This window comes from Sphaeramia orbicularis, chromosome 4 (genome assembly GCF_902148855.1).
Source record: "Sphaeramia orbicularis chromosome 4, fSphaOr1.1, whole genome shotgun sequence".
Lineage (NCBI taxonomy): Eukaryota > Metazoa > Chordata > Actinopteri > Kurtiformes > Apogonidae > Sphaeramia > Sphaeramia orbicularis.
Window position 1 is genome coordinate 57,826,556 of NC_043960.1, and position 60,948 is coordinate 57,887,503.

Sequence of the window (60,948 nt, forward strand, 5' to 3'; positions counted from 1 at the left end):
TCCTGAGTGTCTGTGTTCATGTAGATGTGGATTTGACCCCGGTGATTTGGGACTGGAAACATTTAAAATGACCCTTTAAAAGTGTTTGAATTTGACCTTGAAAATGTGTCTGAACCCTGATTAAAATGTGTCCATTTTTACTCCTCCCAGACGTAGAGGAGACCAAACACCTGTGCTGATGGAACAGGTTTCATCACTTTAAAGGTGCAGGAGACTTTTGTGACCAATTTTTCATCAAATCTGTCAAACCTCAGTCATATCCTCAGTATCACGAATCTGTCAGTCTTTCTGTGATTACTCATTTGAATCTCTTGCATTACGGTGAACAATTTCGAAGTGCCACCCACCATAAACAAACCATGTGTTTACAAACAGAGCTGGGAGGTAACTCGGGCATCTTCGGAATTTTGTCACGATGTGCATTGTGGGAGACGGATGTTCGCACAGCAGCAGCAGCGACTGTGGCAGCTGGAACAGACACGATGCAGAAACGGCAGGAGCTCCCTTCCCTCTGCATATTCCTCCAGCCGTTTCCACGTCATGTTTGTTTCATCCATATAATATCATATGGTTGTGCTGCCACTGCTGCTGCAGGTGGCGGTGTGAACCTATGTTTCCCACAATGCATGTCGCAACAAAATTCCAAAGATGCCCGAGTTTCCTCCTGGCTCTGTTTGTAAACACATGGACTGTTTATGGTGGATGACACTTAGAAATTGTTGACCGTAATGCAAGAGATTCAGGTGAGTAATCACAGACAGACTTACAGATTCATGATACTTACAGAGTGGGGAAGCAAAATGTACAATATTTTGAGGCAGGGATTGAAAGACAGTGTATGACCAATTAGTTTATTGAAAGTCATGAGAATTTATTTGCCACAAGAAAATGTCCATAATAGAAAATGTTTTTATTCTATGTGTCCTCCTTCTTTCTCAATAACTGCCTTCACACGCTTCCTGAAACTTGCGCAAGTGTTCCTCAAATATTGGGGTGACAACTTCTCCCATTCTTCTTTAATAGTATCTTCCAGACTTTCTGGTAATAGTTTTGCTCATAGTCATTCTCTTCTTTCCATTATAAACAGTCTTTATGGACACTCCAACTATTTTTGAAATCTCCTTTGGTGTGACGAGTGCATTCAGCAAATCACACACTCTTTGACGTTTGCTTTCCTGATTACTCATATGGGCAAAAGTTTCTGAAAAGGTATGGATAATAGTGTTAGGTATGATTATGACATCAGTATATGTTTGGGTTCAAAACAACTGACGTAGTGCCTGCTGAGAAAAAACAACTAAATGTTCATTGTAAATTTTGCTTCCCCACCCTGTAGGCTATGACTGAGGTTTTACAGATTTGATGAAAAATTGATCACGAAAGTCTCCCGCACTTTTAAACCCAGTCATCACATCAGTCGTTCACATTAATGTTGTCATGTGCATTAGTCACATTTTCACTGGTTCGTCGTGCTCATGTTCCAAACCTCTGCTGATATTTTATATACATATACGTGTCATCTTCCAGCTGATGGGTTAGAACAGAACTCTGATCAGACCTGTGGTGGTATCTGTGGACACTTCCATGAACACTGACATGAGTCCACAGCAGAAGGTCCAGGTCATTATTATCAGAGTTACTTCAGCTTAGTTCAAGTGGACACAGACAAATGAAAGGATGAGGACACGAGGGGACATCTTCACACACTGAAGGCCCTGGGTTCCATTCCAGCACCAGTCCATGGGGGTGGAACCTTTCTGTGCAGAGTTCACGTTCTCCTGTGTCTGCGTGGGTTCTCTCTGGTACTCTGGCTCCTCCCACCAACCAAACACATGCACTGATTGGTTCATGGGTTCATCTGAATGTGACAGTGGTTGTGTGTCTCTATATGTTCAGTCCTGAGATGAACTGGTCACATGTCCAGGGTGAACCCCACCTTCACCCATAAGGAGCTGGGATAGACTCCGCCCCCATGACCGTAATGAGGATAAAGCAAGTTCAAAAAATGAATGAATGAAAGGATGAATAGAACCATTCTCTGAGATAAAAGTCAGGAACCATAACAGGAACATAACAGGGTTCCTGTTGAGTTCCTCTTGGATATCTGCTGGGTTCCTGCTGGATTCCTATTGGATTCCTGTTGGGTTCCTGCTGGGTTCCTATTGGGTTCCTGTTGGGTTCCTGCTGACTTCTTGTGGGTTCCTACTGACTTCCTTTTGGGTTCCTGCTGAGTTCCTGTTGGGTTCCTGCTGACTTCTTGTGGGTTCCTACTGACTTCCTTTTGGGTTCCTGTTGGGTTCCTGCTGGGTTCCTGTTGAGTTCCTGTTGGGTTCCTGCTGACTTCTTGTTGGGTTCCTGTTGGATTCCTGCTGGGTTCCTGTTGACTTCCTGTTGGGTTCCTGCTGGGTTCCTGCTGACTTCCTTTTGGGTTCCTGTTGGGTTCCTGTTGGGTTCCTGCTGACTTCTTGTTGGGTTCCTGTTGGATTCCTGCTGGGTTCCTGTTGACTTCCTGTTGGGTTCCTGCTGGGTTCCTGCTGACTTCCTTTTGGGTACCTGTTGGGTTCCTGCTGGGTTCCTGCTGGGCTCCTGCTGGGCTCCTGCTGGGTTCCTGCTGGGTTCCTACTGGGTTCCTGTTGGGTTCCAGGGCCTATCTGAGCAAGCCCCTTGTTGGACTCGTCCATCTCTCTCTGATCCAGCCTCAGAAACACACTTAGATGCCTACATCTAGCCCACTTTAATTCTATTATTTGACTAAACCTTGGTTTATTTGTTCGGGGTGTTCTAGTGTCTGTTCGGACGTTGGGCTCATGCACCAGCTGGACTCATAAGAACCCATGAGTCCATCAGTTCAACACAAACAGGACACGTGACCAACACGCTCAGCAGTAACACTATGATGTCACTATGGGAGGACCTGACTGGATGGGAGCATAACCAACCAATGAGGAATGAAGGGCGGAGCTTAGATAATGAATGAAGACGATGACAGGTGTGTGACGTTAATGAGGAGCAGGTGCTGAGCAGGGAGGGGCCATGACAGATCTGTGTGTTTTCAGACCTTGTTTATTTGGAGTTTTGCAGAAACTGAGCAATAAAAACATATCATATGGAACAAACAAGTGTTTACATGTATACGAAAGAAGCAAACCGACACCGAACAGCTGAACCGACCTTAAAATTTTCCATTTAAAAGACAGATGCATTATGTATTAGAGCCGATAAAGGTAGAAGAGGAGCTGACAGAAGAATGAACGTGAAGGTTCATCTGGAACAACATTAGTTTGACTAGTTGGAACTAGGGATGCAAATTATCGATTAATCCATTAATCATTAGTTGGCTGACCTTATCAATCGATTAACCATTAATTGATAAGCGACGGTTTTCCTGAGAACCTGAAGTTCTCTTTCAATATGGACTATAAGAACAAAAGATAAATATTATTTCTATACTTCATGACAAAAGCATGTCATATTCCTTAAAGCTATACCGTATGATGTGGCATTTTTACACTTTTCTTTTGTCATCTTAAAATGCTCCTAATAAGTGTGTGTTAAACTAAAATGTAAAAGAAATCCACCAGGTATTGAAACTCAAAAATGTTTAATTCTCATATATTTCTAATAAAAGTATGACCAATCATTTTAGTCGGTCCGAATAAAATAATTTGCCGAACCTGACTGAGCCTCCTGTCAGTCATCCATTACGGCCGTCCAGCATCAGATCCACTATCTCCGTCTCACATCCCATATGTGTTCCTCTGAATCTGACGCTGCTTCTCCTGTCACTGACCACAGTCTACTGACCACTGACCACAGTCTACTGACCACTGACCACAGTCTACTGTCTAGGATGTGTTTGGATAGAACTGACATACACATGTGGAAGGGAAAAAACGGATTTATGAACAGGAACGACAACTGAGGGGAACAAACGGGAGTCTGATGAATGAAGGATGGAGATAAAAGTCTGGAAGTCAGCTGTACTGGACTGAACAGGTCTGCATGAAGCTCAGCTTTTCTGATGGTGGGACTCATACAGGTACATGTACATGTTGTCACACATGTAGGATTATGTAGGATGATAATTGTATGGACTATGAAACTTCAAATGTCCACGGAAAATTCGCGGAGGCCGCGCGTTCACAGTGCGCGCGCCCATCCCCTGGGCACTGCAGTGAAGACACTGACCCAGTACTGCACAGACCAGGTCTACTGATGGAACAGGTCTACTGATGGAACAGGAGCCGTGGGCCCGCGGCAGGTGGATCATGCATCTGATTACTGAGGGAGGGGTCTGCGGGCACGCCTAAACGGACCGGACCTCCGCCTCTGCTTCCTCCTCCGTTTCCATCGCGCATCAGGAGAGAGGAGGAGGAGCCTCAGAGCTCAGGCAGAGGGAAGGGGGCGGGGCTTTGGAGGGAGGCGGGTTGTTCATGTTCAAACATTTCCTAAGTGCTGTGAGAAATGCCACATCGGTAGGTAGAGCTTTAATGATTGATTTATTGAACCACTGGATACAGTCAGTGTTTTCTGTGGAATTCATCTGTTGATGTGGCGGTCTGTAATGGAGGGGTGCACGCACATGCGTTTTGTCGGTGGGGGGGGTTATGCGGCAGCATGTACTCAGTTCAGCCAGGGGATGCGTGCATGGATGGTAACCGCACGTGTGCGTGCGTCACTTTCCGTCCTCCTTATGATACTATGGGGGTACGCAGCAGTGCATTCCGTGCCCCCACAGAAGTGAAAGTGAAAGTTTTCGCTCATGTATCTTTTCCCTACCTCCTGAAACTTCACAAACTTTAATTTGAGGGGGCAGGACGTTTGTCCTGGACTATTATATATATATACATATGTATAATAAATCACCCCACCCCCTTCCCCCTGCTTTTGTCCACCGGGGTGACTGCAGGACATAATGCTCGACATACCTGTGGGCCGGATCAGGAGCCTGGAGGATGTTTTCAACTTCTGTCTCACTGACCATGGACTAGACCAACCTCCAGGGAAAATGCTCCAATCCAATACCGACCCTGCATTTGTATGTGTATTTATTCGGGGGTGCACCGCTCCCACAAACAGACAGCCGGTCTGTGTTTCACTCCATCATGTCCCTAAAGCCATAACTCATCAACGCCATGATCTGGTTCGATGACTGGCTATCCCAGCCGTGGCGTTGCAGCGCGGGCAAACCAGCAGCCTTCAGACAGGTGTGGACAGGTGGGCAAGGGCAATTAACTGACAATTAATAATTTAATCGAGCAAATTCTTATCGACAATTGATAGTCGATTAATTGTTTACATCTCTATTTGGAACAGAGGATTCCAAATGGGTGGGAATGTATCTGCAGAGACATGAAGGGTCATCCTACATGTTTACAGTTTGAGAACATACTGGACCTGTCTAAGCCGCTGTGTGTTGGAGGGAGGCTGTGGTGACTTCCATCCAACAGAAGAACCCTCCTCCAAGAAGGTGGCCGTGAGAGATCTGGAGTGAAACAGTGTGATGACCCAACCACCACCAGGGGGCATCCAAGGTCTAAAACCAGGAAAGGAGGGCCATAAACCAGCCAATGGGACAGTGACGCTGCTGTTTCTGCTTTCCTTTTTCATGCAGGGGGTTGGAGGTCCAGTTCCTATGCACTGTGGACCTGAACGCAGCCTTGTTTTCATTTAAAGCCAATGACTCATCTAGCAGAGTCACATAACCTCCTCGTACAAAACATCTCATCTTCTGTCCACCAGTAGATTCAGCTGATGCCCGTGGTCTCAAGAGAAGTGGAAATGGTCCCTTAAAGTCAGGATGTAGTTCCAAAGCAGGGCCTGCCAGATGTGGGCTGACAGGAGCTAATGCACCACCTCCAGATGTGTGCTGACAGGAGCTAATGCACCACCTCCAGATGTGTGCTGACAGGAGCTAATGCACCACCTCCAGATGTGTGCTGACAGGAGCTAATGCACCACCTCCAGGTGTGTGCTGACAGGAGCTAATGCACCACCTCCAGAACTGCTCAACACCAGACAACACCCAAAAATGAAGAATTCATGAACCTCTAAAACCCATTTTCACTGTCATTTCTCCTTCAGTATATGTTTGTGGTTCCTCTGAACCCAGAGCCTTGCTTGTGAATTACTGATTGCTCCAATCATATGGAAGGTATTTTTAGATATTTTCCTGTTAAATCAAAATGACTACTTTTAGTCGGTAACGCTCTGAACCGAAAACACAAAAGTGCCGCTGCCTTGTCACTTTTAATTCTGTATTTAGACGTGTGCTTGGGATGGACAGGTAAAAGTGTGTGAACTGTCCTAATTATGGATGATGTATGATCACCAGGGGGCATCAGCACCACCAACACCAAGCACCTGCCTTGAACCATTCTCCTAGCTCCAAATACAATCGCTAAACAGGAAACAGAACAATCGTGACCATTGCAGAATGGACTCTTGGATGTAAATTAGAGCGACTTGTGTAACGGTGTGGGTGTGCAGATGGTGTTGTGAGTTGGCTGTTGTTCTAAAATCTGTTCATTCTATGTTAATTTGTTCTGGTTAATGCCTCTGAGTCAGTATGTGGAACTTTTAACTGGAGTCTGTTCTCCATTGAGTACTTGATAGAGGGACACTGCCCACTCTGACTGGTGCTGTGGTGCCTTTAGCTCCTCCCTGTTGTCTCTGATCTCTGTGGCAGAGGTAAGTGCAGTCGGGGGAAGTTTCTGTTTTATCCTCTGCTAATTCCATTTTTCAGTGAACTGTCTGAAGTAGTTCAAAGTGTGTATGAGGTGCTGACGATGTGCTGAAACACATGTCGGTGTTATTTGGTCTGTGTGGGGGTGTGGTTTGTGGGGTTCGGACTGGAGGTTTTGTATTTGTGCTACTTTTGTCAGGTGTGCTCTATTCTGTTTTAATAATGTAATGCTTTATGTGCACTATTGTTCCTGATGTCTATGGAAGAAAAGAATAAATAAAGACTGCCTCCTAAGTCGTACATGTGGGTCTTGTCCTTAAACACAACACAGTCCGACACCACCGCTTACAGCTGGGCAACGTGAAGGTCTGTCACTGGGAAATCATCCCACATGTGTCTTTTTCCTGTTCTGGCTGCTGTCTGTGACTAAACTACATGATGAGAAAACACAGTTGTGTGTTTTCAACCCTTTAGACGGTGACACCACAGTGGAGCCTTTTTAGACTTCCACTCTGGAATGTGGTTTCACTTTTTTGTGTTTTCAATCAAAAATGCTGTTGGGTCTGAACAAAAGGCACATCTGATCAAATATTTAGTTGTTTTCACCCGACAGCACTATGGTGTAAACTGGGCCTTGGGCTTTTTCTTGACATTTGAAACACACACACACACACATACACACGTATATATATATATATATATATATATATATATATATATATATATATATATATATATATATATATATATATATGTGTGTGTGTGTGTATGTATATATAGATAGATAGATAGATAGATAGATACAGGGTGGGGAAGCAAAATTTACAATATTTTGAGGCAGGGATTGAAAGACAGTGTATGACCAATTAGTTTATTGAAAGTCATGAGAATTTATTTGCCACAAGAAAATTGACGTAATAGAAAATGTTTTTATTCTATGTGTCCTCCTTCTTTCTCAATAACTGCCTTCACACGCTTCCTGAAACTTGCGCAAGTGTTCCTCAAATATTCGGCTGACAACTTCTCCCATTCTTCTTTAATAGTATCTTCCAGACTTTGTCGTAATAGTTTTGCTCATAGTCATTCTCTTCTTTCCATTCTAAACAGTCTTTATGGACACTCCAACTATTTTTGAAATCTCCTTTGGTGTGACGAATGCATTCAGCAAATCACACACTCTTTGACGTTTGCTTTCCTGATTACTCATATGGGCAAAAGTTTCTGAAAAGGTATGGATAATAGTGTTAGGTATGATTATGACATCAATATATGTTTGGTTTCAAAACAATTGACGTAGTGCCTGCTGAGAAAAAACAACTAAATGTTCATTGTAAATTTTGCTTCCCCACCCTGTATATATATATATATATATATATATATATATATATATATATATATGTTTATTCATTCATTCATTCATTCATTCATTGGGGTTTTTCAGATACAAGTACATTTCAAACCAGGTACAATGACATGCAGATGTATCTACTATAAGTTCCTGAAAGGGGAAATGGAAGATGAGTGAATAAATAAATACCCATCCATCCATCCATCCATCCATCCATTTTCTTCCTCTGATCCGGTGCCAGGTTGCGAAGGCAACAGTCTCCTCATGGACGCCCAGACTTCCTTCTCCTCAGACTCCTCCTCCAGCTCTTCGGGGGGACCTGAGGCGTTCCCAGTCCAGCCCAGAGACATAGTCTGTCCAGCGTGTCCTAGGTCTCCTCCCAGTGGGACATGCCTGGAACACCTCCCCAGGAAGGCATCCAGGAGGCATCAGACACAGATGTCAGATCCACCTCAGCTGGTCCCTCTGGACGTAGAGGAGCAGCAGCTCTACTCCAAGCTCCTCCCTGGTGACTGAGCTCCTCCCCCTATCCCTAAGGGTGCACCCAGCCACCCTGCAGAGGAAACTCACTTTGATCGCTTGTATCCAGCATCTTGTCCTTTTGGTCATGAAAGCTCATGACCATAGGTGAGGGTAGGAACGTAGACTGACCAGTAAATTGAGAGCTTTGCCTTTTGTTCAGCTCATTCTTCACCACAACTGACCAATACAGCATCTGCATCACTGCAGACGCTGCACCAATACATCTGCCAATCTCACACTCCATCCTTCTCTCACTTATGAACAAGACCCCGAGATACTTGAACTCCTCCACTTGGGGCAAAGACTCCCCACCGACCCAGAGAGGGAAAACCACCTTTTTCTGGGCGAGAGTCATGTCCTCAGATTTGGAGGTGCTGATCCTCATCCCACTCCAAACCACCCCAGTACACGCTGAAGGTCCAGGTTCCATGAGGCCAACAGGACAGCATCATCTGCAAAAAGCAGAGATGGAATCCTGTGGTCCCCAAACTGGACCCCCTCTGGCCCCTGGCTGCACCTAGAACTTCTGTCCATAAAATTATGAACAGAACTGGTGACAAAGGGCAGCCCTGCCGGAGTCCAACATGCACCTGGAACAGGTCTGACTTACTGCCAGCAATGAGAACCAAGCTCCTGCTTCGGTCATACAAAGACTGGACTATCCTTTGTAGAGGGCCCCGGACCCCATACTCCCGAAGCACCCCCCACAGGATACCACGAGGGACATGGAGGAATGCCTTCTCCAAATCCACAAAACACATGTGGAGCACCTGATGGAGAGTGTAGAGCTGGTCCAGCGTTCCGCAACCAGGATGAAAACCACATTGTTCCTCCTGGATCCGAGGTTCGACTATCGGTCGGATCCTCCTCTCCAGTACCCTGGAATAGACTTTCCCCGGGAGGCTGAGGAGTGTGATCCCCCTGTGGTTGGAGCACACTGGTCCCCCTTCTTGAAAAGGGGGACCACCACCCTAGTCTGCCAGTCCAGAGGTACTGTCCCCGACTTGCCACGTGATGTTACAGAGACATGTCAACCAAGACAGTCCCTGCACATTAGACTTAAGGTACTCAAGGCGAATCTCATCCACCCCCGGTGCCCCGCCACCGAGGAGCTTTCCAACCACCTCGGTGACTTCAGCTTGGGTGACGAACAAGTCCACCTCTGAGACCTCGGCCTCTGCTTCCTCCATGGAAGACGTGGCAGTGGGATTGAGGAGATCCTTGAAGTACTCCTTCCACTGTCCGACAGCATCCCCAGTCGAGGTCAGCAGCTCCCCACTTCCACCGTAAACAGTGTTGGTAGCACACTGCTTTTCCCTCCCGAGGTGCTGAACGGTTTGCCAGAATTTTCTCGAGCCCGACCGACAGTCCTCCTCCATGGCCTCCTCGAACTCCACGCAGACCCGAGTTTTTTTGCCTCCACAACCGCTCGGGCTGTGGCACCCCTGGCCTGCCAGTACCCATCAGCTGCCTTGGGAGTCCCATGAGCCAACAAGGCTCGATAAGACTCCGTCTTCAGCTTGACGGCATCCCTTACTTTACTCTACTGAATAAATAAATACACACATAAAAACACATGCACTAAACCAAACCAAACAAGATAAAATAAAGTAACAACAGGAGAAAAAAGACACACACAGAGGAGGTCAAATGCTCTTTTTTTTTTTTTTTTTACCTGTTTCTGATGGGTTATTTGTAATATAATAGTCACTGAACATTTGCCATGTTGAATAAAATATGCCACCTTTGTCCTCTGGGGAGTGTGGTATTTGTTGTAGCTGCATGTGTCCCAGAACATCACTGAGTAAAGCTGCATGTGCTGGAGGGTTTTTATGTTTCCAGTTTAAATAAATGAACCTTCTTGCCAACAGGCAGACACATATTTTCGATACCTCCATATTAAAACTCTGTCTGCATCAGTATGACAGGACATATGATCCAACAGGACTCTGGTACGACCTCCTGCTAATTAGAACATTCATGCATGTGTCTAATTAGAACATTCATGCATGTGTCTAATTAGAACATTCATGCATGTGTCTAATTAGAACATTCTCGTCATCCCAGTACAGTAGTGTCCCCACCTCTGTCCTCGTCAGTCCGCTGTGTCCTTGGGTCAGACACTTCACCCTCCTTCCCTCCAGTGTCACTCACACTGGTGTCTGAGTGTGTATGAATGTTCAGTGGTGGTGGGAGGGGCCGGAGGCGCAGATTGGCAGCCATGCTCCTGTCAGTCTGCCCCAGGGTTAGGGTTAGGGTCAGGGTTGTTGTTTTTTTTAATTCCAGAGAACACACTTTGCAAATGTTGGAGATAGTGGTGTGAAATCAAACTACAGGCACATGTTTGGACAACGGCCTGTGATTGGACCTTCTGGACAGACGTAAATGGAGCTTTCAAGGTCCAGTTCAGTTGGACACCTACCCCTGCAGTCCCCACAGTATTTCTAGGGAATACTGATTTGAGCAGAGGGCGATCTGATGAATATTTGTGTAACATTTTGACAGAATCCTGAAAAAAAGCCCTGAGGAGCCAACGGTTGAACCCCTGTCCTACAGGAGTGGACAGATGGACAGAAGGGCATTTATTGAATGGACACTATTAATGTTTCTGTTCATCTTCAGAAAACTGTTTTCTTTACAGTCTGGACAAGGTATATAATAGTATATTATATAATATATATTAATAATATATTATAATATGTTATTTATTATTACATAATATATATTAATAATATGTAATAGTATATTATTATAATATTATTATTATATATATTAATAATATATACTAGTATATTCAGCCTCGTAGCGCTGCATTATGCAGTAACTTATTACATATTGCAACAGTTTTTCCAAAATGTGTGTAACACTTTTTTAAAGGTAGTGTAATAATTTGGTGCATTATATAATAAACTATGGAAAAACCATTGACGTTGATGCCTTAACCCTTAGCTCTGCCCCCTCAGGCAGTTTTCTACATTTTTCTTTCTTTTTTTTTTTTTTTTTTTTTTTTTAATGATCATTTTGGCTGTTGTTGCACATTTTTGTCATGACATTTAGCTGAAATGTTTCCATCCATCCATTTTCTTCCGCTTCTTCCGGGGCCGGGTCGCAGGGGTAACAGTCTATGCAGGGATGCCCAGACCCTCTCCCCAGACTCCTCCTCCAGCTCTTCCGGGGGGACCCCAAGGCGTTCCCAGGCCAGCCGAGAGACATAGTCTCTCCAACGTGTCCTGGGTCTTCCCCGAGGTCTCCTCCCGGTGGGACATGCCCGGAACACCTCCCCAGGGAGGCGTCCAGGAGGCATCCGAAACAGATGCCCGAGCCACCTCAGCTGGCCCCTCTTGACACGGAGGAGCAGCGGCTCTTCTCCGAGCTCCTCCCTGGTGACTGAGCTCCTCCCCCTATCCCTAAGGGTGCACCCAGCCACCCTGCGGAGGAAAATCATTTCGACCGCTTGTATCCGGGATCTTGTCCTTTTGGTCATGACTCAAAGCTCATGACCATAGGTGAGGGTAGGAACGTAGATTGACTGGTAAATCGAGAGCTTTGCCTCTCGGCTCAGCTCCTTCTTCACCACAACCGACCGGTACAGCGACTGCATCACTGCAGATGCTGCACCGATCCGTCTGTCAATCTCACGCTCCATCCTTCCCTCACTGTGAACAAGACCCCGAGATACTTAAACTCCTCCACTTGGGGCAAAGACTCTCCACCGACCCGGAGAGGGCAGACCACCTTTTTCCGGTCAAGAACCATGGCCTCGGATTTGGAGGTGCTGATCCTCATCCCGCTCGCTTCACACTCGGCTGCAAACCGCCCCAGTGCACGCTGAAGGTCCAGGTTCCATGAGGCCAACAGGACAACATCATCTGCAAAAAGCAGAGATGAAATCCTGTGGTCCCCAAACCGGACCCCCTCCGGCCCCTGGCTGCACCTAGAAATTCTGTCCATAAAAATTATGAACAGAACCGGTGACAAAGGGCAGCCCTGCCGGAGTCCAACATGCACCTGGAACAGGTCTGACTTACTGCCGGCAATGTGAACCAGGCTCCTGCTTCGGTCGTACAAGGACCGGACTGCCCTCAGCAAAGGGCCCCGGACCCCATACTCCTGAAGCACCCCCAACAGGATACCACGAGGGACACGGTCGAACGCCTTCTCCAGATCCACAAAACACATGTGGACTGGTTGGGCAGAAATGTTTCCTTTTAGTTCTATTTTTAAATCCAGCGTGTTTTACATGTGTTTTATTTTCCCATGATGCATTGTGCACCCTCTGGTTACACTCATGGATAAAAATGTTCATGCACAAAAAATCTATGATAAAATCATCATATAACAGTACTTTGCTTTCTTTAATGTAAATCTCTTAAACAACTTTCCCCCTGTTCAAAACTACCAAACATTCAACAGTTTTCAGGATTTGAACCCTTTAAACACCAGATGAATTATTTGAATTCTGAGTGATTTATTACAAAACAAAAACACAAAAAATGGAATATTTTCCATCAAATCAATAGTCATTGGATGAAACATTGGTGGTGATTAGATCCTTGAATAGGTCAAAGATGATCAACTAAACTGGTCTGTTGTCCTTAGTGTTTGGTCTGTAGTGTCAGATTGTCCCTCTGCTGTCCCTCGTGGACATAAACGTCCCATTGACTTCCATTAGCACCAGGTTTTTCACTGTTGTTACATTTTATAAACGTACAAACTCTAATGTCAACATTTGATTTAGAAGAAAACTAGTGACATTGGACTTTTTTTTGGGGGGGGGGGTTGTGTGTGTGCATGTGTAAAATAGTTTTTAAATCAACATCTGATTCATTAGTATGAACATTTATTGTGTAAACTATAACATCTGTGAAAGCTTCAACAACCAAACAGACACAACAGAACAGATGAAAAAGTCTGAACCAATTACAAACACAAACACACAGACCTGTGTGTGTGTGTGTGTGTGTGTGTGTGTGTGTGTGCAGAAAACAATTATCAGCACAAACAAATCGGTGCGTAAATAACACAGACAGCTGAATAAATAACACAAACAGGTGAGTAAATAAACAGGTGAGTAAATAACACAAACAGTAAATATTCCTTTGTAATTGAATAGTTCAGTACATTTCACACATGACAAGTGTTGACTCATAAACATATGATCTGTTTTAAACAAACACCATCCATGATGTCGAAGCATTTCTTTAAAGATCTGCTTAAACAAGTCTTTCAATAAGTACATGTTCCCTCTTACTTATCCCATGCAGACCCATATATGTGTGTGTATATATATATATGTATATTTGTGTGTGTGTATTTATATATTCATTCCATTTGTCCTTTCGTCCCCATAATCATTGACTTTCGTCACTGTTGTCCATCAGACATATGCTGTTTTCTTTGAAGGGGTGTCTGCATGTGACCTTTGACCTCTGTGTGTTCTGTCCTGTCTAACATGAACACATGACCTCCTCCTTCACCCTTCCGTCTGCGTCCTCTGCTTCACCAACAGCTGCTCCGGTGCTGAGCGGTGCATCGCTCAGAGTACTTCGAAGGGTCACTCTGGTCACGCTCAGAGAGTGTTTTCGCGGCGTGGTGTGATGTGGCCGATGACACATGACCTCCTTGAACATTTCCCTGAAGCGTGTGGACATGAGGTTGTAGAGGATGGGATTGACTGCGGAGCTCAGGTAGAAGAACACCCCAGAAATGATGTGCACGTACTCAAAGAGCTCCCGGTGGGCGTCGGTCCAGTCCTGGATGAAACTCCACATGAGGCGGTCAGTGTGAAAGGGGGCCCAGCAGATCCCAAAGACCACCACTAAAACGACTGGAACACACACACACACACACATATTCAGAGTCAGGGTAACAGGGGTGTCAAGTCAGTACATGGATGAAGGTTTCCAGCAGGTATTAACTGTCCAATAAGGTTCATCCTTTCATCACCATAAAAACCAGAGGAAATAAATCCATTCAAAGCTAATATGAGATCATTGATAATGTTAAAGGTGTGTCTGCACCTGTGGTCAGTGTACAGGATGGAACTGTTTACACTGACGGTAAATAGAGTCATATTACACCATGTGGGTTAAAGATAAGGGACCTGGGAAAGCATCCACCTTTAACCCTTAAAGACCCAAACGTCCACCTTTAATCCACAAAGACCCAAACGTCCACCTTTAACCCTTAAAGACCCAAACGTCCACCTTTAACCCTTAAAGACCCAAACGTCCACCTTTAACCCTGAAAGACCCAAACGTCCACCTTTAACCCTTAAAGACCCAAACGTCCACCTTTAACCCTTAAAGACCCAAACGTCCACCTTTAAACCCTTAAAGACCCAAACGTCCACCTTTAACCCTTAAAGACCCAAACGTCCACCTTTAACCCTTAAAGACCCAAACGTCCACCTTTAATCCACAAAGACCCAAACGTCCACCTTTAACCCTTAAAGACCCAAACGTCCACCTTTAACCCTTAAAGACCCAAACGTCCACCTTTAACCCTTAAAGACCCAAACATCCACCTTTAACCCTTAAAGACCAAATGTCCACCTTTAACCCTTAAAGACCCAAACGTCCACCTTTAACCCTTAAAGACCCAAACGTCCACCTTTAACCCTTAAAGACCCAAACGTCCACCTTTAACCCTTAAAGACCCAAACGTCCACCTTTAACCCTTAAAGACCCAAACGTCCACCTTTAACCCTTAAAGACCCTTTCGTCCCGGGTGTGATTTGCTGGAAGGGTCAACCCCCCTCTGTTTTTTCCACCCTTCTTCTGCTGAATGAATTTCATCCTGGGGGGGACAATGGCATCACTGATTCCAGACCAGTGTAAATACCAGCAGGTTGTGTCAGTTTTCTTCCACCTTTATCCTCCATCACTGACACTAACTTTCACCTGAACCAACTGTCGTCAGTCTCAGAATTCACAAATGTCCCCATCACGGTCACCTTAATGCAGGGGTTACCTGGACTGAAGACCAGGGGTCCACCCAGTTCAGGGACCCGTCATGTTTGGGACATGAAGACAGACCAGTGTCCACTGAAGACAGACCAGTGTCCACTGAAGACAGACCAGTGTCCACTGAAGACAAACCAGTGTCCACTGAAGACAGACCAGTGTCCACTGAAGACAAACCAGTGTCCACTGAAGACAGACCAGTGTCCACTGAAGACAAACCAGTGTCCACTGAAGACAGACCAGTGTCCACTGAAGACAGACCAGTGTCCAATACTCAGCAGTCAGAGTGGTGCAGCTCCTGCTGGGGCTACGGCGCATCACTTTACGACAGTTTATGTCAGTGTGCGCAGAGAGGGGTTTGAATCCTGTGCCTCCACATAACATGATCTTAGACTGGGACCTGGTTAAAGGTGGTCTTAGAATGGGACCTGGTTAAAGGTGGTCTTAGAATGGGACCTGGTTAAAGGTGGTCTTAGAATGGGACCTGCTTAAAGGTGGTCTTAGACTGGGACCTGGTTAAAGGTGGTCTTAGACTGGGACCTGGTTAAAGAGGATCTTAGACTGGGACCTGGTTAAAGAGGATCTTAGACTGGGACCTGGTTAAAGGTGGTCTTAGACTGGGACCTGGTTAAAGATGGTCTTAGACTGGGACCTGGTTAAAGAGGATCTTAGACTGGGACCTGGTTAAAGATGGTCTTAGACTGGGACCTGGTTAAAGATGGTCTTAGACTGGGACCTGGTTAAAGGTGTGTTTCCAGTCGGTGTTGGTCCTGCTTTACCTTTAGAGGCAGTGTAGTTTGGTCTACTGACCCCCCACCCCCACCTCACCTCTGCCTGTTGTTGTCCAGACCTCTACCTACAGAGGTGTCCCTCTGTTGACCTCAGTCCAGTCTGAGCAGTGACACACACAGTACTTCTAGTACTAGGTGACAGTTGGGTTCTGCTGGAGGACATTAAAGGAACCTTACAGTCATATTGACTCAGATAAAGTCCACCCAGAAAACTGGAGGTCTGACACTTACACAACATCTTAGTGACTTGTTGGCGGCGAAGCTTCTGCTGCTGTGTACGAACATGACAGAAGCTGTCCTGCTCAAAGCCGGCTTTGGCCTCCAGGGTCTGATGGAGCTTCTCCCGCTTCAGTTGGAGGCCGATGAGCATGTAGAGAACACTGATGGTGAGCATGGGCAGGATGAAGAACAGCAGCGTGGTGATCTGGATGGTCAGGTTGTAGATCCACTGAGGCTTCACCAGTGTACAGATGGCTGAGTCAGGGATCTCTGTGTGTGTGGAACCGTTCCCCTCAGGACCCGTAGAAGGTCTATGAAGGGTGGTAATCCCATGAAGACTAGTGTTGGGTACAGCACACAACACGGACACCCCCCAGACCGTCAGGATCACCCGCTTAGCGTGAGTGCGCGTCACTACATATTTAGCCCGTAGTGGATGAACCACAGCGATGTAGCGCTCCACGCTCAGAGCAGACACGTTCAGGATGGATGCCAAGCAGACGGTTTCAAACAAGAAGGTTTTGAAGTAGCAACCACCTTTCCCCAGAAGAAAGGGGTAGTTCTGCCACAGCTCGTAGAGCTCCAGAGGCATCCCCAGCAGCAGCACCAGCAGGTCCGACACCGCCAGGCTGAACAGGTAGTAGTTGGTGGGAGTCCACATTACTTTGTTCCGGACGATAACGGTGCACGTCAGGATGTTTCCAAAAACACCGACCATGAAGACGGTCAGGTAGATGAGGCACACCGGCAGGAACACAGAGGAACGAGGAGGACCCAGGTACTTCTCCAAGTACAGTGTTTCTGATAAACAGGCGTCATCCAGGTGAGTGGAGCTGCTGTTCAGGCCAGGGACGGACAGAGGAGCACACCTGTCCCCTGGAGGACAGTCCCCTGTCCCTTTGTCATGGACGAGGACAAAGGAGCAGTTGGACATGTTCATGTAGAAGTGTGTGTGTGGAGTCGACTGTCAGGGACAAACATGTGGTTAATGTTGTTTGCCTTCAACACATTTATGAACATAGAAGTATTGATTATTAAATTATGAGTAGAAGCAGATGTGTTCATAGATGAAGTAAACACCTGTCCATATTTGGACCGTACCTACAGCTGTGACGTCTTCAGTGGTTCCATTACTGACAGACTGGAACACCACTGTCCTTTCAGACTCTCCTTAAGTGTGTGATCCCTTTAAAACTGTGTTCCTGTCCTCAGCAGTAAACCGAATCCTTTAACCAGCACAGATACTTTCTAAAACTCTACCATTTCCTGGACCATGACTTAGAGGTGCTAGTCTCATCATTGTTCCTCCAAACACCCTCTGGTGCAGTACAGTAATAACACTGGTGCTCACACCGCTGTAAGATCATAAGATTGTCTGAAAAATGATGAAATATTTCCTTCATAGTGCGTTGATCTGTGGGTTCTACATGTGGTAGGTTTTATTCTGGGGAGAGCAGACCCCCCCTACCCTGAAATGCTGGTTATGTTAAATATATTAAATGTAGAGTCCCTTCCACCACAGGGTACTGAGGTGAACCACTTCTACCCTAACCCTGTTATTACAGGTAATATTTACCTCCGCCAGGAGGTATTGTGATCGCTTTGCTTTGTGTTTTTGCGTGTTTGTTTGTTTTTAGCAGGATAACTCAAAAAGTTATGGATGGATTTTCAGGAATTTTCAGGAAATGTTGATACTGCACAAGGAAAAAATGATAAAATGTTGGTGGTGATCAGGGGTGGGGGGGCACAGATCTGTTGTGGCAGAGGTCTGCGCTTTCAGAGTGCTTTTGTTGTTAAATAAATGCCTTTAATATGTCAAGTGTGGATCCAACAGAACAGTCAACCATGACCCCAGGAGGAAGATAAGGCATCAGATCACTGGAGTTTTTATCCTAACCCAGGGAATCAGGAAGTACAATTTTATATATATTAATATATATATATTATATATATATATATATATATATTATATATATATATATAAAACAGGAATCCTTCCAACTATCTGAGATTTTGTCCAAACACTTGTCATAGGTTATTGAGCTGATTGTTTTCCCATGTATTCCTTTATCTCCAGGACGTTTAAGGCAGTTTAAGGCAGTTTAAGGACTGAAGTTACATTTTAACACTTTTACACTTTTTTGAATTGTTTTTGAAAAGACTGAAAGTTAAGACTTGATCAGAATAATGTTGTGTTGGTTTGATTGAACAGTCTAACCCTAACCCTGGGTAGGTGGGGTATCAGTGAGTAGGCGGGGCAGGGTATTAGGAAGCCCCGCCTCCTTTTTCAGTCTTTAACTTCTCCCATATAGAAATGTAGATGAAATGAACAGAAGTAGTTGTTCCCTCTTTCATACGACTGTGTTTCAGATCTAAAAAGGGCTCTTTATTTTATGTGTGCGCATCAAACAATGGAAACTAGAACTAATGGGATTAAGTGGGATTAATTATAAATAATATAATAATTATATTATTATTATTTTATTATATTATTATTATATTGTTGTTGTTATTATTATTATTATTATTATTATTATTATTATTATTATTATTATTATTACATTTAAATACAACTGTGGGATCATTTCATCTATGGGTTCATCAACATTCTCTAAATTGTTGTGCACTGCCAATATGTGCATGTGTTAATCTGAGGAGTCAATAAAGTCTACATCAGTGATTCTGAGCCCAGATAAATGAGATGAGTTTTGAATAACATAAGGAGGACAGTTCAAAGACATAAAAGCTGTGTTGGACCAGCTCTAACACTGACACAGAAAGGACAGCACCATAAATGTCTCATCATAATAGAATCACTTAGCACCAGCGTCCATATGTGAGTTCATGTCCTTACCTCTGAGGGACGCTGTCCTGGTGTCAGCACGCATGAAAGACTAATACAGCTGCTCTGCTGTCCTCCGTCTGTCCACTCTGTCCTCCGTCTGTCCACTCTGTCCTCCGTCTGTCCACTCTGTCCACTCTGTCCTCCGTCTGTCCACTCTGTCCACTCTGTCCTCCGTCTGTCCACTCTGTCCTCCGTCTGTCCACTCTGTCCTCCGTCTGTCCACTCTGTCCACTCTGTCCTCCGTCTGTCCACTCTGCTCCCGGTCTGTTATTTTGTCCTAAAGCTTCACACACACACACTCAATATCTCTCTCTCCTTTCTTTCTCTCTCTCTCCTTGGCTCCTCCCCCTCCTTACCACACACACACACACACACACACACACTCATGAATCCACCACTTACTGTATGAAAACATGTGTTGGATTATAAACCAATGACAGTTTGATATTGTTCCCTTATTCTGCCATATTTGAGTTCTTGTTGAAGTTTGGGCCAACACACACATATGAGGAACACAAAACCATTGATTTAAGACAGGAAAGAGCAATAAGAATCATGTACAATGTTAACTTCAGGGAACATACAAATGATTGTTTATTAAATCAGGATTGTTCCAGTTTTACAGACTTAAATGAATTAAGGACACTGTTGATTGTTTTTAGAGCAAGAAACAGACTTTTGCAAATTTGCAGAGATTATTAGTTTTAAAGTCACAGAATTAAAAACATAGAAGGAGGTTTGATGTTAAACATCAAACGGTTCGGACTACTGTGAAGCAAATGTGTGTTTGTGTTGTGGGTGTCAGGATGTGGAATTCTTTGGCAGTGGAAGAGAAGAGCTGTACAAATTTTTTCAGTTTAAGAGGTTGTATAAGGACAGAATAGAGAAGCTTTATAAAAGCATGTAATGGAATAATTTGACTTATGGATTTGGATTTGTTTTATTTTCATTGACTATTATGTAAACTGTTTTTTTCTGTAATAGCTGTAACAGTAACGTATCTGATGGAAGCAGATGTTTGAAGAAAGGGGCAGGTATTAGAAGTGTTCTTCATCCTGCTTTTTCCAATCATTTAGATTGGAATGAAGAAATAAATGAAATGAAATGAAATTAATTCCTGCTGTATAATTAGTGGAACATTAGCTTCACATGCTCATTTCAGGGACCACATTCAGACAGATGTGGTCTGTAGTGGATCAGACCAGTCCAATAACAACAGAAATATATGGAAATAATGTCAAATCTGTGAACTGTTTCTATGTTTTAGAGGGAAAAACAAACAGTAATACACAGTGGATGGAAGACATGATGGAAAATTAGACATACATATATATATATATATATATATATATATATAGATATATATATATATATATATAATATATATATAATATATGTGTGTGTGTGTGTGTGTGTGTGTGTGTATCATTTTAGTTGTGTTTTATTTTAAGACTTTTGTACATTATTATTATTATTATTATTATTATTATTATTATTATTATTATTATCATTATTATTATTATTATTGTTGTTGTTGTTGTGACAGAATGGTTCAGATCTGGGATGTGATCCAGACCTGATGCAGCGGTCCGATTCTCCATCATCAATAATCAAATATTAATTAAACTATGGATGGAACAAATATGATCAACCTTATTGTGACATAACAGAAGCATTACAGTATGTGGACAAACAGATGTCAGTGAACGTCTCCTGGAATCAGAACCAAAGGGGGTGGAGTCAAATGTGGCATGTGTGATGTTTTTTGGCAGTGTAGTGAGTAGCTAGTTAGCAGGTAGTGAGTAGCTAGTTAGCATGTGGATAGCAGCTAGTTAGCAAATATTTAGCAGGTGATTAGCAGGTAGTTAGCAGATAGTTGGCAGGTGGTTAGAGTAACCACCGGCCCATTCCTAAAACAGTCTGCTTCAGTACCAACCAAATCAAATCAAGTAAATCTAAGGTGATTTTATTTTTTTTAATTAACTTAAGAATGAAACCTGACTTTAATGAATCAGTGAGGCTTTGATTCAGTCCTGATGAACTTTAGTATCAAACAGTGAATCAGTATAGTATTCAGTAGTCTGTTCAGGTTCAGGTTCAGGTTCAGTCCGTTCAGGTTCCGGTTGAGGTTCCGTGGTCTTCGTTCTAATTCCTAACCCCTTTGTTTGGTGCCGTAGACATCCTGGTTTTTCTTTTCTGTATAACAGCAGACACTGACACTGACTCATGGATGAACTCATGAGGATCATGGAGCGTCAGTGTTTATCATGGATGACTGATGGTCCTGAGCAGGTGTTCACACAGACCTGACATCTGGACCACATGAACCCCAGCGTTCATCTGACCATGACCTTTAACGTGCACAACAACAGAAAAACAACAGGAAAGTAGAAATACAGGCTGAGTCTGGGTCAGTAAACATACCACAACATTGACCAGTCCATAGTGGGCCACTGACCACACCATGTGTTCTACAGGTTTAAGGTTCTGTCAGGTTCTGAAACCGTTACTTTATAGAAATACCCAGTAAATGAACCTGTGCAGACACTGACTGACCAGGTCACTGTCAAACACATCCATAAATGAATGAAATGAATGAGAACATGTGGATCAGAGCCATGACGTTCATGTTGGAACATCCTGCACATTTATCAGTTCAGTGTTTAAAGGTCACTTCCAACCCACTGACTCCACCCCAGCAGAGGGACCACTACCTGAACCCATACGCATATGCACTGTACATGTTTAAGAATAGGACTTAACCCTTCCATGCCTGACGTCCACATGTGGACCCATAGTTGAACTGATGTTCCAAAGGGTTCTAAAGGTGCTATAGTCCAAACCACATGGGTTCAGTCTGTATAGACCCTCAGACACACAATGAACTAAAGAAACATCTGAGTTGGAGAGTGTGGACTGATCTGGGATCTGCTACAGTGAACTTCCTCAGACCCAGACATGAGTTTTACTGTCCACGACTGGACAAAGGTTCACAGATTTAGACAAAAAAAAACAAAATACCTGTCCACTGTAAAGGTCATTCCATCAAAAAAAAAAAAAAAGGATCTGAAAAAAGTGTTGCACCATTATGTTTCCAATATCAGCAATTATTGAATTAAAATCAGCCCAAACCTGTCCTTTCCTGGGTCTGAGGAGGCTCAGTATCTTCTTATTAAAACCATATTTATAAAAAATTCAAAATGCACTTGAACTTCAGCCTAATTAGAGAAATAAAATCAACGTAAACAAGTGGTTCCAGGCACAACAAACCCCACCCCTCTGACATATCCAGCTGATGTCATCATGTCTATGCGTGTGCTGATGTCATCATATTCAATCACCTCTATATATGTGCCAAGTCTGAAGTAAATTGTAACAAAATTGATGTTTTTATAGACATTTGAAATTTCACCCATTATAAGTAAATGGAAAAAACTCAAACATTTAAAAAATTCATAAAAAATATAAACTTTGACCTACTTTTCCCAAAATGTATTCACATCTATTCTGGGTCAGTGGTAATCTATGAACCCAATTAGGTCTGAATTCAACCAATAATTTAACTGCTAAAGTGTAAACAAAAAAACAAATAAATAAACAAACAGCCCTTGCCTCCCCTTTAGGGGGCGGGGTCATAAATCTAGGTACTTTTTCCATAATTCATGTATGAAAGGGTTAATGCCCTCTGTACTGAATGTTTGACTGTACGTCCACTGTAAGACTCACAAATATAAAAATATCTGAGTTCAGTTGTTTCATTCGAGCGCAGCCATGTTTGAACAGTTACATCATCATCACCATGGGAACCAGAGTGTGTGTTGGTTCAAGCCTACTGAGCGAACTGTGACTGAAGAACCTCATCATATCTGAACATTTAAACGGACTCTTCATGAAACACCTGTATAATTATATATAAATTTACATTGTGTATCTCCATGAACCTTATCATCACAGTCTGAACAGGACTAACTCTATCCTCTGCTGCCACCTGGTGACTGGATCATGTCACAGCAGGTCAACTCCACTCAGCTGTCTGATGAATGGAACCATAAACACTAACACTGCAGATCTTCTACATGGCACCGGCTCCACTCAGCCTTTTAATGTTTCCATTATGTAAAGGACCTGGAATCTGGTACCTGGTACTAGTTTTTTGGGATCTACTTCACTGAGGTTCCAGGAGATACTAAAATGTGACGTATAAACACTGCAGACACTGATTGGTCAGAGCTGTCTCTGCGTTGTTGCATCATCACTGTGTGACCCGCCATTTTTAAAAAACAGATTCTGAAGTTGACAGTAAATCTATCGTAGGTGAATCCATGATGAACGCCCACAGAACCACAGCGTGGTCGGTCCAGGAGGTTCAGACGCTTCTGTCCTCAGTGGACCATGAAAAGAGTCAGTGTGAACTGAACGGAACAACAGGCAACCAACGAGTTTATCAGCAACTCTGAGCAGAGCGTCACTATGACGACCAGGTACTGTAAAGTGGGTACTATCCTGTAATGGAAACGGTCTGGAATAGGACCTGGTACCAGAGTCCAGTCGAGCCTGTTCCATGTAGTAACCCTAACCCTTAACCCCAACCCTTAACCCTAAACCCCAACCCTTAACCCTAACCCCTTACCCTAACCCTTAACCCTAACCCTAACCTCTTACCCTAACCCTTAACCCTAAACTGTAATGTAGAATTAAATTACAAATGGACAAAAAAGAGAAAAAAACAACAGTTTAAAAAACTTATATTTGTTAAAAATTGATATTCCATCATTTTAATCAACATAAAAGGGAGGTTCACAGATGTGGGCGGAGTTTGGCATAATTCGGCCTTTTCCGTGCGTTATGTCGTCCACTCGTGATGGATCACATGCTCGTTTTTTACCAAAGATATTTAGATTGAAGATGAAAGATTCCCAATGACGACACTGTTGACTTTACCGTAACCACTGACCTTAAACACAGACTAATGTCATACTTGGACCACATGTTTCAGTCTGAGCCAATCAGATCAGTTGTTGACCTGGCGTCATGGTCGGTGAGTTTGTGTTTTATCTGTGGTTTTGACAATAAATAAGACGAAACATAAAAGCATTTGTGTTGGCTCGTGGTTCGGCTACATGCCAAACTGCTGTAAATGAGCTTCTCCTTCTGTCACTAAAGCACCCTGTGTTGAGGTCAGGTCTGAGGATCAGCTGTTTGACACCATCACACATGTGTCTTATTGTCTTTGAACCAACGTAGTCCTTTATTCAGGGAACTCACACACATGGTCTGGTTTCTTTTTGAGCTTAGAGTTTTTGTTTTTGTTTTAAGCGTAAAAAATGAAAGTCAAACTTCCATTTAAGCTGAACTTCAACACAAATAACCAAAGAAGAAACAAATGAGTGACAAGAAATAAATAAGAAGCAATCCTGTTAAATATAATCAACGTGTTTATGTAACTGAGACTTAATGAGAACATAAATATAATAACCACCCAAACAATAAACAAAACTGACTCTGAAAACAAACAAACAACAAATCATGCTGGAAATAAAGAAAACAACCAATGTCTAAATTTGTTCTGAAATCCAGAGGAACGTTCAGCAGGTGTTGAAGGGAATTCCAGAACTCAGTGTTTTCAACGTGTGTTTTACCTGTAAAACTTGCAGAGGGCGACAGATGGAACCTTCACTCAGGGTTCAGACGGGTCCTTGAAACCCTTGAAAATAGTTGAATTTCAATGTTGTGTTTTCAAGGTCTGAAAAGTGCTTGAATTTTAGTTTCAGTGTTTGACAGTGTCTGTAATTCTAACTGTGTGACGTGGTTTTTTCTATATTTTTCATCTTAACTCCAGCCAAAGCTCCTCCCACAGAGGTGACACATTTCTTAAACTAACCCTTTGTGTCCTAAAGTCAGTTCCAGATGTTCTCAGGTCCACTCATCTTCAACACTCTGCATTTACGGACATGGAATTGGACCAAACAATATGAATTAGTTCACGAACGAATCAAATCTTTTGAACGGCTCTTTGAAATGAACGATGGGAACCAAGTCTTTGTAAAGAGCCGTTCATTTTTTTTTATTATTTTATTTTTTAAGGAGGGAGTGTCCGATCGCCTGTCAATTTAGTGTCAGTGGGGAGGCATTGGGCAGGAGGAGAATGTTCGAGCAGAAAAAAAAGAGTGCTTGTGCACTGTGCATGTCTCATGGCAAGAAGTTAGCAAAAAAAACCAACAGTTTGAAGCGTGAGGTGAGCATACTGGAGGAGCTGGAAGACTGGTCAAAACCAGAGAAAGTTTGAGAGTGAGTGAGTGAGCACCTGTGAGTAATGAGCCAAAGAAAAAGGAGGAGGATTTGGATGCACTGTTCAGAAAGAAAAGATGGGCATGACACTTGTAATATTTGCAAAAAAATATATATCTTTCAAGTCTGGGTCAGTGAATAATTTGCACTGTCATTTGAAAACTCATGTCATGTATTTCGCTCACACATTTGAACTAACCATTCTTTTTTACGGTAAGATAATATTTACTGCCGCGCCAGTTAAACACTTTAAAATGTAATGTCAATCATCACGTGTAGCCTATTTAGTCATTAAAACATTGGCGTTTCAAAATAATGCAAAAAACGTAAAACAGCCAGTCTTTTGAACGGCTCTTTTCAGTGAACGGCTCCTGATTGAACGACTCCCTTCAAAGAGCCACAAGTCCCAGCTCTGGGACTCAGTGCTGTTATGGTGAATCAAATGTCATAACAGAAGAACAGTCAGTTACAATGGGGGGGGGACTTCAGGCTCATTCTGTATGTTCACCATCTGGACATTGGACACATCTGTCCTGGTGGTGTGGACAGTGTGGACATGTTGAGGTGAATGTGTTTATTATATGTTTACTCTTTGAACGGGCTCGTGCTCCGTCCCCGGGGCCGTTACGCATTTACACCTGGAGTAGAAATCTCTCATCTTTAGTTAGTCTTTGGACGTGACCGGAAAAGGAGGGTCGTCATCCCGGAAACGGAAACGTCAGTAAAGTGTGGTGTTTTCGAACATCAGCAGGACAACACAAGTCCCATTCGGTCCAGATTTACCTTAAACTGGACGGAGACGCCAAGAAGGGCATTAAGAGGTTGTCTTTGAAAACCCTGTGGAATCCTGGGTAAGTTCATGAGGGGATCTGAGCGGGTTTTTGTCCTGAACCGGTTTGGTTTGTGGGTTTTGTACAGACCCAGAGAACCGGTTCATGTAGTCCATGTAGCTGGACGGGGGACCAGGGAGAACCCGAACCCCAGTCTAAGCCGAACCCTAACCCGGTGTGTGTGAGTCGATTAAAGACCGTTTGTTCGCTTTGAGTCGGTGTTTTTGGGATCCAGAACCAGACTGTGACCCACACCGGTTTTAAATCCTTATCTTTGCTCACATCAGTGCTCAAAAACAGTCATCAGGTTCATTTTACGCTCAATATTTCGTGGTTTTAAACGCGCAAATCGATTTAAAACATTTAAGTTGAAAAAACCAGGAGAGGTGTGGCTATTGATGCGCGTGATGTTCTCAGGAAATCAGCTGACGGTGATGACGTAGACAGATGCCGATTTTTATTTTTTAATTCATTTAGTTTAATGAACAAACATTTATGGCATAAATTCTTACACATCAGAACAGGAAGAGGTGCTAAGGGCACAGGAGGGAAACAAACAAAGCAAACAAAACTATAACAAAAACAAACCCCAAAAACAAACAACAAAGCAAACAAAAACATACAAACAACCCCTAAAAATAACAAAAACAAAACCCAAAAAACAAACAAACAATAAACAAAGCAAACAAAACATGCAACCCCAAAATAAACAACAAACAAAACTCCAAAACAAACAAAAGCATACAAACCCCAAAACAAACAAAAACATACAAGCAACCCCCAAATAAACAAACAAAACCCCAAATAATCAAACAACCCCCCAAAACAAACAAACAAAAACATACGAAAACAAACAAACCCCCCAAAATAAATAAACAGAACCCCAAAAATAACAAACGAAACCCAAAATAACAAACAAAACATACAAACCAACAACAAACTGTTTCCTAACAGAACTACACTTAAACAAGTTTGGGTCTTCTTTTGGGTCCTGTTTGTCAATAATATTAATGTTTGTAGGTATTTGTCGTTTTGAACAGATTCAGGGTTTGAAGAAATGAAGAAACTCAATATGAAAAACATCGGATCTGGGTTTTGTTTTTTTGTTTTCATTGGTGTTTATGGAATTTAGCCAGAATGAGAATCTAGTTGATCAAAACGTCCATGTCCTTATTGTCTGGGATCAGTGTGACTCTGATGAAGGTTCAGATGAATCCACTCCTGTCCATCAAACCTCAGACAAACTGAACAATAAGCACTGATCAGCAGCAACAGGGTCACAAACGCACACTGGTACCAGACGGATCCACACCAGACGGATCCACACCAGACGGATCCACACCAGACGGATCCACACCAGACGGATCCATTCGTTCCATTTGCTCTACCATTCCAGTGTCTGTATAAACTGACTTCTACTGTTGTCTTCTACTGGTGTAAATCAGGGTTCTGTGTTTATGGGATGTTCTTGGATGCTGTCACTGGTCCAACCCTGTCTTTTCCTTTTTCAGGCGCTCCTCCTCAGAGACATGAATTACTTTGCGGTTCTAAACACAGGGAGGAAGATGCCCCTGCTGGGCCTGGGCACGTGGAAGAGTCAGCCTGGACAGGTAATGGTCATCTGGACCCACTGGTCAGTTAATGGTCATTTGGACCCACTGGTCAGTTAACGGTCATCTGTCCCTCACATGTTTGGGCTGCTCCAGACCTTTAACCTTTCGTACATTGGTTCCATATATGTATATATATAATCCATTAGTTGATGCTGGTTTTGTTTGTGTGTTCCAGGTCAAACAGGCGGTTCTCTGGGCCTTCCAGTCTGGTACCGCCACATTGACTGCGCCGCCGTCTACGGTAATGAGGCTGAGATCGGAGCGCCCTAGAGGAGACACTGGGTCACGACAAGGTCAAAGACACTTAAAGACACCTGGACATCAGTCCACTATCAGAACATCTAAGAACAGCACACATTTAACATCTGTCTGCTGAAGTGTGTGTGTGTGTGTGTGTGTGTGTGTGTGTATTAGGGATGTCACCGTACCAAAAATTCAGTAGTTGATACCAATACCACCTAGAAGTACACATTCTCGATTCAAAGTCGACACCATGGCAAAAACACCCAGAATCATCGAACCCATAAACTTAAACAGAACTCCTTTCGTATTGTAGCTGGTCCTCTGTTGTAGTTGAACTGTTGAATATTGAACTGTTGTAGATGGTTTTCCTCTGACACACAAAGGGAATTGAACCCTTTGTGTTTGAGTTCACGTTGGTTTGTGAGGAAATGAATGCCTCGTTGACTTTAATCCTTGATGGTTCTTGTGGTTTGGTGTCCCGTCACCTAACAACCAGACCCAGAGCTCTGCAGACTCAGGCTTAGTCTGAGTCCAAGGATAAACCTGCCTGGGGAATCAGATATCCTTTAGACCAAACATTTTATAACGGCTGGTTATTGAATGCTTCGTACTGATGTCCACAGCAAGTTTATTCTTCACAGAAGATAGTGCCGATGGTACGCCATGAAAACTAAATACAAACAGAAAATTAGACAAGGGTTTACTTAAACATCACTCTTACACAACAATAGTTTTCTATTAACATAAATTAAAATTCGTTATTACCGTGTTCACCTGGATAACCAACAGAAAATGGGACTGGGTGTAATGTTCTCTGTTTGGACCCGCCGATCTGTCCTTTCCTCCCACATTGTTCTTCGCCTCCGTGTTGAGGGTCACATGACAACATGAACTTTGACCAGGTCGAACTTTTAATGCAAAACTTATTTGACTTAATAAAACAACTTCAGTTACAACAAATTAGATATTTCAGTAATGATGTGCAAATAAAATTAACCCAAAAAATCCTAAATATAATGATCAGATAAAACTACTGTGTTGCCATAGCAACTTGATGACCTGAAACTCTATCCGTTACACATTTGTTCAGTTTCTTCTGTGATGAGTGGTTAGTGTTCCAGATCCAGTCCTTCTGTTGGACCTTTAATATCTGAACCGACCTACAGTACAGGCCAAAAGTTTGGACACACCTTCTCATTCTTTGCATTTTCTTTATTTTCATGACTATTTACATTGTAGATTCTCACTGAAGGCATCAAAACTATGAATGAACACATGTGGCATTATGTACTTAACAAAAAAGTGTGAAATAACTGAAACATTCTCTTATATTCTAGTTTCTTCAAAGTAGCCACCCTTAGCTCTGATGACTGCTTTGCACACTCTTGGCATTCTCTTGATGAGCTTCCAGAGGTAGTCACCTGAAATGGTTTCCTAACAGGCTTGAAGAAGTTCCCAAGATGCTTAGCACTTGTGGCCCTTTTGCCTTCACTCTGCGCGTCCAGCTTCAACCCAACCATCTCGGTTGGGTTTCAAGTCCAGTGACTGTGGAGGCCAGGTCATCCTGGCGCAGCACTCCATCACTCTCCTTCTTGGTCAAATATCCCTCACACAGCCTGGAGGTGTGTTTGGGGTCATTGTCCTGTTGACATAAATGATGGTCCAACTAAACGCAAACCGGATGGAATGGCATGTCACTTCAGGATGCTGTGGTAGCCATGCTGATTCAGGTTGCCTTCAATCTTGAATAATCCCCAACAGCGTCACCAGCAAAGCACCCCCACACCATCACACCTCCCCCTCCATGCTTCACGGTGGGAACCAGGCATGTAGCATCCATCCGTTCACCTTTTCTGCGTCGCACAAAGACACGGCGGTTGGATCCAAAGATCTCAAATTTGGACTCATCAGACCAAAGCACAGATTTCCACTGGTCTAATGTCCATTCCTTGGGTTTCTTGGCCCAAATAAATCTCTGTTTGTTGCCTCTCCTGAGCAGTGGTTTCCTAGCAGCTGTTTGACCATGAAGGCCTGATTCACACAGTCTCCTCTTAACAGTTGTTGTAGAGATGTGTGCTGCTAGAGCTCTGTGTTATTCATCTGGTCTCTAATCTGAGCTGCTGTTAATTTGCGATTTCTGAGGCTGGTGACTCAGATGAACTTATCTTCAGCATCAGAGGTGACTCTTGGTCTTCCTTTCCGGGGGGTCCTCATGTGAGCCAGTTTCGTTGGAGCGCTTGATGGTTTTGCGACTGCACTTGGGGACACATTCAAAGGTTTGCAATTTTCCTGACTGACTGACCTTCATTTCTTAAAGTAATGATGGCCACTCGTTGTCTTTACTTAGCTGATTGGTTCTCGCCATATATGCAATTCTAACAGTTGTACAATAGGGACTGTCAGCGGTGCATCAACCTGACTTCTGCACAACACAAATGATGGTCCCAACCCCATCAATAAGGCAAGAAATTCCACTAAGTAACCCTGACAAGGCACAGCTATGAAGTGGAAACCATTCAGGTGACTACCTCTGGAAGCTCATCAAGAGAATGCCAGGGTGTGCAAAGCAGTCATCAGAGCTAAGGGTGGCTACTTTGAAGAAACTAGAATATAAGAGATGTTTTCAGTTATTTCACACTTTTTTGTAAGGACATAATTCCACATGTGTTCATTCATAGTTTTGATGCCTTCAGTGAGAAATCTACAATGAAAATAGTCATGAAAATAAGAAATGCGAAGAATGAGAAGGGTGTGTCCAAAACTTTTGGCCTGTACTGTACGTTGGACACCAAGGACAGCCTGGTTGAATGCTGTGGTTTTATGTGTTAGACAAACTCAGATCCATCTATCGAGGTTTAACCTCAGCTGAAAACAACCCACCACATTGTTCCTCTAAGTCAGAACCCAAAAAACCCTCCCAAAGTTCAAAAGGTTGGACTCATCAGGTTTGTGTTGGTTTTGCATCAGATCCTGAGACGGAGAAGATGTGTTCATCACATCCAAGCTGTGGAACAGCGACACCACCAGAAGATGTGGAGCCCACTCTGCTGAAGACCCTGAGAGACCTGAAGGTTGGACTACCTGGACCTATACCTCATCCACTGGCCCTACGCCTTCAGGTGAGCTCCACCTGTACCACATGTAGGAACCTTTGGTGAGCATACATAGTTCATTTTGTTCATTCTGTTATAATTAAATATAATAAGGATGCACCCATACCACTTTTTTCCAGAACTGAGTACAAGTACTTACATTTGAGTACTTGCCGATACCGACAACTGATATGAGTACTTATAATCCCATTCCAGTTCTTAGTTCCTTTTGTAAATGTGCTTATTGTCGTTGCATAGTTCTGAACTGGAACAAAGTGCTGCTACTGACATTTAATGTGTTGGAACGAGCGTTTGTCAATCAATCCACCAGGGGGCGCCGCTCTGAATTAACCATACTGGACAAATACCACGAAGGAGAGGAAAGTTTAATGAGAAGAAGAAGAAAGTAGACGACAGAGGTAACACTAGTGTGGATACTAATATTGCAGCGTTTTCACTGGTAAGGTTTAAAAGCGAAGTTCAGGAGGTAGAGAACAGATAAATGAGCGATAAGTTTTTGTTTCCACTTCCTCTAGCGGCGGTCCGCACCGCTCCGTACCTCCATAGTATTATAAGTTGGACTGAAACGGGCCCAGCCCTGGGTAGCTGTCCTAAATGTGTCAGTAGTTTTTCTCTAACTCACACAGTGGCTCTTTGAACAGATCCTCTACCTCCACGGTTCCGCTGGTATTCTCTGTCTGGGTACTCATCCGCCATCACCTGGAAAACAGATGGAATGTACGCAGAGGACGGACAGAACGCTGCGTCTGTATACGTCTGTGTCTTTAACAATACTTGCAGTCAGCGTTACTTTTATCACCATCATTTATTTAGAAAAATCTCCACACTCTTCACACTCCACACACATTCTTCCACTGCTGCGTACCTGCTGCACTGAACTGGGAATGTCACGCAGCCGTAAGTGGTACCGGTGCCGTTGTATCGGATTACTTTTATGAGTACAAGTACAAGTACAGACACTGAGTATCGAGCCCATGCCCGATACTGGTATCGGAATTGGTGCATCCCTGAATAATAATAAGGTGCTTTTCAGTCGGTATAATTCTTTATTTATTTTCAAACCTTTTATGTTCTTCTTTATTATATAGCATTAATTAATTAATTTATCATTATTATTATTGTTATTTAGCAGCTGGATAGTTAGCTGGTGACTTGACTAAGGCTACGTTTAGACGCTAAAGGCTCCTACAAGTCTTACATGTCAAAGTGTGCTCCATTTTGGGTCCGCCTCGAGTCTGCCTTGAGAACCCGTGGATGTCAGCGGCGTCAGTTACACCCGACTCAGCGAGTGGCGTTGCATTCTCACTTTAATTCTGCGGTTAGATGTGAGAGAGAGACAGAGAGAGAGAGATGTAACTGATGGAGAGACTTACTTGGAAGTCTCTGGGGCTGTACCTGGCTGTGAGCCACCGGGGTGGTCTACAGTCTTGGGGGGACAGGAGGTGACATTGAGGGGGCGGGGCACCCCCCTAATACAATTGTAGGGGAAACACTGTACATGCGTGAAGACATGGGAGTACTGGGGGGAAGTCTAGGTGTGTTAATCTGATTTGTCATAATCTGATAACTACTGTTATTGGATAAATCTGATCAGATTATCATGTTTACATGATCACTGGAGTAGCCGAATAACTGCTGATACTGATGGGAGTATGAATGTGGATGGAAACAGGCTCAGTGTGGGTCTGTTCCAGGATGGTGAGATCAGCTACAGTCCAGTAAACTGGTGATTCTGTTCGTGTGTGACGAAGCACATCTGCCACGGAACAGATGAAAAACTAAGATATCAGACGGGTACAGAACAGACGGGTTACAGGCAGACGGGGTACAGGCAGACGGGGGTACAGGCAGACGGGTACAGGCAGACGGGTACATGACAGACGGGGTAGATACATATGTGGTAGATACAGACAGGTACAGACAGACGGGTACAGGCAGACGGGTACAGACAGTACGTGGTAGATACATATGGGTAGATACAGACGGGTAGATACAGACGGGTACAGACAGACCGGTGTAAGAGACAGATGGGTAGATACATATGGGTAGGATTACAGTTGGTACTGCCCGCTGGTCAGTGTCTCCCCTCAGGGTGGAGGTTTGTCGTCTGTGGTTTGAAGGGCAGTGGTACCAAAACCAGCTCAGCTCCTGCTGCAGTCGGAGCGATGCACATGTATTTTATGCTCTATGTTTATGACTCTTCTGTTTCTGTAGGTCTGTGTAGTTTGGGTTTTAAACGTCATTCTTTTTTTGACTCATCTCTTTGATCTACTTCTGTCCTGGACTGGTGGAACTTTTGCTGGATCATGTGTTTTGTAAACTCATGCCTTGGTTTCATGTTAACGTCATTGTGTTTTAACAAATGTCCAAAGATGTGTCATGTGAATGCAACACCGTCTGTGTCCCAGTAGAGGTCCAGGTTTCTCCACTAACCTCTGGATCTGAACCTGCTGTGGAACACTAAAACAACTGGGGGAAGTGGGTGGAGATGCAGTGTACGAACCTGCGTCATCATGGAAGACAGCCTACTCTATCTGACCTTAACCCTGACCCTGACCCTGACCCTGACTCTTTAAAGGGACGTTTTCCTTCTTAGTGTCTCGGGGCATATGTATTGAATTTGTGGGTGTTGTGAGCGGTGGTAATAGAAAATAAATCCTAAATGTGATTGAATTCTGAATCCTGTTTTCCAGTTCTGTCCTCCTCTTAATTCTGTTGGGTTTCTGTTAAATTGGTTAGATCTGGTTTTGACCAACTCTATATGTAAAGTGGTCATGAGATAAACTTTTGTTATGATTTGGCACTATATAAATAAAAATTTGATTGATTGAGACTTGATTGTTTCCCTGTAAGTCGCTTTGGAGGAAAAGCGTCTGTCAAATGCACAAGTGTAAATGTAATGTGAATCTAAAGTCGACCTTGTTCCGTCTGTATTGGACGGTAAAAGGCAGGTTCTGGCTCGGTCTGTTTCCTCATGTCCCGCCTCTGAACTGCTTTGCACTTTGTTCTGTCCTCTGTTCAAGTATTCTGTAAATGTGGCTCCTTTGTTTGATTCTCCAGACGGGGAGACGTGAATTTCCCCAGAAAGGAGGACGGTTACCATTCTGTACGACGACACCCATTACAAGGAGACCTGGGTGCCATGGAGAAGCTGGTGGGAAAGGGTCTGGTCCGAGCCATTGGCCTGTCCAACTTCAACAGTCAGCAGATCGACGACATCCTGTCTGTCGCCACCATCAAACCAGCTGTCCTTCAGGTACCATGACTCCAGGAGAACCCTAACCCTAACCCCATTTCTTCTCCTTGATAGCCACCATAGTGGACCCCTAGTGGAAGAACCCAATGGATTTGAGCTTCAGTCAGTATCATCAGTCATCCACATGGAGGCGCTGATAGGGTATTTTTCTTTTGTGATGAATCAGGACACTGATACTTCTTAATCTTCCATTGATACATTTATTAATTCCGATCTGGGAGACCACCGAGCCATCACGCATACACAAAGAGTCTCAACTCCAGCTTTCTTTGTTGTCTCCTTTTATAGTTCCACTGTTTTGGCCCCACTAAGCCTTGTGATCCAAAGAGTCCACACATCTGGAACTCATTATTCCATACATTCCTTGTGTAATGTATGTTCTCCATAGGACCTCCAGAGGACTTCTTGCACACATACACACAAATTAACCACCTTACAGCACTGTAGTTGAACAGTAGTAGTAGTAGTAGTAGTAGTAGTAGTAGTTTTTTGGACATAATCATCAATAATCAGCTGATTCAGATCAATGTGGTTTCATATTGATGTTCTGTCTGTTCAGTATCGTTTCCATCTGTTTGTCCTGTCCTTTAACGGTCTTTGCAGACAGAGGCATTTCTCTAAATTTCTGAACAATTTTCCTATTTGTTTTTTGAAGTCAGAGAATAGATGCTGATATTTTGTATGAACGACTCTTTTCGTGTATTCTCCGTCTGCGAACTCTTCCCCCTCCTTACAATCTCCACTAAACTAGCAGCTGTGGTTGACTTTGCAGATGTCATCCTCTTCATCAGAGTATGTTTGCTCTGCTTTACTTTCCAAACAGCTGTCGCTCATCTTCAGTTCAATACTTTTCAACAAATGCTGAGTGTTTTGTTTTGAAAATGTCTTTCAACAGTTATATTGTTAATTTTTTGTCACTTATCAAGCACACAAGTAAGCCTGCATCACAGGCGATGAAGGCAAATTAAGCTGGTCCAGACAGAATTAAACTATGTTCTTCTGAGGGTTTTCTTTTTTTGGATTTATTCCTAGTTCTTTTACTCCAGCGGTCACACAACTCAAGAAGCTGTCAGCAGGTTATAGGGCTGTAGACCGTGGAGTGACGCATATTTCAGTTGACAAATTACAAAAACTGTTCAAAAATTCATATTAAAGTATCACCTCGAAACTCCAAGATAACTGTGCAACAAAATAAATAAAAATAATATATACATAAAAAATTAAATTAGGAAATAACCATTATTCATTTTCATGTTTGTTTTTTTTAAATCAAGACCAAAGGAACCCCGGGGCCGACCCTGTTCTAGAATCTTCTTCTCCTAAACCGTCAGAATGACTTGATATTTGTTGTGGAACATCTTTGGGGTAGGTCTACCAAGGTTTGTTCAAAGAATTGGGAAATATTGATTTTTTTGACTGAATTTTTTAATTTTCTAAATCCTCATTGGTTTGTAACTGGACACATTTCAAAGTGTTATAACTGGAAAACAGTTGAACATATTCATATAATTATTAGTAATAGATAGGAAGTCACATATGGGCTTTGATTTGGTGTCATGACCTTTGACCTTGAGTGACCATGAAAGGTCACATGAATCTTAATGATCTTTAAATATGCTGTTGGACTCCAGGAGCCTTGGTCCTATTTTTTGGACATTATTAATATTAATATTAGCCCAACCAGGCTCAGATGTGGATCATCTAAACGCAGTTGGTGTCTGTTTTACACTGGTTTTCTTTACTTTATTATATAGAAGAGGACTGGGGGATTGGGGGCTATCACTTACTGTCGGCCCCTGACAGCCTAAGCCTGGTTTGTAGATAAGTCCATCCAGTTTTGTTGGACCCTTTCATCCTTTAGTCCATGTGCTTCATGTGCTGTGGTGGGTCTTTAGAACCTTCTTGGTGTTCATCATGCCTCATGCCCTGACCCTTCTGAGCTCCACTGCTGTGGCTGTGTTTGCACAGGTGGAGAGTCACCCCTACTTGTCCCAGGAGGACCTGCTGGGCCACTGTAGGGACCGGGGCCTGGTTCTGACGGCCTACAGCCCCCTGGGTCACCGGACCGAGCCTGGAAACAGCCTGATGAACCCGTGGTCCTGGACGAGCCTGTGATCGCTGCTCTGGCGCAGAAGTACAACAAGTCTCCGGCTCAGATTATCCTGAGGTGCGTTTATTGATCAGGCCTAAGTGTGTTCCCCAGTTTACACAAGTGTCTATATTTGGACCGAACACCAGTGTGTCACTCATCACGTCTTTAGAACAGACTGGTTTTCATTACAGGGGTGGTGTCTGTCTAAGTCAGATGTTTTTGATGTTAAAAGCCCATGATCTCAGCCTGATGTGGTCTTATGTGGTCTGAAGCTGCCCTCTAACCCTAAACCTGGGTCTGCAGGTGGCAGACACAGCGAGGCGTGGTAACCATCCCCAAGAGCGTAACGGAGTCCCGCATCCAAGAGAATATTCAGGTGGACAAAAATGGACTTGATGAAAAATGATGATGGACGGTGTTTTTTAATGTTGACGTGGTTGAATGTCTTCGTTGTCAGTGTTCGACTTCACCCTGGAAGCGGAGGAGATGCAGACGATTTCAGCGTTGAACAAAGGCTGGCGTTACATTGTACCAATGATTGAAGTAAGTGGGTGATGATGTTCCACCTTTACAGAAGACACTCGTTTGTCCTGACAGAAGGAACATCCAATGGAATGCAACACAACATGTGTTCAGATTTCAGTTCTAAAATGAAGAACCTCCTAAACCAGTGGTTCCCAACCTTTTTTGGCTCGTGACCCCATTAATCATCACAAATTTCTGGTGACCCCAGACATTCAAAACAGACTTTTTTTTTTTTTTTTTGCTAAAATTAATTTGTTTTTGATCTTGTAATAGTTTGCTATAATATGTTGCAAATAAATGTTAATTTTAGAGGACATTTAGGCTATATAAAGTACATTTTTATAAGGAAGTTTTAATTTTTAAAATTTTTATCAAGTACTAGAAATTTAGGGTGACCCCATTTGAATTCCAGGCGACCCTACCGTGGGGTTCCCGACCCCCAAGGCCTTGAAGAACACTGTCCTAACCCCTCCCTGGATCTGACACTGTCCAGTACAATGTTCAGTCGTAACTATGTTCAGTGTCTGTACAGGGTCAGATGGAACCAGAACCAGTTTATGATCCAGACTGAGACAACAGGCCAGCAAAGTCACAGAACAAGAACCAAAGAAACAAAACACTTTGATTTTGGGGGGGGGTCATGTCTGGCAGAACGGTAACAGTTAATTGGTTGGTTTCTAAAACTTCTGTGTTGAACCAGTTTCCACCCAGACTTCGTCACCTGTAACTCTACACCCCCTCCCTCCGTTTAGTCCCATTCAGGATTAGAGTTTTCAGCTCTATAACCAGTGTCATTTAAACTCTGTTCTATTTTCATTTTAACACTGTTCTATTTTCAATAGAATGACATATTCTAACAGGAGTACTGGAACCCCCTTGTACATTTCTAGTACAGAACTCCATGGCATTGTTTATTGTTTATTTATTTATTTATTTATTTATTTATTTCTCTTTTTTTTCTTCCTTTTCTTTGCTCTTCAGTTCCTTTCTTTCTGTACTTTAACTGTGTTGGACCAACTGGAACACACACATTTCCCCCAAAGATTAATAAAGGATTTCGGATTCGATTAATATAGTTCAAATCAGAACACATGACCCCCTTATCAGCTGAACCTTCACCCCGCCAAACCATCAGCGAGGCCACAGCGCGTTTAAAAAATCTGCTTTTCACCTGATCTTATGAAATATTAACATAATATCTGAGCAACTAATAAAAGGCTTGGAAGTGTCACTGTATGTTCTGGATGTGGGTTCATGGAAGTGTCTGGATGCTCTGGATGTGGGTTCATGAAGTGTCTGGATGTGCAGGTGGATGGACAGCGTGTTCCCGGGAGCAGGACATCCCCTCTACCCATTCAACCTGCCCTACTGAACCCCCCCCACACTGGTTTGTGCCTTTTTACGTCATGGACATCAGATCAGACATCGTTGGATGAAGCTGTTGGAATGTGTCTGCATTAATGATGAAGACAGGAATTATGGGATGTCCATTAAACTGCTTTACTCCTTCCATGTTTTCTAAATAAGCTTTTGCTCCTGCCTATTCCGTGTGTGTAGTGTTTGACCGTTACACATGTCCTTGTTACACCCTGTCCTTTGGGGACATTTAGAGGATGTTTGTCTCTGCAGTTGAACTCCCCACAGTCCTCATTAAAAGACGGTTATTTAATTTCTACAGAACACGTCATACACACTTCAGTGTTTTCTGAATGACACAAATCCAGGAAGTGTCAGTGAACTTTATCAAACTGAGTTTTATCTGACTGTCTTTGGTGTTGGATTTGGTGATTCTCACAGTAAAGTGAACTCATTGAAAACGGATGAGTTGGAGACTCAAGTGCAGGGGTGCCAACCCTGGTCCTCAGGATCTACTATTCTGCATGTTTTAGATGTATCCCTCTTGCAACATACTGGATTCAATTAGAAGCCTATCATCACCAAGCTCTGCAGAAGCGATACACTGACCGTCAGGTGTGTTGGAAAGGGGAAACATCGTAAAACATGCAGGATAGTAGATCTCGAGGACCAGACTGTGTGGCAACCCCTGCCTTCTATTGGTGTCGGTGTCGCGTGATAGGTCCTGAATCCAGCCTGGTGTTGGACTGACAGCTGGGTGTGCACTGCTGGTTCAACTCCAGACCAGGGTCTAGGGACATTTGGACACCAGGACATAGGCTCCATTGGGGACGGGTCCATTTGGGGACAGGTTCAGGTCCTGGACACTGCCTTCAGGACCTCTGGAACTAGTGGGGTGTGGTCCGGTCCACCTAGAGGTGACGAGAGCAGCGTCTGTGAGTCGTGACGTCCAGCATCAGCTGATCCAGGGTCCTGGTTTCTCTGATTGGACGGTTAACTGTTAAATAGGAAATCAGACAGAGGAGAGGACAGGACTGAACAAAGACATGTGACAACTATCAGGAAGTGGACATGGAACAGTTCAGTGTGTCCACAGGACAGGAAGAGGAGCAGTGGGTATACACACACACACATATATATGTATATATATATATATATATATATATATATATATATATATATATATATATATATATATATACACTGCTCAAAAAAATTAGAGGAACACTTTTTAATCAGAGTATAGCAACCTATCAGTCAAACTTCTGGGATATTGATCTGGTCAGTTAAGTAGCAGAGGGGGTTGTTAATCAGTTTCAGCTGCTTTGTTATTAATGAAATCAACAACAGGTGCATCAGAGGGGCAACAATGAGACAGCCCCCCAAAAACCGGAATGGTTTTCCAGGCTGAGGCCACTGATACTTTTTTTTCCCTCCTCATCTCTTTTGGCTGAATTTTTTACTGACTGACTTTCTACTGCTGTAGTTTTTCATTTGGCTTGGATCAACATCTCTGTTGATAGCATGGTGCGGTACCTGGACGCTACAGAGGTTGCACAAGTAGTCCAGCTCCTCCAGGATGGCACATCAATACGTGCCGTTGCAAGAAGGTTTGCTGTGTCTCCCAGCACAGTCTCAAGAGCATGGAGGAGATTCCAGGAGACAGGTAGTTACTCCAGGAGAGCTGGACAGGGCTGTAGAAGGTCCCTTAAACCCTGAGCAGGATCGCTATCTGCTCCTTTGTGCAAGGAAGAACAGGATGAGCACTGCCAGAGCCCTACAAAATGACCTCCAGCAGGCCACTGGTGTGAATGTTTCTGAGGCAAACAACCAGAAACAGGCTCCATGAGGGTGGCCTGAGGGCCCCGACGTCCTGTAGTGGGCCCTGTGCTCACTGCCCAGCACCGTAGAGCTCGATTGGCATTTGCCATAGACCACCAGAATTGGAAACTACGCCACTGGCGCCCTGTGCTCCTCACGATGAGAGCAGGTTCAACCTGAGCACATGCGACAGACGTGAAAGGGTTTGGGGACGCCGTGGAGAACATTATGCTGCCTGCAACATCATTCAGCATGAGCGGTTTGGTGGTGGGTCAGTGATGGTCTGGGGAGGCATATCCCTGGAAGGACGCACAGACCTCTACAGGTTAGATAATGGCACCCTGACTGCTATTAGGTATCGGGATGAAATCCTTGGACCCATTGTCAGAACCTACGCTGGTGCAGTGGGACCTGGGTTCCTCCTGGTCCACGACAATGCCCGACCTCATGTGGCTAGAGTATGCAGGCAGTTCCTGGAGGATGAAGGAATTGATACCATTGACTGGCCCCCACGTTCACCTGACCTAAACTCAATAGAACACCTCTGGGACATTATGTTTAGGTCCATCCGGCGCTGCCAGGTTGCTCCTCAGACTGTCCAGGAGCTCAGTGATGCCCTGGTCCAGATCTGGGAGGAGATCCCCCAGGACACCATCCGTCGTCTCATTAGGAGCATGCCCCGACGTTGTCAGGCATGCGTACAAGCACGTGGGGGCCACACAAACTACTGAGAATCATTTTGAGTTACTACAATGACATTTGGCAGAATGGACCAGTCTGCTGCATCATTTTTTCACTTTCATTTTTGAGGTGTCTTTGATTTCCCCCCTCTATAGGGTGATCATTTTCAGTTCTGTCAAATTATGTGGCATCATTTTGTTACTAATACATCACCTACTTTATTATCAGGAAAGATATTCAAGATCATTTTTCCCCCGTTTAGATCTGATGTGTTTTCGAAGTGTTCCTCTAATTTTTTTGAGCAGTGTACATATATATATATATATATATATATATATATATATACACACACATACACACACATACACACACACACACACACACACACACCAATACAGAGCTGGGCTGTCCTTGTCCCACCACTCCACCAGTATGTGCTGATGTGACAATAGAGGGAGAATGGGTCGATCTGTGGTCACATGACAGGTTCCAGTTAAACTTGGATGATGACTGGGGTGTTGAATCTACAGATGTTTACATGAACGGTACCACCTGAACCCACATGGAAAAGGTTCTAGATTGGCCACTGCTTAGACCCAGGTCCATCTAAACCGTCTGCCTGTCTCTGAGACTCATGTCTGAAGCACCCATCCATCCATCCATCCATCCATCCATCCATCCATCAGTGTCAGTCAGTGTATCAGTGTGAGTCCTCGTTACCCTCTTGGTGTCCTTCAGGCTGGTGTAATTGTAGTTTGGTGGTTCCAGACTCTGGACCAGACTCCAGTGCAGATGGCGGCTGCGGTCCATGAACTGTCTCGTCATGGCGAGCTGCTGTTTCAGCATTTCAATAAGAACGATCATAGATGGGTTGGAGGTGCTAAAAGCTGTTGGACAGAAATAGGAAACATGTAATATTCAGCACCTCAAAGCCAAGCACATGAACCAGGCTTATAGAAAAGCCCCGCCTGTTTTGGATCTTCTTTAACCTCCTAAGACCCAGGAAATGTCAGCAAAGTACAAGCTTTTTCATTTTTTATTAAGTAAGTGCCTATATTGGAAACATCATGATGCAACAGTTTTTTCAGATGCAGTTTTTAAAATTTTTATGGAATGTCCTTTGTGGTGGACAGTTTTCTTTTTCTTTTGTATAAAGCTGTGAAACTCCTGTCCACAAATGTGGACAGAAAACCCATAGCTGGGTCTTACGAGGATAACTTGGAACCCCCACGATGAGAACTGATGGAGCCCGTCCACACCACAAACAACATCAGTCCACTACAGTTTACTATGGTTTGGGCCTTTGGTCACATGACACCGGCGTTGTCGGTGCCTGAAACTGTATTTTTGTAGAACGGGTCCCAGAGCGTAAACATGTCCCAGCTCTGCCCTGGTGTTGGCGTATGGATAGGACCAACACCACTGTATGGAAACCATGACGCCATAGTACCATGTGACCAGAAGAACAAAACCCCAGACGGAACCTCTGATGACAACGATTACAGAGTTATGTTTGCGCTGCAGGTGCTGCTAAGTTTATGAGCACTAGTACAACTAAACCTGGTGATGGCGTATGAACTGGAGGAGGAGCAGAGACACAAACAGATCCACGTGTCAGATCCGTTTAAATTCACCATGTTGTCCCTGTAGAAGGACCTCCTGCACATGCTCGGTGCATTCTTCTGTGGTTTGAGTGTATCCTGTCATAAGCTCTGTCTGTGTTTGTGTACAGCACCACATATAGGTGTGGCATACGTATTACACTGTTTAACCCAGTTGGACCATTTCCACCTGGATGCACATATTTATGGAAACCATACGAGTATGGATGACAAACTATTAGAATCCACTAATGAAAAAGAAAACTAGAAAAAGAAAACTACCAGGAGTGTAGGGGTGTGGATGGAGCCTCAGTTTGATAGTTAACTAGTCAACAGTTATTAGGGATGGGAATCGATAAGAATTTAATGATTCCGATTCCATTATCAATTTTGCTGATCAATTCTCATTGGGTGTGGTGGGGGGGGTGGGGGGTGGGGGGGGTGGAGCACTGTACTGTGAAAGTGAAACTTACGACACTTTATTAATTCCTGTCTCCTGTTGTGCACCTAATTTCCTTTCCCCTACCTTTGGAAACTTTTATTTGAGGGGGCAGGACGTTTGTTTCCCGCACCAGAAACCGGGCCCAGATGACACCTGGTGTTCACTCTGCTGCTAGATTCACAAGTGTCACTAAGTAGTGAATCAAATACGTGACATTCCTGTAAATGAACACACATGAACACATACTGTGGACAAATGTTGGAGTATATTGGAGGGATTCCACCCTTTTAAAGAAACAGAAGCTTTGACAGTGTTCCAGTGGACCTGGTGTCGTCTTTTTGGACAGTTTCTGCTTTAACACCATGTTGGCTACGTTCTAACCAAAACAATGCAGTGTTCGTGTGACGTCATCACGCATGCACAACAAAGGCAGAATTGATAAGCAGAATCGTTAAGCAGGCAAATGACTCCAAGGAATCAAGCTACTGGGAACCGGTTCTCAAAAAGAACCAGTTCTCGATTCCCATCCCTAGTTATGATAGATAAGTAGTTTCATATTTGACAAATCTGTTGATTATTTCTTTGAATAATGCTGATGAAAATGATGAAAAAGTGTTTCCTACAACTCAAGATGACATCCTCAAATGGTTTAGTCCACAGAAGTGTACTTTTTGGTAGGGAAACCAGAGTACAATTCAATGTCAAGAAACTGGAATTTTGTGTAAGTATTGGCTCAAATCAGTTGTTAAAGTTACTTCAATCCAGTTGTACAGTATTTACAGAATGTGCAGGATGTAGGATGTTTGTTTACTTCCTGTCCACAGCTCTGATGTCAGCAGGTTTTCACTGACATGTACCTGACTGTTCCTGATGATGACTTTTATTCTTCTGAATATTCCACGGCTCATGAGCCTCAGGTGCACTGTACTGAAAGGTTCTGTCGCCCTGGCAGAGCCTTGTGTTTCTGTTGTAAAATGGGTTCTTACCATGCACATACTGTGGAACACCGATAGAAATGTCTTCCGGACCAGGATCCTTGAGGCTCCGCCCACAAGTACAACCACCTTCCAGAGGAGGAGAGTCAGACATTAACAACAGGAGTGTAATATAATACAATATTATTAATATAAGATAACATAAAATAATATAATTAATGTAAAGTGCTTCACATATAAAAATCAGTAGCCCCCCATCACACACACACACACACACACACACACACCCTGCTGTCCATGTAACCAGTGTTCATATGCATAAATAACGGTACACAAACATGTTGAGCACAGGAGGACCATAAAACTGGAGGTGCTGTCTGCCCCCAGCAACCCCCCCGCCCAAGAGACAAGGGCTATTGACATCAGCTGGATCCATGACAAAATAAGCTCTATTCTGTGTGGGGGGCGGGGCTTGTTGTTTCTGGAACCAGTAGTTTCCAACAGGGTTCAGACTCATGGATGATGTGAAAGAGTGAAAAGTGTGGTGCACATCTTATCTCCACTGACACTCTGTGACAGATGCTGGAGAAGACATACGGACTCTGTCATGATCACTACTAGAACTTAAAAAAATAAATAAATGATGCATCTCCCAGGGTTCCCACAGGTTCAAACTTTTTAAGACCTTTTTAAGACACTTGGAACAAAATTTAATGCCTATTTCATGGTCATACTGGCAAAAATGTGTGACTCTTAGAATTTAGGAAAATATATTTATTTCCTCCAACACTTTGATTCCCACCGTTCAGAGTCATTTCTCACCGGGGCCAAAGTTGGAGATAACTGGTTCCTAATTTCAACATAAATTGTTGTGTTGGAACAGGTGGAACTGAGTCGACTAATGTTACTGTCTGTAGTTTGGACACATTTAACAGGTTTATGGAAACACAACTGAAGACCTACCAGATCAAATCTAACACCTTTGAAAGACTTTTTAAAGTATTAAATGCAGATTTGTAAATTCCAGACTTTAAAGACCCTGCAGGAACCCTGATCTCCAGAAGAAAATAAATGCATCATTTCTGGTGATATTTCATGAGCATGGTGTGGCATAAACATGGTACATGTGAATGTTCTGTGGCTGGTACGTGTCAGACCAACAGATGGAACCCAGATGGAACCCAGTGTACCCCTGTGGGACAGATGGAACCCAGATGGAGCCCTCTGGGACCGGGGACTGAGGTCTTACTATCATGTGGTTCAGTGAATCCACGCCGTCGCACGCCGCCGGATGCTTTTGTATCCTGGCTGCGATCCGAAGTCGTTAACGAGCAGTTCGGACTGGTGTCCGACACTGAACTTGTACCATGATCTTCTGTCTTCTGGCAGGACAAACGTGACCCTGCAGTGTCCTCTCTGACCTCTGACCCCGGCTCCTCCTCCTCACCCTCTCCCAGTATGTGCTCTGAGATCTGACTGGTACTGGATTCAGTCCAGGTCACAGGGTCAAAGTCACTGTGGTAGTCCAGCACCTCCTCCTCCTTCAGTCCATCTGAGGGTCCAACATCAGGAGAACCGCAGAGCTTCTGTTGGAGGAGCAGAGACACCAGACAGACCAGTCAAGGAACTCTGCAGCCACTGTTTAAACAAAGGCCAAGTGGAGAAATGGATGAAACTACCTGCACCAGGACCAGGTTCAGGCCAGGACCAGGACCAGGTTCAGGACCAGGACCAGGTCCAGCCAAAGTCTACTCAGTGTCATTCACTACAGTTTCACCTACTATTTACCCTCCTGCCAGACCCAGACCCAGACCCAGGCCTAGATCCAGGACCACTGCCTGCAGCAGTAGAATCCACCAGGCCCAGATCCAGGACCAGACACAGGCCCCGACCCAGGCCCAGACCCAGGCCAGGCCTAGATCCAGGACCACTGCCTGCAGCAGTAGAATCCGCCAGGCCCAGACTCAGACCCAGGCCAGACCCAGGCCCAGGCTCAGGCCCAGGCCCAGGCTCAGGCCCAGGCTCAGACCCAGGCCCAGACCCAGGCCCAGGCCCAGGCCTAGATCCAGGACCACTGCCTGCAGCAGTAGAATCCACCAGCCCAGGCCCAGGCTCAGACCCAGGCCCAGACCCAGGCCCAGGCCCAGACCCAGGCCCAGGCTCAGGCCCAGGCTCAGAACCCAGGCCCAGACCCAGGCCCAGGCTCAGACCCAGGCTCAGACCCAGGCTCAGACTCAGGCCCAGGCTCGACCCAGGCCAGACTGAACACCAGTAAGTGTGCGTCTGCTCCTGTCAGGCTGACCTTCACAGACCTCCTTTCTCCTGCTGTCCTGCTGATCCAACCTGTGTGATGCCAAATGAAATGTGCTTGGATCCTGTACAATGACAAATAAAGCTTCTTCTATATAATCTACTTTCAGTTTCAGCATTTGATACAGTATGTTTTCTGTAGTGAATTAAATATGGGCTATGATATTTGCACATCATTTCATCCTGTTTTTATTTCCATTTTACCATGTCCCAACTTTTTTGGAATTGGGAATTGTACAACATATCCAACGTACATTAAAAATAATGGCTTCTTTAATCTATTTTCCCACCTTTTCTCCTGTTTCCTCAGTAAATCCAGGCACAAGGTCGTCTAATCCCATCACATTAATCTTAAAGTCTGTGGTGGTGACACAAAGACACAGTGTATTAGAAAACAGGACTGATTCATGAACCCCGTCATGAAAACAGCTGAAGTGAACACTGTTCATCAAAACACTTTACATTCTCGAAAACATTCAGACACAAGTGTCAAAACAGACACAAACTCCAACAACTACTTTTTCATTTGAAGTGAATGTTCTTTGGTCTGACCTTCAGAAGAGGCTGAGCTCATTTCACTGCCAGAGTCGTTTGAATGACGGTCCACAGGAAAGAGTTCCTCCACAGACAGCGCCCCCCGCAGGCTGGAGGTAGAGGATGGTGAGCGCTGTGGACGACTGGGGCGGGCCTTCCTGTAGGTGGACACTGGGCTGTCTGGAGGTGAAGGGGGCGCAGAAGAACGACGGGGGGACGGAGAGAGAACAGCAGGGCTGGGGGGGTTCAGAGCTGCACCGGTCCATCCAAGAGGAGACCTATGGCGAGGAGGGGACGGGTCAGAGGGCGAAGGGCGCCGGGCAGACGCCACAGAAGACCCGATGACTTTATGACTCTGTCTGTTTGACGTCTGCGGGGGAGGAAACAACATTTGGATTTGAGGATGGTCCAGGTCCAACATGGACCCGTGTTCAGCAGCTTAGTTTAGTTCCACTGACAAGAGGTCATGTCAATATATACACCATATATACAATATATATGCACCATATATACACTATATACACACTACATATACACCATATATACACTACATATACACCATATATACACTATATGTACACCACATATACACTATATATACACCATATATACACTACATATACACCATATATACACTATATGTACACCACATATACACTACATATACACCATATACACTATATGTACACCACATATACACTAATATACACCATATATACACTACATATACACCATATATACACTATATGTACCCACATACACTATATATACACCATATATACACTACATAACACCATATAACACTATATGTACACCACATATACACTACATATACACCATATATACACTATATGTACACCACATATACACTATATATACACCATATATACACTACATATACACCATATATACACTATATGTACACCACATATACACTATATATACACCATATATACACTACATATACACCATATACACTACATATACACCATATATACACTATATATACACCACATATACACTATATATACACCATATATACACACCACATATACACTATATATACACCACATATACACACCACATATACGCTTTATATACACCACATATACACTATATACACACCACATATACATTATATATACACTACATATACGCTATATATACACCACATATACAATATATATACACCACATATACACTACATACACACCACATATACACCATATACACACCACATACACACCACATACACACTATATATACACCATATATACACACCACATATACACTATATATACACCACATATACACACCACATATACGCTTTATATACACCACATATACACTATATACACACCACATATACACTATATATACACTACATATACGCTATATATACACCACATATACAATATATATACACCACATATACACTACATACACACCACATATACACCATATACACACCACATACACACTATATATACACCATATACACACCACATATACACTATATATACACTACATATACACCATATATACACTATATACACACCATATATACACTAAATACACACCATATATACACTAAATACACACCACATATACACTATATATACACCACATATACACTATATATACACCATATACACACTATATACACACCACATATACACTATATATATATATATATATATATATATATATATATATATACACACACACACATATACACACACACATATATGTATATATACACATACACACACATTATATATACACACCATATATACACTACATATACACCATATATATACACTATATACAAATCATGTATACACACCATATATTCACTACATATACACTACATATCACCAACTATATATATATATATATATATATATATATATATACACACACACACATACATACACACACACACTACATATGCACCATATACACACCACATATACACTATATATACACTACATATACACCATATATACACTACATATACACTATATACACGCCATATATGCACTACATATACACCATATATACACTACATATACACTATATATACACTGTATATGCACCATTTATACACTACATATACACTATATATATACTATATACACACCATATATACACTACATATACAATATATATACACTACTTACACACCATGTATACACTATATATACACTAACCCTAACCCTATATAGAAGACCCATACACTCTCCGTCCCACAGCCCCACTCTTCTTCTCTGCCTACAGCAGCAGCCCAATGTTCTGTCCCTTTTCACTCCCCATATCGATTCACTCCACACCCTGGTTTACAAATCTGTCCCATTCACTCCATCAAAACATGCAGAACCCCTCAGCCAGCAGGACGCCCCCCGTCAAGGACTAGGGTGGACTCCCAGGTCCTGCGGCCCCTGGTACAGACATGAGCGGATCCAAACTCATCACTCTGGTGCTGCTGAATGTTCGACCTGTTACCAACAAATCCTTCATTTTAAATGACTTCTTCCGTTCTAAACACCTGGATTTCCTGTTGCTCACAGACACTTGACAGAGGGATGTGGACCTATGACATGAATGAACTGTGTCCACCTGGGATTTGCTGAATATAAGACAACAGGACCAGATTTAGGAATATTAGGCTGATTTGTGCAGGACATTTCTTGCAGTGTATGGTTCTTACCTTGTCTGTGGCTCTCGTAGAAGCAGCTGTTCCTGGTCTTCTGGTGTGGTGTGTTGAACCTTCAGACTCCTCCAACAGTCTCTTCATGTCCTCCTCATCACTGTCCACACTCACTCCACTCACTCCTCTTGCTGACGGTGTCACTCCAACCACAGGCACTGAAGCGTCATCAGATGGGGGCATGGCACCAGACTGGTTTCTTTTTGGACCCGCGGTCACAGCAGATCTAGCTGTTGTGTTCTTGAGGAATGGTCTCTTGTCCAGACTGTGGTCAGGGCTGAACCGGGCTGACAGAACCGTGGCAGCCTCAGCTGACTGGGCTCCTGCTGCTGACACGCCCAGGTCATGCCTGCTTCGCTTACTTCTAGAGCTGCGGTTCTCGGTTTGTGCAAGCGGACTTAAGGCAGAACTCTGGGAACTATGGTGAGAAGACGCCAGATATCTGTCCAAAAAGATGAAGATATGAAGATAAACATGAACATTGACTGCAGTAGGTAACTGAGGGCTTCCCTACGTTTCCTCTATGTTGCAGTTGCACTCATGGCATTTGGGGTTTTGGTATTATTTGAGTACAAACTCCATATTTTATATCAGTACAGTATTGATTTTAAAAACACAAAGCTTGAAGATTTAGACATAACACTCAAGACAGCAAAAGAAAAAGACTCATTTGCAGGGTTTGTACACATTTTTCAAGGTCAAATTCAAGCACTTTTGAGGGTCATTTTCTAATTTTCCAGCCCAGCCCCTTATATCTACAGGAATACATCTACTCAGGATAATTTATTTTAAGTTTTTATCACAATGATGTACGTTGCATTATGTATAAACATCTAAAGTTATATTTCAAAACAGCAAAAAGTTAAGAAATGAAAGGAGAACACAAAGTTTAATCCACAAAAAGGGAAGGTACTTGGTGTTCTTCAGACACACTGGAACCAAAGAGACAAAGATAAAATATAAGAGAATCATAACAAGATACAAATGGACCTCGCGTAAACCTGAGAGTACCGCTAATTTAGTTTTTTTTTTACATGTATCTACACATATCACCTCTGTAAGGAGCTTTGGCCTTCCATCTAACCTAGACCTGACCCACTTTATATTACAAATGCATAAATGCATCCCATCACAGAGTCAGAATTACAAATACTTTCAAGCACTGAAACTCAAATTCAAGCACTTTTCAGACCTTAAAAACACAACATTGAAATTCAAGCACTTCCAAGGATTTAAGCACCCATACCAACCCTGCACATGGGCTTTGATGATCAAAGTATCTGAAAAATTCCAACACACTCGAAGTACTGGCAGGGTGTGATTTGTCATAAAAACAGAAGAAGGGGTCTTTTTTTAATCATGAAAAAACAACAAATCAACAGGTAGGTAACGGTGGGCCTTATTACACATCCAGCAGTTGAACATTCATCTTTAATGCAAGTGTTTAATATCTATCTATCTATCTATCTATCTATATAGACAGATAGATATACAGATATATATAGATAGATATAAATATATGTCCCTCTCTCTCTCTCTTTCTCTGTCTCTCTCTCTGTTTCTCTCTGTCCCTCTCTCTCTCTTTCACTCTCTTTCTCTCTCTCTCTCTTTGTCTCTTTCTCTCTGTCTCCCTCTCTCCCTCGCTCTCTCTTTCTCTCTCTCTCTGTCTCCCTCTCTCTCACTCTCTCTGTCTCTCTCTTTCTCTCTCTCTGTCTCCCTCTTTCTTTCTCTCTCTCCGTCTCTCTCTCTTTCTCTCTCTCTCTCTCTCCCTCTCTCTCTCTGTCTCTCTTTCTCTGTCTCCCTCTCTCTCTGTCTCTCTGTTTCTCTCTCTCCGTCTCTCTCTCTTTCTCTCTCTCTCTCTCTCTCTCTCTCTCTGTCTCTCTTTCTCTGTCTCCCTCTCTCTCTCTCTCCCTCTCCTCTCTCTCCCTCCTCATCTTTCTCTGTCCCTCCCCCCTCTCTCTCTGTCTCTCTCTCTCTCACTGTATACAGCCTGTACGGCTGCAGGTCCCAATGTTAATACCGATATGTCGGACTGTGGGAGTAAATGCTTTTAACTGTTTTTAACTTCATTTCCCATCATAGATATACTGGTACTGCACTTCTGTGACTGTAAGGCTATTGTATTCCAAAATGACTAAATACTGGTCCTATTAACTTGCTGAGATATTTAATGTGTAGACGGGACTATTCCTCAACTGTAGGAACCAAAGTGAACAGATACAAACATCTACATTTGTCAGAATCATGTCGATACACACACAGACGCTCTGAGACCTTCCAGTATTATGATTATGACATAGATGTTATTGCACTTGGTTCTGCAATTCTTTAATCCTGTTCTACATTATTTAATTTATTTAAATAAAAAAGTGATTTTTATTTCTGTTTGAACTTTGTTAATAAAAACTGATCATGGCACATATGACCAACATAAACTGACGTAAACTGGTGTAAACTGATGTACACCAATGTATACCTACACCTGGGCTCTAGTCTCTACCCGGGTTCTGGTCTGAACCTGGATTCTGGTCTGTACCTGGGTTCCGGCCTGTGCTGAACTGGGCTTTTGCTGAGCGTTGCAGATGTTGGAGCTTTCTTCAGAAACCTACTCCGTCCTCCTTCCATAGATTTCTGAGGTTGAACAGAGGAGAGTTCAGCTCAAACAGAATGAGGATCCACTTGGACAGCGATAACATACTGCATCACTTTGCATCATCTCCTTCCTTGGTTTACCGGGGCTGAACCCCCTTTCCTCCATGGTTACCTCAGTGCCAGTAGATCCCAGGACGCCCACAGCTCCCTCAGAATCAGAAGTGACTGAAGGGTCATTCAGGTCTGAGGTTAGAGCCTTTGGGGGAACAGATGTGCCCTTCACTACACTGTCCTAAAGGACAAACCAAATATGGGTCAATGTTAGTGAACGGGATGTAAGTTCAATATAATATGATACTCCACCACCTTTGGATTAACACACATATAGTGCTTTTTACTGATTGGTGACATGGATCCTTTGACAGACATGCATGTTAATATCGTTCACATATGACAAAATATGTTATTTAACAGTGTGAAGATTTATTTGGACCAAACAAATATCCAAATGTACAGTAAAACCACATTTTTCAGTTAGACATTTATTATCTTTTTAGTCTAACCACTGGTTTTATGTCCCACATGGTAAGGTCTAATAGTACTGGTCTACATGTAAAATACTTCCAGGATAAACGTAGTTAAACTTTACCAAATTTGAGTCACTAATAAAGAAAAATTAAGTCCAAAATGCTAGTTGGTTGTAGTTTCCAAGATACAGTCTTGGTCCAAAATGTGAAATTCTGAGAATTAATGAGAGAATGGGAGACAGCTGGAGAGACAGAAGACAGCTCAGAAAGACGGCAACCGGGGCAGTCTGGCTCAGCACCCCAAACTGGGCCTCCTGTGAAAGAGGACCCAAACAAGCTACGGAACAAACTAAGGAGAGATACCCCGAGGGGAGCCCGAGAAGGGGGGAGGTAAGCACCACAGCCGGACAGCTACAAGGTTAACGAACAACAGCAATGGACAAATGTTGATGAGCCGAGAGTGTTGTTTATGTGGAAAGATCTCCAAGAACGAGAGAGGCCAAACGATCCGCCAAACGAAGGCAAAATGCAAGGAGCAAGTGCAACCACCACAATGCACAGGTCTATGATCTTCTCCCCAACCCATCCAACCTGCACTGCTGAGGGTTGGCTGAATCACCATCATGCCCCCTTTGCCAGAAGAGGGGGACCATTGAGCACATCTTGAGTTGCTGCCCAAAAGCTCTGGGAGTAGGCTGTTACCGCTGGCGGCATGACCAGAAGCTTAAAACCATTGCGGACACCACTTGCTGTGCTGTCACCACCTGTCGAAGGTCCCAACCCAGGAAGCATACCATCAGCTTCATTAGAGCGGGAGAGAAGCCAAGAACTGCCTCTGAAACATTAGGGTAGTGATGGGGATGAGACCGCCTATGTTGAGACCGAGTCAAGACCAACTGTTTGAAGGGTCGAGACTGAGTCAAGACCGAGTCTTTCCGGAGTCGAGACCGAGACGAGACCAAGACCATAAAAACAAGTCAGTTTTTATAACCATGATTAAATATCAGCCCAGTTAATAATCAACAGTTAGGTCTACAGACTAAGACAGACTGGGAACTGTTTATAGGAAAAGTCTGGCACACTCTTTTCTACTTAACCTCTTTATATGGACTTTTTTACTATCATTAAAAAATCCCTACCATATGCATCATCTTCTGCCAATTTTTCAAAACTGCGTCAACAGCACTGCTCTGTCATCAACATGTTAACCCAACACCGATTTCCGGACACATTTACTTTCTGCAGATTTCACACTGAACTGTCTGGAACACACTGAAGAGGCAGAACCATGGCTCTGCAACCAGGTCCTTGGATACTTTCTAGGATTAAACTTGGAAGAAGGTGGGCCATTGATATTAATCATCATCAGGCTGACATACAGGGGTTGGACAAAATAATGGAAACACCTTAAAAAATCAACAAAATATAATTTAATATGGTGTAGGTCCGCCTTTTGCGGCAAATACAGCCTCAATTCTCCGAGGTATTGATTCATACAACTTGTGAATTGTTTCCAAAGGAATTTTAAGCCATTCTTCAGTTAGAATACCCTCCAACTCTTTTAGAGACAATGGCGGTGGAAATCGACGTCTTACTTCAATCAATCAATCAATCAATAAACTTTATTGTCATTGTACTCCATGTTACAATGAAATTTGTGCAGGCCTCCCCCCCCAGTGCAATTCAGCATAAACAAGATAAAAACACATAGTATATAAATAAGACTTAAAAAAATATAGTGATAATAAAAATCTTGAAATAAATATTTAAACAAGACAGTTAAAAAACTTAAAGGCTTTAAAAGTTTAAAAGTTTAAAAAGGCAGTACCCCAAGTTTACTTATTTAAAAGCCTTATAGCCCAGGGATAAAAAGTGTCTCTGAGCCGGTTTGTTCTACTCCCTAGAGCCCGATACCTCCTCCCTGAGGGTAGGGGGTTGAAGAGGCACCGGCCAGGGTGGGATGTGTCTAGCAAGATGTTCCTTGCCCTCTTCAACCCCCTAGAGTTTGCAATGTCCTCCAGGGAGGGCAGGGGGCAGCCGATGATGTTTTGTGCTGCCTTTATGACCCCCTGCAGAGCTTTTTTGTCCTTGGCCGTGCAGCCGGCATACCACACTGTGACACAGTATGTCAGTACACTTTCCACAGTGGAGCGGTAAAAAGTCTGTAGCAGATTCACATCCAGGTGGCATTTTTTTTAGTAGTCTTAAAAAGTACAGTCTTTGCTGCGCTTTGCCGACTACTGCAGCTGTATTCGTGTGCCACCTGAGGTCATCTGCTACATGTACACCCAGGTATCGGAAAGAGGAGACCCTTTCCACACAGACACCATCTATCTGCAGTGGGGCGGGGTCTGCTCTGTTCCTCCTCCAGTCCATCACCATCTCCTTAGTTTTGCTTGTGTTCAGATGCAGGTTGTTCACTGAACTCCAAGCTACAAGTCTCTGGACCTCCTCCCTGTACGCTGTCTCGTCGTCCCTGGAGATGAGACCCACCACAACGGTGTCGTCAGCGAATTTAACCAGGATGTTGGAGTCATACAAGGGGGTACAGTCATACGTGTACAGTGTGTACAGGAATGGGCTCAGGACACAGCCCTGAGGGGAGCCCGTGCTGAGTGTACGGGTGGAGGATGTATGGGGCCCCACCCTCACTGTCTGTGGTCGCTCCGTCAGAAAGCTATTAATCCACTTACAGATGAGTGGTGGGAAGTCCAGGTCAGTCAGCTTCTTGAAGAGTATGTTCGGCAAAATGGTGTTAAATGCCGAACTATAGTCAACAAAAAGCATCCTCACATAGCTGCCCAGGTTTTCCCCATGACTCGCAGCAGCATGGAGAACAGTGGAGACTGCATCAGCTGTTGACCTATTTTTCCTGTATGCGAACTGATGCTGGTCAAAGTTCTGAGGGAGGCAGGACTTAAGATGGTGCAGAACTAGCCTCTCAAAACACTTCATAACCACAGACGTAAGTGCCACCGGTCTGTAGTCATTCAGGCTGTCTATGGTGCTTTTCTTGGGGACAGGAATGATGGTGGCTGTTTTCAGGCAGGATGGGACGGTGGCCTCTTTTAGGGAGATGTTAAAAATCCTCGTTAGGACCCCTGACAGCTGGTCTGCGCAGGCCTTCAGTACTTTCCCAAGTACCCCATCCGGTCCTGTGGCTTTGTGTGGGTTTACAGCTTTCAGGGCCCCTCTCACCTGATGTTCCTGCAGCTCCAGCGGATGAGTGCTGGAGGGCTGCGTGGTCGGAGGAGCAAAATGGGATCCCTCTGCCTCGAAGCGGGTAAAAAAGATGTTTAACTCCTCTGCCAACGAGGCATCGGCATTTGCTACCTCCGACGAGCTGCCCTTATAGTTGGTTAAGTGCTGTAAACCCTGCCACACTTGCCTTGTGTTGTTGTCAGCCAGTTGTCTCTCCACCTTCCTCTTGTAGTCCCTCTTTGCGTCTCTGATCCCCCTTCTCAGATTTGCCCTGGCCTCAGTGTACCGGTCTCGGTCCCCAGCTTTAAAAGCAGAGTCTCTTGCCTTCAGCAGTGACCGCACCCCCCCAGTCATCCAGGGTTTCTCATTCCTGAACACCCTAATCTGTTTATTCACAGTAACATTGTCTGTACAAGTTTTGATGTAAAATAAAACAGTCTCAGTGTGTTCATTAAGATCCAAGTGATCAAAGACAGTCCAATCTGTGTTATCAAAGCAGTCCTGCAGCTGGCTGAGTGCTCCTTCAGGCCAGGTTTTGATAGTTTTCCTGGCTGGTTTCATTCTTATCCTTGATGGTTTATAAGCAGGAACGCCGAGCAGGGAGATGTGGTCTGACAAGCCTAGATGTGGAAAGGGAATAATTCTGTATGCGTCCTTCAGGTTACAATAAATTCGGTCCAGTATATTCCTACCCCTGGTGGGTCCTTTGACATATTGCACAAACTTGGGGAAAACTGTTTTTAAACAAGCCTGGTTAAAATCACCAGCCACGATGAAAGCTCCGTCGGGATGATTACTTGAATCTCTAAAACTGACCATAAATGCTCAATAATGTTGAGGTCTGGGGACTGTGCCGGCCATACGAGATGCTCAACTTCATTAGAATGTTCCTCATGCCATTCTTTAACAATTCTAGCTGTATGGATTGGGGCATTATCATCTTGAGGTGAAGGTGTTTCCATTATTTTGTCCAACCCCTTTACGTTTATTCTGCCTTTCTCATTCAAATTTCCAATAATCACACATCTTTCAATGACATGTGCAGTGACCTGTCAATCAGCTGGGATGGCACTGGCACCTGAGGTGTCCAATCAGGTTCCAGAGGTGGCCAGCGCTACTTAGTCCTCATGCCTAAAGTTAACCAATCTAATCAATGAAGGCAGCGAGTACTAGCCAATTAGAAGCAGAGCAGGGCGGGGCATGGCTTCACCATTCTAGAGGGAAAAGTGGGCAGTTTGGCTGCAGGTACTACTGAATGGATTTTTTTGTTAACATGAACATTAAAAAAAATCTGGTCTCAAGGACTCGCTCTGAAATTACAAGTCCTTCTCCTCCCACTGTGATCTGAGACCGAGTCAAGACCAAGTCCTTGAAGGGTCAAGTCCGAGATGAGACCAAGAAAGCAGAAAATGGTCTCGAGATCAGTCTGGAGTCCAAGACCGTACTCGAGTACTACAACACTACTGCTATTACTATTACTACTACTACTACTATGCACAGGGCTTCTCAACACTGCACAGGACTGGCAGCAGTCAGTGGACCAAGGCAGGCAACTTAAGTTCCCCCAGCATGTAGCCAAGGCCACCCTCAGACCTGACATTGTATTGGTGTCACAGGCAACAAAGAACATTGTCATGCTGGAGCTAACGGTGCCATGGAAGGAGCAGCTGGATGAGGCATACGAGCATAAGAGGGACAAGTACCAGGACCTAGTCAGCGACTGCCACAGACAAGGCTGGAAAGCCAGATGCTTGCCTGTGGAGGTAAGGTGCAGAGGCTTTGCAGGTCAGTCCCTCTGCAGGGCCTACACTGCACTCGGCATGACAGGTGAAAGGAGGAGAGCCTTCTCTAACAGCACAGAGGGGGCACAGAAAGCCTCTGGATGGCTCTGGATAAACAGAGCTGATGTGTGGGTGAGCTGCCGGGGCACATGCTGAGGCCGGATCAACCTCAGTAGGGTCGCCTGAGTGAGGGTATCTGATGTTCGACAGACCCGAAACCCCTGATGACCTCAGGATGGGCACTGACATCGCATCAGAAGATGTATCATATCAACTACTCCAAAGGAATATTAGTGTCAGATCTACTTCAAACACTGTCTGCACATGACAATACATGGACTGTACAGATTCTATCAGTGGAACATTTATACATCTATTGGATAAATGGACACAAACCAACATATATGTATATATACATGAGCTAAACAGCACTCTGGTCATTAGTTTTCTGATTCATCTGATAAAGTATGTAAGATTTAACACATTTATTGTCTGACACAGATATTTTCTAAGAAATTCTAAGAAAAGAAAACATTTGAAATTGTAGAACTGTAGAGCAGTGTATAGGTTTTTCTTCCATTCATTGTGTTCAGGACCTAGACCTCCAACTTCTACTTTAAAGTAGTAAAAGACCTCAGTTCTACAATTCAGATATTAATAATAATAGTTTAACGGATAAACTCACTGTGCTTGTTGGTGTTAATAATAATAGTATAATAGATAAACTCACTGTGTTTGTTGGTCTTTTCCTGGTCAACAGCAGAGCTTCGGCTCGTTCCAGAGCTGTGCTTCGTCCTCCTCGCTTCCACATCTCTAAACTGATGCTAATTCTGACACTTGACCCTCGGTGTAACTTCAGAAACCTCCGAATTCCCTTGTTCTCTGTCACCAAAACCTGCACCTTGGTTTAACACTAGTATCAGTGTTTTAGCTGGAAATGAACATATGATGGTTCTATTCCTTGACGCTAATGTTGCTAACGTTAGCTAATGTTGCTAACGTTAGCTAATGTTGCTAACGTTAGCTTGCTAACTCCAGACCCATCATGAATCTATCGTTCCTGCTGAATCCTGCTTTAATCTCCTATATTTCATCATCAGTCAGGTTGGTATAATACCCATTTTTGAGAATCTAGTGAAGACTTCGGCGTCCCCTGTTTCCATGGAACCGGGTTCTTCTTCTTCTTGCAGTTTAGTCCAACTTCCTGTCCCCGCTCGGCTGTAGCGCCACCAACTGTTTTTTGTATGTATTTACTTTTTAATTCGAAGCAGAACATATATGTTGAATCAAGGATAAACAGGAACAGTGTACCCATGTATGTTTGTTATCAATTTTATGTTTTTGTTAATTTTTTATACTACATTTACTATATACATTTTAGAGTACTTTTCAATGACATTATTGATAAAATAGAGGAATGGCTGCATTTCATTTGAGGTCCATGTGTTTGAGAACAGAAAATATACCAGGTACAGAAGGAGAAGATGCAGAGTGAACAGGAGGCAGACACAAGGGGGTTAAGGGGACAGACGGAAATCTGCCCCCAGATGAGGACACCCAGGGTGGAAAAAAGGAGGAGGAGGAGGAGGAGGAGGAGGAGGAGGAGGAGGAGGAGGAGGAGGAGGAGGAGGCTACTCTGAGGAGCTGATGAAGGACAAGAATCACAGCTGGAAAAAAAACAGCCCGACAAAGGGTCCAGCTGGACACATTTAAATATAATAGACAGAGGTGGGTAGTAACGTGTTACATTTACTAAAGTAACTTTTTTTTTTTTTTTTACATAAATTGTACTTTTAAGAGTACTTTTAATACAACATGCTTTTTACTTTCACTCGAGTATATTTATGAAGAAGAAACGCTACTTCTACTCCGTTACAATGGCGTACATTCTGCTTGTTACTTTTATTTTTGGTCATTTGTTAATGCACGAACCATTTGTTTTGTTTTGTTTTGTTTTGTTTTGTTTTGTTTTGTTTGTTTTGTTTTGTTTTGTAAGAAAGACTTCCGCCAAAAAACTCACATGACCGTGTTTCACCAGCCACTAGCTACGTTTGATGTAGCACCAACTAGGTTTGACTCCATACCACCAATCAAATGTAGCCTGGCAGTCACATGACAGCTTGGTTCTGGTTTCACACAGGAGCAGAGTGAGCACACTGGAGCACAAACACAGGAGTGGACAGCAGCAACGGATCAAACAACAGGCTGTGATTTGGATTTAGACGAGGCAGAAGATGTGGAGCACCTCCCAGGACCAGCTCCTGGCATAGACCACATAGGCGGTGGCCTAGGGCGCCAACCTCTGGAGGGGGTGGCACCGGTAGGCAAAAAAATAAAATTAAATAAAATAATAGTAATGATAACTACAAGCACTTGGACAGCGCAGACCTCCACCAAGGCAGATCAGTGCCCCCCCTACCCCACCCCCAATCACCACCGAAATGTAATCATATGTTCCTTGTGCCAGTATCAACATTTCCTGAAATTTTCATCCAAATCTGTCCATAACTTTGTGAGTCATCTTGCACACAGACAGACAAACAGACAGACAGACAAACAGACAGAAAAACCAATGCCAAAGCAAAAACAGAACCTCCTTGGTGGAGGTAATTATAGTAAAAAGAGAAATACTAGTACTGATAATGTGATAATTTCTCATTAACTGTCTTAAAAACAAAGAAATGAAAAAACAAAACAACCCCCTGCCCCGTAATTTCTCAGGTGAACTCTCCCAGACCTGGTGCAAACTGCACATGTGCGTGAGTGACAGAGACAACAGAGCTGAAAGACAGAATCAGACAGGTGTAGAACTGAGCATCCAGGTAAAGGTTGGAGAGTTTATCAGAATGAAAAGGCCTTCCAAGGCCTTAGCTGCACAGTTTAGATGAGGAGAGGAGGCAGAAAAGTAATCCAATTACAGAGGTATGGAACTTTTTATAAGGTTAAAAAACTTTTGATGTTACTAGCTACAGCTAGCTGAATTGAAATGAAGCAAAATTGATGAATAATGGTACTGTAGGTGATTAAGATATGAGATATCTGCTAAGGTGTGGTTTACTGCTGCTGAACTGGGTCATATATGTTTATATATGGTTCATATATGTTTCTATCTGGTTTATATA

The 60,948-nt window shown here is 43.6% G+C and overlaps 2 protein-coding genes and 1 pseudogene across 2 annotated transcripts; 1 reads left to right on the forward strand and 2 right to left on the reverse strand.

Moving 5' to 3' along the window:
- Window positions 1-14,002: 14,002 nt before the first annotated feature.
- LOC115418542 (neuromedin-U receptor 1-like) lies at window positions 14,003-17,470 on the reverse strand. Its single transcript, XM_030133048.1, has 2 exons — window positions 16,543-17,470; window positions 14,003-14,382 (listed from the first exon to the last, which is right to left on the reverse strand). The coding sequence occupies exons 1-2, from the start codon at window positions 17,468-17,470 to the stop codon at window positions 14,003-14,005; spliced, it is 1,308 nt and encodes a 435-aa protein (XP_029988908.1).
- Window positions 17,471-26,496: 9,026 nt separating this feature from the next.
- LOC115418561 (aldo-keto reductase family 1 member A1-B-like) lies at window positions 26,497-38,707 on the forward strand (annotated as a pseudogene).
- Window positions 38,708-44,724: 6,017 nt separating this feature from the next.
- c4h19orf44 (chromosome 4 C19orf44 homolog) lies at window positions 44,725-58,936 on the reverse strand. The gene is made up of 9 exons (XM_030131647.1): window positions 58,557-58,936; window positions 52,490-52,609; window positions 52,226-52,356; window positions 49,726-50,167; window positions 47,034-47,385; window positions 46,772-46,839; window positions 45,387-45,757; window positions 45,296-45,345; window positions 44,725-44,753 (listed from the first exon to the last, which is right to left on the reverse strand). Exons 1-9 carry the CDS (start codon window positions 58,635-58,637, stop codon window positions 44,725-44,727), a joined length of 1,644 nt encoding a protein of 547 aa, XP_029987507.1. The 5' UTR covers window positions 58,638-58,936.
- Window positions 58,937-60,948: the final 2,012 nt, after the last annotated feature.

Excerpts from the sequence above, each read along its gene's own strand:
- LOC115418542 (XM_030133048.1), bottom strand. The coding sequence starts at position 17,470 with ATGAACATGTCCAACTGCTCCTTTGTCCTCGTCCATGACAAAGGGACA. Across the intron at positions 14,383-16,542 it reads ACAAGTCACTAAGATGTTGT|TCGTTTTAGTGGTGGTCTTT; the intron begins GTAAGTGTCAGA and ends TGTGTGTTCCAG.
- c4h19orf44 (XM_030131647.1), bottom strand. The coding sequence starts at position 58,637 with ATGTGGAAGCGAGGAGGACGAAGCACAGCTCTGGAACGAGCCGAAGCT. Across the intron at positions 45,758-46,771 it reads CTGAGGAAACAGGAGAAAAG|AAGCTCTGCGGTTCTCCTGA; the intron begins GTGGGAAAATAG and ends CTCCTCCAACAG. Across the intron at positions 45,346-45,386 it reads CCCGGTCCCAGAGGGCTCCA|CTGGGTTCCATCTGTTGGTC; the intron begins TCTGGGTTCCAT and ends ACTGGGTTCCAT.